The sequence below is a fragment of the Cyclopterus lumpus genome, chromosome 16, assembly GCF_009769545.1.
Source record: "Cyclopterus lumpus isolate fCycLum1 chromosome 16, fCycLum1.pri, whole genome shotgun sequence".
Taxonomy (NCBI): domain Eukaryota; kingdom Metazoa; phylum Chordata; class Actinopteri; order Perciformes; family Cyclopteridae; genus Cyclopterus; species Cyclopterus lumpus.
The window spans coordinates 6,930,784-6,991,731 of NC_046981.1; the positions used below are offsets into that span (position 1 = coordinate 6,930,784).

The following is a 60,948-nucleotide window of genomic DNA, read 5'->3' on the forward strand; positions in this document are numbered from 1 at the left end:
TATTGGCCCAATATCGGTATTGGTGCTATTTTTTTTTTTAACTCTTTTTTTTGTTTCAGTTCTCTTAATTTAAATTGAACCCAGTGATAAAAGAACTCTTAAATACCGTGGCTACTACAGTTGTATACAGTAAAATAATACATTTAATTATTTAATTTTTTTGTATAGCTCTTTAAAAAAATACTTTCATTTGTGGCATAATACTTTGTCATAACATTGACCTTCTTGCTGGTATATCCACTGTGCAGAGGATCGTGGGTCCGAATAGCCAGGAAAGCATGCTGCCTTGCAGACTGCAGATTGCAACTGGATGTAAGATAGTAGGACAAGTACTAAAACCCAAACGCTAACTGTTCTTGCTTGTAATATATATTTTTTATTGTGTTCTTTTCCATGGAGAATATGTTGTGTGCTGGTTTTGTTCAGTGTAAAAACGGTGTATTTGTTGAAGAAGTGTACTCCGTGTGAGACAAGGTCTTTTATAACAGTTGGCATCGTATTGTTCTGTAATGATTTTTCTTACGTAGATTAACATCCATAACAATAAAGCCACACAGAAGCTCTGCCTCAGAAGTTATGCCCTGATATGGGGTCTAATAACACACACAGTCTTTATTAGCATTAATAGCTATAGCATTAAGGGCAATTGGCTTCCAGGATGTCTGTTGTACACACTAAAGAAATACTGATAATAATGATGTGAGCTTCAGACAAGAGTAGTGATACAGAGGGTCTTTTGTAAGTTTCATAATTTTGAATGTGTGTGTTGTGTTTATCTCAACCATTGTCTGCTGTGTGTGTGTGCACGCGCGCGCTCTCATTATTCAGTTAACACAGCAGAGTGCCACAGTTGAGGGGTGTGTGTGTGTGTGTTTGTGCATGCTACTCATTTACACGTCTGTAGAGTGAGCCGGTGTGTTTGTGTGTGCGGATGTGTGATCTCATCAGATCTGTGTACAGAGAAGCAGATGGTGGTGATTGTCTTGGCACACAATAAAAACAACACTTTGAGAACAACAAAACTATCGCATCTCTGCTCTGCTGGGATAACTGACTGTAAAATCTAAACTATGCTCTGACAAAAACTATTAGGCTTTCTCACTGTCGGGACTAAATGTTGTGTTAATTACTAACACACACACACACACACACGCACACACACACACACACAGACGCCCAGCCTCAGTGGGAAGGGAGGCCACACTGCTGTGTGAGCACCAAACCCAAAGTGTTTGTTTACTGTGTGATTTATGAAATTTAAACTGCAGCTGAGTATGAAGTGTGGGCTTACCTATATAACATACTTATATATTTTGGTCTATTATATGGTTAAAATGTTCGTTCAGTCATTTGTATGCTGTGATATCGATATATATCATGATAGTAAATTCAATAAAGACCATGTTTATTGTCAAAATATAGAGATGAGAGTAGATGAAATACTTGTCAATTCAAGGCACTTCATCACATTGATTTCCTGCTCATTGATTTTCAGCACAGTACCCAGAATGAGCTACTACAACCACAGATATTGGAAGAATAGGCACTTCCTTGTTACAGGACACAAGTCGTTATTCTACAATCTAACAAGGTTAATATTCTATAATGATGATCAGAAGGCTGGAAATTCAGTATAAGTGGAAAAAGTGATATTTAAAAATGTAAATATGGCTCAAAGTATTACACACTCGTTCTACACATTTTCAAAACGATGTCACGGTCAACTTTTATATTCTTACTTAATTCTCCAGTTATCTGTTTATCAAAAAAGCTTCTTTATTACAAGTGAATGTTCTACACAGATTCCGCTGCCCTGTAGCATATTCAAATGGTGACATTTAGTCTCTCTCTCTCTCTCTCTCTCTCTCTCTCTCTCTCTCTCGTGTCCTTTTTATAAGTGCCTCAACCCTGTTTGTCGAGGAAGGGAAAGGGCATTCACATAGCACATTTTTTGGATTTAAATGGACTACTGGGCACAAAATCTGCTTTCCTTTTTTTGTGCACATCCTCCTCTCCTAAAACCTTTATCATACAGTGAAAGTCAGAGTCAGTTGGTCACAACTGGACAATGTTCTCAGCTGTTTTGTTTGTTGGAACATACCAACAAGTTCTTGTTGATGGCTAAAGTATTGAGGCTTTGAAATAGACAGTTTGGTTTACTCTTACCTCTTAACTCAGTTTAGATGGGCATTTACTGTAAAATATTTCTATTGCATCCGCAAAGGCTTCTGTGCCTTCACAGCACTCTTGATCTTCTTTTACTGCTCGGCTATTCACAAAGGAAGCACATGAGACACGATTACAGCAATCTGTGTACTTCAGGATGGGAATAATATGGGATGCACCTGCAAAGTAAAAACACACGGCTATCAGAATGGATAAACATTTGCATGTTGACTCACCCAAAGTCATGTTGAAAAGTACAACAATATTTTAACTACAGGCATATGCAATTTGAAATCATGACAAATAGAGGGACAGTTTCAGGTAATGAGGACAGTTTAATATTGGAAGCCATTGCATTAGTCATGCCCTTCCAATGGTTGAACAAAGGAGGACTACACTTTACTATCTTGCTTGCAAGACTTGGAATTCGACCCAGGTTCATTAAAATCTACGAGTTTATCAGAAATAGATCAGCCCTTCATTCTTTGATCCAGATCAATAAATTATGAGATTGAGATTTCAGGCTTTCCTTGGTAATAATGTAATTTTCTATATGCAAAAGCCCTGTTTTTCCATGTGACGAATGATTTATATATTATTGATTTCCTCATAACCTAATGAGCTCATTAAAGAAGTAGGACAACTGCAGATTGTTGAAATGTAGGTCTCTTAATTTTGTATTTGTTTTAATGTGAGCTACATTGTGTTAATTAACGGATGGGCTCCTGAGAGGAAACAAGATAGTCTATGTTTAGGATGGATGCAAATCTTTTGGTATATCACGATGCGATTCAAAATTGATTCTCGATTCAGTGCATAGTGGTGCTGATTTCAGGATCTGCTACGTCAGCTGTGCACTAATAATCAACTGATTGCAATAATGTAAATACACAAAGACAAACCCTAAAACCCAAGTTAACATTTACTCATGCTATACTTTCACGAATACACATTTTACAGAAAATGTTTTAGTTCAAGTTGTAAAAAAAATTCAAATACACCTGCTCTAAATACAATTTCTAGGCCTGGGCCGTTGGCCATTTCTTTCTCAGAAACTTGTAAATATATGTTAACATAACTGGTGTTTTTTCAACAAATCAATGTTTATTGTGAATACATTCAGAATCTAAATCGCTTTTTGACCCAACCATAGTATGAAGATGGTTCATATTTAAGCGTTACGTAACTGTCTCCTTTTTTTAATATAATTGTAAATGGAAAATCTTTGTGAACAAGAGATTTGAAGACGTCATCTTTAGCTGTTGGAACTTGCAATAGAAATATTTCTAAAATATTCTGACCTTTATCAACCAAACAATTCGCCACACAATTGATGGATTAATTGACAATGAAAACAAGTGTTGCAGCTCTCGTGTTGTCTCGGGTGTAACAGTGGATGTCCGTGCTCAGTCTCTGTGTGTTTTCCTTTTCTGCACACACGTCTGGATGCACCAACATATATAATTCTGGTGACATTTCCACTGGAAGTCCAAATCCAGATCTGGAACGGAGAAAGATCAGATTCAGGGCTGGTTGTATAACATCCCCTCTGAGCTGCTTAAGGTTGAGCATCTTGCTCAAGGACTCCTCAGTTCTATCTTAGTCTTTCAACTGCTGGATGGTGTCCAGCTCCTTCAGCTGTTGCCTCACAAACTACTGAGATGTTTTTGTTGTTGTTGCTCTTTTTAGATGCTGTTCTGTGTGATAACACTGTTGTTGTTTTTTGCTTCTTTCCTTCTTTCGTTCTGCCGTTCCTTCTTTCTCTGCTCCTCCCTCTCTCTGTCTGTTCGGTCCTCGCAGGTCTTCCATTACTATGCACCCGTTTTGGATTTGGTTCAGCTGGTAAATCTGTCAGACCTGCCCAGCTTTCTGATATCCACAACCCAGTTTGAACTGTATCCTCTGTGTGTGTGTGTGTGTGTGTGTGTGTGTGTGTGTGTGTGTGTGTTTCTTCAGTATCTTCATGTCTACATCAATCCACATTTAGCTGAACCCACTTTTCTACATGCAAACTGTTTGAGTGACAAAATAATAAAACAACTGTCATTATTTTTCCTCGCATATAGATTTTTAATACACTTGAGATTACCGGATTGAATACAAGTCACACAATACTGTTTTTACTGCAGCCCTCTAAGGATTATCTAGTCTCAAAAGGTGGATGGTAACACCGTCTCCATTTGTATTGTTCCTTCACCAACAACAAACAAGAAGCGTGTCTGGGAATTCGATGAAAGCTAAACTTCTGTTGGACCAGTTGAGGTCACTGCGTGGAAAGGTATTGCCCCATAAAGTGTGCCCTTAAATGTACAAATATTGGAAAAAGTCAGTTGTATAACTTAATAATCTCTAATGAAGTAAATGGCTTAATTAATTGCATTTAAAGCTTACATTTCTGCATGTTTACTTAAGTCCCCAATCAAATGTGTGTACATGTAGAGAGGACATACAGTAGAAAATGCCTATAAGATGCTTCTTGTATTTGATTTGTGGGGCTGTGTGATGGTGTATGTTTATCAACTATGTTTCTATGTCTAGGTCGGAGCGTTGTTCAGCTTGTCCTGTATAATCACCCCCATTGCTCAGCACGCAGCCAGCCAGCTCAGCTCGCAGCGCTGGAGAGAGTCTGTAGCCAGAAGACCAAAGTCTTTACCCGGTAAGACTGTTATTCTTTTTCTTTTTCATGTCCTTTTCATTTTCTTGTTAAATTGATGACTGTTTGGCAACAACAGAGAGGAGCCATATCACCTTCTGTGGGGCAATTAATTGCTAACTAGGAATATACCGATATAGATAATAAAACACTGCGCTGGGGAAGCAGACTTGGAAGTAGGACTGAATCAATTTGGAAAAGCACCAATGGAAAAACCCGAAACAAAATTCACACGACAAGATTAACTGCCATACGCTTGAGAAATTTGGATTGCTGGAGTAAATGGTAAACAATGAATATAAGAATTGGACAGCAGGGATAAGATAAACAAAGTGCTTGATCATCAAATTTTGATGTGACTCCCTGAATAGATGTGGGGGCCTCAGTCTAAGGGAACAAAACACAACGATTCTTGGCTTCAGTTGATTAATATGAAGGAAAACATGAATATTATACCTTTTCTGCCAATAAATACCCCTAAATCCTACACACTGAACCTTTTTGAAGTAGAATTGTATGGCTGAAATATTTTTTACATGTCCTATAAATGTGAAATTATTACCAGCTACCCATAGGACAAATTAGGATTTAAAAATCATAAGGAGAATGCGGCAGGAATTAAAGCAATGAATAATCGTAATAAAGCAAGTGAAACGTGAAGAAGTGAATCACCTCTTTAGTCGTGGATTAACTCTGGTTATAATCTCTCTTTGTCTGTCGGTACCATGCAGTGCCTGACGTAGAGGTGAAAGGTGAGAGTGCTCACTACCTCCTCTTGGTCCAGGGCTCAGATGACGTTGGGTTCGGAGGCTGCAGGGTCAGGATGTTGCACTCAGACAGTCAAATCAATGGAGCGGCTGCCATGGCAACAGTCTCTGGGTTGCTGAGGGAGAAGTCTCTGTCATCACCAGGTAAATTAAGTTGTCATGTTCGTAGAGGCCCTCGATGGACTGGCGGCCTGTCCAGGGTGTCCCCTGCCTTCGCCCTATGTCAGCTGGGATAGGCTCCAGCGCCCCCGCGACCCTAATGAGGATAAGCGGTATTGAAAATGGATGGATGGATGGATGTTCGTAGAGGAGTGTGTGTATTTCTGTGTGTGCCGCTGTGAATGTTTTTGTGTCACTTTAATTGCTAAAGCCTTGAATCGCAGCATCTGTCTGGTCATCATCCTTCGACCTTCGAATCCTGAATAAACATCGATGGAGCATGAAAAAACAAAACAATCAATCAACTATCATTAAAATCATGCCAAATCAGCTATTTGCAGTTCCTGTTTGCTATGTACCCATAGATGTACAGACAAGTATCACTGGATTCCTTCGATAGTGAAGAATACTTGATGAGTCTCAGGCAAGTTCTGGGGTTGTAAGGAGAGTCTCTTTTTTTTCCCCCTACATTGTCAAAGTGGTTTATGGATGTTTATTTGCAATGGAGATAATCAGAGACAATGCTGTCACCCTGAATCTAAAAATATGTTTATGATGTCTGTTATGAAGGAGGAGTAAACATTGCTGATGGTTTTAAACTACACTCTGAGAGGCATGCCTCAGTTTGAAAAACATTTAGAGATTTGGGAACATTTAGTAGTAATTAGTTGTCTGCCATATTGCAAAGAAAAGCCTTTCAAGTGTCCTGTTTCTCTTAAAGCAGCTCCTCAGCGTGGATGGAGTAGAAACCCTTCTGGCTTCATTGACAGAGTGAGGGGCGGTCATTGTTCATCTGGCTAGCCTGTATGATCTTCACGTTTTCTCCTCCCCTCCTCTCTCACAGCATTGGGAAGTTGTGCATGTTCTGTTAAGGATTTCCTCATCCTTGTAACTACAATAGGAACAATCGATCAAAGAGAAAAGAAGTGAGAAAGGGTGTTGAAGAGACGGCTGGATTGACGGAGAGAGAAAGAAAGGTGTTGAGGAGGAATGGAGTGAATGTTTCGGTGAGAGGGATGAACTGGACGGTTGAACAAAAGCTTTGGCTGCTTATGGCGGAATACGTGACAGATGTGTACATCTCAAACTGTTGTATGTTTTTTCTTCTTCTTCTTTAAACTTCTCTTCTTTCCGGATGAAAGTCCTTCATTGTTCTCGGGCTTTATATGATATTCAAGACGCCTACTGTGATGTTTCCTCCCGAGAGTTTACACTGTTGTTAACATTTCATGCAACCTTCAGGAAACATTTTTGAAATATTTTAAATGCAGAGCAAGACTTTAAAAGGTGCCCTAACTGCTTCAATGACAGCAGAGTCTTAAATGCATTCCTGAGGGTTATTGCACCAGAACAAAAAGCATGAAATACACCTTTTGTGTGCATAATGTTATGAGTCTCTTTTGCCAACAAAGCAGTTACAGATGTAATTATTCAACCATATGTTTACTACAAAGTATTGGAGCAGCAATAGGTTTATCTGTTATTGTTGACTCATTCAGTGGGCCCCGACCTTTTTACCTTGTGATTCCTTAAAAAGGGGCTGCAATAAATTACACATTTGTCATAATTCCTCCCAAGTGTGATATTCTTTGGTCTCATTTTGCCTTGATTTTGATAGTTTTTTTGCCACGTATTTCAAGTGTACAGACCGTTTTTCTGCAAACTCAGTGGCGCACCCCTTGAACTCCATTGCCTCTTCTGTTCCCACTCAAGAAGTGTCAAAACATTCTCGAAATAATTTTCCAAACAAATACACAGTTGAGATTTGCAAATGTTCCCTCGCACTATTTATCTGTAAGCAGCATCTTCTACCCTTGTCTTCCTTGTCTTACAGGAGCCGGCTTGCTGAAGAGAGAGAAGAAGGTGAACCAGGTCCAAACACTGGTACTCAAAGAATATCTCCGTAAGTTCTACATTTTAAAGAGCTCCTAAAAATAGAAAACAAATCCCAGAATATACTGTAATTCTGGGAATAAAAAGTAAGTCAAACGTTGTTTAGACAGAAAATACTGCACACTCACTGTTGAAGTCAAACTGATTTCATCACCATTTTCTTTGCATCTTAGTGCTACCAAAGCAATGTTGTAGATGCTTGCATGCTAATGTATGATAACAAGCCCTCAGAACAGTCCCTTGAGATAAGATATGTCAATCAAACTTGTATGCCCCCCAAGCAGGATGGGGAAGCAACCTCTCACACAACAGTAGAGGAATATTGGATTTGGTTTAATGGGCACATATTTTTCACATAACACAAACATGTGTTGACTTGTCTAGTAATTAGTGTCAGGAATATTGTTTGTTTCTAAAAACTTTTTTTTTTTTTTTTAAATGTGTACAATATGAAGGGGATTTATTGATTCCTGTCCCTGAAACAACTCATTGTGCAAACATGTCTTTATGGTTTGGGGGATGTATAAATCCATTCCATGGATGGAAGAACGGATCAAACCATTTACTTCATGGCTCATATCTTTTTAGAAAAACAGGTCATAAGAAATTCAAAGTACTCAGATGATTAATCTCATTTCATAAAGTTATAAGAGCTGAAATAATTTATTAATTAACCGTTCAGTCAATGTACAAATGGAAATGTTGCAACTATTTAGATAATGTATTAGTCATTTCAGTTATTTTTCAAACAAATGTCAAACCCTTGCTGGTTCTTCTAAAATGAGAAGTTTTGCTGCTTTTCTCAATTTGATATTATTATAAATTGAACATCTTTGGTTTGTGTAATGTTGTTCGCATAAGAAACAAGAAATTAGAAAATTGCAATGGCAGTCTTCAGCGGTGTGTGTGTGTGTGTGTGTGTGTGTGTGTGTGTGTGTGCGCGTGAGTGCGCGCGCGTTTTCTGGTGTGTATCGACTGTCGGGGCAAACCAGAGCTTCCTGAACTGTTTTTACTTTGAGCTCTCACCAGCCCTCAGCACAGGCTGGTGCACAGAAACACTCTGTTGAAATATCATTATTTTACAGACACACATTATGTCCCCTTGGCAGGAGAAGATAGGGAAACTCCAGCAGAGTGGAGCCAGATTAAATGAAGTGGAGTGAAATTCTTCAACTTCAGGAAAAGCAATAGGACTGTTCTTGGAAAAGGCCGTGAGCAGAATGAAGAGCCCTGAGAGACCAGGGACCATAATGAAATTCATTGCAATATATTCTGACTTGGCACTAAATTGAGAAAAAAAGGCATGTTCTTATAAGTGGCAAAAGTTAGAGGTATTGTACTAAGGTTTACTGGAAGTTTTTCTGATTATGTGAAATGTGTGTTTTCACCACCATGGGTCTGTCTGTTGTCTCATTGGCTGTAATTAGTCTGTGTCTCTGCATGGGATGGGATGTAATGAGTATTCAAGCTGATGCATGTGCGTGCAAAGGACCTAATCTATGGCTTTTCTCAATTTCAATTTCACTGGTTGAAACTCCCAACCGTTTTATAATGTAACGTGAAACTTTTATTTAATTGCCCCATCACACCCAAAGCACACTGTAGATTATGTTGACACATATTACAAAATACTTGCCTGGGTCCAGACCTTTGAATCAGGCCCACAATTCTGTCTGATATCAGGAAAAAGAGTAGAGACGGTGAATTTTACAACGCAAGTAAAATTGACAAAATGTTGCAATTTGATAGACATACATTTATTAGGGCAATACTAAATCTGACTGGGGCTGCTCCCCTAATTAATGCAAGAGATTCTCCCCGTTTCGTCACATACATCTTTGGAGTTTGGTGTAGTCAAGGAAAATAAAAACTAGTGTTTGTGTTGAAAATTTGAAAAGTTGCCACGATTAAAACCAGTGTCTGTCTGTGTGTCTAGGACACAAAGAAGAAGCGTCAGCTTCAACCTCAATACCAATCAATGACTTAAAGGTCATTCTGAGTCTGGCCAGGGAGCAGTATCTGAAGATGATTGACTCCACGCTGCCCCCTGCTACCACCTGTCTGACAGACGACGAGGAGGGCACACCCGCCAAGACTTCAGGTATAGAAAAAGAAAAGCAACAATATTTACACATCCACCCAGAGCCACAGTAGACGCAGTGGAACTCCTGCCACTCACGGACCACCTTCTCCTCCACCATCCTGTGAAATGCTCTGTTTATACCACTTGAATAACACTTTCAGTTATTATTGAATGGTCTAAAGCGCACAGTTTTACATTAAAGTTCTGTTTATTATCTAATGCAGGCAGAATGTGAAGAACTGAAACAACTTCCCTATTCTGTCTCTGCAGTGTTCTCATATTATTCCAGGATGGTAATCCTCAATGCTAGCTTCCCGTCAGAGCATTTCAACTAATGATCTTCTTTTGTTGTGTAACCTTTATGGAGTGGTATGTTAACAAGCAGAATTACATACAATGTTCTTGTGATTCTTGCCTTGATCTAAGTTACTAGATTGAGGCTCGCCTCGTATTGTGTATTTGTATTGGAACTCGTCTAATTCTCTCAAACAGTCCACATAATGGTCTTGTCTTCTTGTCATCTGAAACCGAGCTATTTACTTGGTATTTTTATGCTTGTCAATATCAGACAACTAATGCTGTACCTGCACAACAAAGGATTGTTCTATTTACATTTCGGGGCACCGTATACTCCATATTTGCTTCACAATGGAGAACCAACCTGTGACTGGAGTTTAATGGAAATCAACCTGTTAAGGTTTTGAAGAAGAGGACTATTTTTTTTAACTAATCACATTTCCAATCAGACAAATCAAAATGTTTCATGCCAGATCTATATTCAGTAATGTTGGTTCATGCTTAAGGGGAATTTACCAAATGGATCATTGGGAACGACCAGCTGAGCCTTCATGTTTCTTTGATTTAGGTTTTCCGACCATTTCCCACCTGCTATCTGACTGGCCCGAGAGGAGTGTCCTCCACAACATAGAGAACTTGCAAAGGAGAAGACAGAAGAGGAGGTACTTTTTAAAAACAAATATTATATTATATACTTTTCGTCTTTATTACTGGAGCACATATGACAGAGATACGCTCATCAACATCAATAAATGACGGCGATCACCACCCAATGCATCTTCGGACCACACGGCCCAGACACCACAGAGAGCTGAGTCGGCCGCCCCAAGAGGAGAAGGCAGAGATGGAAGCTAAACTAACCCAGCTAGGGCATCCTGGATTAAGCTGCACTTGACGAGAGGAGGCGGACTCAGTGTTCACACTAATGATGCTCAAACAAAGTCGATGTGGGTGACATTGTTCCCCTAATGTTGAATTCTTAATGTCTGCCTGGAGAATTGTTTTTGTTGCTGTTGTTGTTGTGCAACCCTGTGTTCTATAATGATGGCAATACATTGTTCTTGAATCCTTAAATTATATTTAAATAGACACATGACAGTTTTGTGCCGTTAATTTAATGTTCATGATCTACAGTGTATTTTGTGTGTGTCAGATTTGGCCTGCTAGGTCCAGGCTCCAGCGACAGTCTGCTGGGTCCTAAAGACAGTCAAAAGAGCTCCTCTGCATTACTGGACGCCAGAGAACTTCTAAAGCATTTCACATCTGATGGCCTGCCGACTGGGGAGCTGCACCTACTGGCTATCAATAGAGGGTAGGTTCAGCCATCTTTTCTGGTTCCATGACCTGACTAACGCTTATCAACATATGTACCTTCACACTGAAAGACATAAAGATGGAGACCGAGGCAGCCACAGGATTACAAGCAGACAGCCGGCTGAGCGTGGCTCACACAAAGATGGTCATGAAATGAGACGAATGAACAGTAACACATACTGCAGTCAGGTAGCTCGTGTCTGTGTTGTTTTAGCTTGGTTATGGATGGCGGTTAATGAGGCCATAATGAGAATTTGATTACGATCATTAGCCTGCTACATTGGAAATAATTGAGTTGGGGAGGGGAATAAATATATACTATTCAGTCATCTTTAGTCCTAATAATTCTCACTGGCCAAAACTGTTTTAATCAGCAACATTTGTATTTGTGATTCATTGAAGAGAAAAAACTATTTTCTTTGTGAAACCGTTTCTTTTTTTGTCCCCCACCCCTACTCTCTCTTTCTCTCCAGTAATAATGTGTTCCAGTTGTCACCAGACCTTTCTCCCCGGAGAATTAGCCAGATGCCCTTCAACAAAGCCTCAGTGTCCCATTACCACGGCATAGAGTAAGTTTCTAGAAACTATGCAGCGACTGTTCAGCTACCGTAAACGGATATTTTAGAGTTCTGGCAGCAATGAAACATTTATTATGATCAACAGACGCTCAGACAGTAACAAGCCACAGCAGTCTCCATTCCTTCTTAATTCAATATTCAGAAACATGTATGTGTTCATCTAGGTTCTGCCTGGACAATCAGCGGTCCCTGGACCGGGACCAGGCCTTTGTAAAACTCCAGTCCCGTCTGATTCGATACGAGACCCAAACTACCTGCTCCAAGGAGCCCTGTGCCCTCCCGTTCACCCTCAGCCCCGCCCCCTCCCCTGCTGTGATGTCAGAACCAGGAAGTGTGCCTGACGGGGAGACTCTGCAGAACGCTGATGTAGCGCGACTCAAGCGCAGGTCGTGGGACACAGACATTATCGGAGGCTATCCTCGCAAGAGGTATGATGATGATGATGATGATGATGATGATGAAGAATGTGGGTCCTGGTTAGCTCCAAGAAAGTGTATGTATGAATGAATGAATGAATGGATGCATACATGGATGGATGTTGGGATTACGGTACATGTATCAACAATGTTTACCACGTTTGTGTCTTAATGTTTTTGTCTGAATGGTCCAGGCTGGTGAAGTCCGAGAGCAATGACTCCCTCTGTTCTCAGAGCAGTGGCAGCAGTGGGACACACCCTGCCATTAGGTCTCTGCGACAGCAGCCAAGCAGATCCCAGTCCACAGCCTCAGGTGTGTGCATGGTATTATTGATCAGGACTATCTCATAAACAACACTCTCAATCTGTTGTAGTTAAGCATATAGGTGCTTTAAAACGGGCAAATATGCATAAGAAACTCGGCACACCATTGCTGTGTAAGTTTATTGTAAGTTGCTTTGGATAAAAGCGTCAGCTAAATGACATGTAATGTAATGTAATGTGTGTACGTTCTACTCGGACGCATGCCAAGGATTTGTTTTGCCTTGTTGTTCATTTTCCTGACATCAATAGGTTTGGTGACTTTTCCTCCTGCTGACAAACCTAAACCGCAGCAGCTGAAGAGTCATGATGAAAAAGCAGAAGACAAATCTTCCAAAGAGTCACGCTCCCAGAAACACAACCGGGTGAGTTTGTGTGTGCGTTATTTAAAAGAGATGACTTTCTCTAATTCTTATTACCTAACATGCAGTGATTATTTTCATATAGAGTAGAACATATATGTGTATGTATGTATGTATGTATGTATGTGTATATATATATATATATGTATGTATGTATGTATGTATGTGTGTATATATATATATATATATATATATATATATATATATATATATATTCATGCTATAGAAATAATCTAGATATAACTGTTGAATTGGAGACCTCATCATCATGTGTCAACCTCACTTATTTGTGCATTTCCAGCATGCTGCCATTCACAGGAAGAATGGAGAGCACTTTTGCTCATACATGAACTACCAATACGTTTTCCCTTCACGTACGGTGGTTAAAGTGTCCTGTTAGGAGGCACTTTGGCAGCAGACATTGACCATGAGGGCAAAATGCTGCATTTCTCTCAGACCAAGTAGTTTATGACTCAAAGTAAACCTGGTTGAAAAGTAAAATTAGCTCATCCCATGTTTGCCTTGGATTCCAGACCTGGCAAATTGAAAAGTTAACAATTTATTGCAAATTTGTTGGACTTCCATGTTCTGGAGGCTACACGCCTCCCCTTTGTCAGCCATTTAAAATGCTCGCTCGCTCTCTCTCCGTCTCTTTCTCTTTTTCTTTACGTTTCAGCGTCCTTTTTAAATATCAACGCTCCAGTAGGTCGACAAGCAGATGTGAGCATTGCTTCAGTATCTGGAGCTAAACAGATACAGAGGCTGGATGTTTGACCTGCTGTGGTCACTCTGGCCCATTTCAGCAGGTTAAAAGGCAAAATAAAGCTGCAAATGAAGACAGGAGCACTGTGTTGTGTTTATGGTGCCACCTGAAAGCAAAGGTAGAAAATGCTCGCTGGGTTGTTACCGGTATGTTTCACCACGGTATAAAAACTGCTGCTCTACTGCCGCCACACTCGCACACATCTAGGTAGTTACTTTGGTGAGTAAAAGGTCACAACTAAAACCTAGGTGATAATAAACAATAGTTTTCCATTAATAGTCATTTGTTTAACAATTAATAAATAACTTTTTCTACTAACAATTGAATGTGCAATTCCCCCACTCACCACCAACTTTACAAACACAAAATCCCCACCTACTGTCAGATGAGAGATGAACATTTTGTGTTTTACATACAATCACTGTGAATGTGTGGGCTGCGTTTATAATTTTAAAACTATACCATTATCATGTCAACTGCTGACACACACACAATTTTCTCTTCCATCTTTTATGTATTTTTACGGTACAGTGTGCAATGACAGGAACACATGCGTGGTCACATGGCACACGCACACAAACCGTCACACTGTTACTTCTGCCACACGTACAGCTCACAATCTGCATTGTGACCTGTACCTGTTCTGATTTCTGATTACTATTCAAACAGGCTTATCATCAAAAAAACAAGTGTAGGAAAGAACAGTTGGCCCTATTCAGAAATAATGATAGCAGTTTATTCAGGACAGAGATTAAAAGCTGCCTTTCTCCTCATGAGACTGAATGGCACAGATGATTCCTCACAATAATTGATCGTGTTTCCTCAGAACAGTCGCTGTGACAAGATTAAAGGCTGATCTATTTATTTCAGGAATGTTTTTTTCTCTGTAAAATATTTGTATGTTTGTACCTGCAAACTCCCGCTGAATGTAAAGGCGTGCGAGCCTGAGCAAGGATGGCCCCCAAAGTCGAGACATTTTGACATCTCTTCCTTTTTATAAAAGGGAGATGTGCTAAAATTAGTTTCTCTGAACCGGATTAGCGTCAGGTGGTTAGGGAATAAACACAACTAGTTTCACAGTAATGCAAATAAAGAACTGAGCGCGTTTGCCTTTTGTGTTCTCAGATGCTACAGGAGGTCGTGGCTAAAGCGCTCAAACACCACGGCATCGCTGCCGAGCACGAGTGCTTTGAGGCCTGCGGCAAACGACTGTTTGATATCTCCAAATTCTATCTCAAGGTTTGTCTGTTTACTGGCCACATGCAGTCAGCGCTGTCCTCTCTGACAGTTCCTTCATTTGATTGCTTCTATGGATCCAGGACTCGTACTGCAATTTTGACCCTGTGTTGAGTTTTTGTTTTTCGAGCCTCGTAATAATAACAGTTGGAAGACACCATTTGCCGAAACCCCACATTTCAATTGATTTTATTTTTGGGCTCCTTGTCAATTTTGATCAGGTGTTTTTTGTTTGATAGAAAATAAACAGAGGAAAAATTGCTGCCGTAAGGAAGCTATTTGATCTACTCTATATGCGGTTGGGTGTCGACGCTTTATATTTAATTTATTTTGAGTGTTTTTTATTTATCCAAGATATTTGTTTTTGTGTAGATAGCATTTTCCTTTGCCAATTCTTTGTTTTGTAAGTATTGGGCACCGCTGCCAGCACTTCAGGTTTATTGGACCAGCACCTGGAATTGATACCACACAAGAAAAACATTTCTAGATAAACAGTTCACTTCTTTTGTCTGCATATCATTTATTCCTGTGATGCGTCACTGGCCTGTTTTCAAGTGTTTGGTTTTGATTATGGACAAATAGGTAGTTTAATATAATACATTTGTTTAGATATTTGAGTAAATGTACTGTACTCATTTACAGTTTGCTTTTCTCACTACTCTGTTCTACCAATATTCTCGCCCCACTTTAACTGTGTTTTGAATGCTGTAAAGCCCACTTGAGTTTACCGTACTGCGTCAGTCAGTGAGCTCCTATTCTGTTGTTTGATCCCAGGACCTGAAGACATCTCGTGGTCTGCATGAGGAGATGAAGAAGGCAGCCAGCAGCAACGTGAAACAGGTGACGCCACCACACACCAGCGTTCTTGGCTTTGTCGTCTTTCCGAACCTGAACCTCCTCACGCTTATGTTTTCTTGTTGCAGGTCATTGACTGGGTGTTGGAGAAGTCCTCAAAGAATTAAAGACAGTCTAAAAGAATACATGAGAACAACTTCATTTTTATGTGATTTTTTTTATTTTTTATTTCATAGCTAAAAGAGGGTTCCACCTTTTTTTTCTTTTTACTTAAAATGTTTTATTATAAGACTTTACTTTTTAAGATTTCCTAATTTAGTTTTGAATTGTTACATTAATTCTGTTTTAATGAACTTAATCTTTTATTTCATTTTATAATTTATTCCACTAAGATGATCATATAGTGACATCATTTTTGCAGTTGTATTATTATCATTAATGTACATATATTATCTTTTTACTGTTTGTAACACAATAAAGTGTTTATTTCTTAATGTGTGCGTAGTGTAACTTTGTCATTATTACATTATCAGTGCTGATGACTAACAGCCCGTCTGAATGGTAGCTGTTATTCAGACTCTGAAAGCAGGTGCAGGACATCATGGAGAGCTGATTGTCACTGAGGGTTTTGACTTTTTACACATGCAGCCTGACCAACACCGCTAAGATCTCTGGATCCCCGTTCATGAGACGCCACAGCCAGTCGTTCCACTGCGGGCACCATGTTGTGTTTTCTCCAAGAGGAGCTGGCTACAGGTTTCTGGCAACCGCAGCACCATCTCTCCTCTATGCCAAGATAACATAACATGATCCGCCTGAAGTTGAACACAACAAAAAGCTTCAACTTCACAGCCGCGGATAGTTTTATTCTGAGTTGGCATTGCATTACCAGCATGAATAATATGACGATACAAAGACAGTTTTATGACTCCACGGGAAGCCGAATGCGCTGGGGATTGCTGGACTGTTCAGTAAACAGGAATAACTTAGTCATGTTTTGTTACTTGGGTACAGTTTGGTACCAATTAAGGGGAAATACGAATGTTCTTCTCTATTTAAGTAGAATAAACTTTACTCTCTATTTGTTGAACTCTATGCTTCCCTGAAAAAAAGACTGTCTGGTCATTCAGCAGTTATGTTGTGTACGGCTTTATTCTGAAATGTAGCATCAACTCACAGATTATTAGGAAACTTTACAAATGTACAATAGATACTCAACATATTATCACATTACTGTTATATGAGAGAGTAAAGGTATACTGAGTGAGGTATACAGTCTTTATTTAGTGGTGGGGTTGGAGCTACCCTAATGTAACTGAAATGTAGACATGAGTGACACTTTGTTGACCATCTACTGCTGCTTTCTGGTCAGCTGATAGTTCAGAAACAACATGAGACTATCCAAATATAGTGTGCCTGTGTGTGTTTCATAGCAGCGACACTCTGAGGTTATTAAAGGGCATATAAACTGCACAACCTGACATTTTCAGTGTGCATGTTTGTTTGTGGGAATGGACTGAGTGTGGTATCCATCAGTGTGTGGGAGAACCACTGAATGTCAGGCCGAGTGCAGATAATACATTTTATATTATCTGCATGTGCTGGTTGTATCGCAGTGGACCAACAGAAGAGATTAAACAGTTTAGATTGTAACTCACGGATCTGCGTCACACACAAAATCCTTGGTAGAAAATGACCAGAAAAGGAAGATACTATGTGGCTGTGCAGAAGAGAAGACAACAAATGGTGCCACGTATCACTAGTCCTTGGTAATCAGGGATAAGGGTAACCAAGCATGGAGATTATAATGTGTAGTTCCTGTGTTAATAATACTTTGTACACATTTACGTCGCACAACAATGCCAGATAGGACAAAACTGTGGAACAACAAATCTACAACCAGATATTGCAGTAGACATTTCTTGTTTGGTTTTAATTCCACAACTCTAAATGATTTACAGAGATGACCTGTGGGCCCATTAAATGAATACAGCACAAATGGATGAGTTGGCCATCTGTTGTCGCTGTTGCTTGTTGCAAAATGTAAAATAAATGTTATTAATGGCCATGAGAGGTTCTTGTTCCAGGGACAAATGGGCAGAAGCAGATTCATGCAACTAAAAGGGTAAGGAGAAGGCTGCAGAGTTTCTAAACCGTTTCATTAGACACATTCAAAGTGTAACGTGTTCACTCTGTCGCTTGGTTATCAGAGAAACAATTTAATCAGTGTGTGAGGAGACAACGGATAAAAGCAGAATGTCTGTCTTCATGACAACAGGACTAAAAGGCTATTCATTGTTTAAGTGTAGTTCCTGATCTGCATCGAGTACCAAAGTGCTAATTCATGCTCCATTGTGTTCCATTGTTATCCACCTTGTTTATGTGACCCTTCAGTAAAGCGATGCATTGCCAGTGAAGTTCCTTGATGACACATTTTTCACTTGCCACTGTGAGGACTGAACATAACATAACTTTTGCTAATGCAGTGTTTTGAAAGTCTTTTTCATTTCATCTCATTGTAAAAATATGAATACAACTTTAAATAGATATATTTAATTAAAAATACACACATAAACTCTCAATAGCTATCTAAACAAAAGTAATAATTACTTGGAAAACATTTCTAAGCAGTATAAATTGGTTGTCATGCCTCGTCACATTAAGCGGAACAAGTTGTAAAAACAACTCTGACATTACTTCCTTTTAGATTAGATTATACTTTATTCATCCCCGGGGGGAACTTTCTTTACGCAGCAGCAACATTTTTTTATTTATTTTTTACACATAAATACAATAAAATAAAAAATTAATATTGTAAATGTTTAAGCAAACAGTGAATACATCAAGAAGACAGCAACATTATCATTTATTTAAAGTCATGTTTCCGGTTGATGAAAGAGCTTTGTTTTGGCCTGCTGAATGCTCCCCTGTGTATACACAACCAGCTAGTTGCTCACGCTGTCTGTCTGTCCTTCAACAGGAAGCGCACGGTTGCTTCAAATTCAAAAGAATGAGCTCAACAAGGCTAAAACCTGCCATGAAACAATAGGGGAGCTGCAAAGCTGGTGATAATGTGTTGTGATGTACTTCCTTATCTCGTCGTCCTGTTTCTCCTACATGTGTTCTTTCTGTCTCTCGGTTTGTGTCCGGTCAGATAATGTCTCTCTTTTTTTACTTTTATTTCCGTCTATCTACCTACTTATCTTTTGCATACACATTTTGACGATAATAACGATCGTTAAAGAGCAAAATTCAGTGAAATACGTCTCCTCAGAGACTGAAGGAAGGTGTTCTCTGATAAGCACACAGATCCGGTTGGATCAGCCGCTGCTGACCAAATAATCTTGTCATGACACAATGTTGCCATGGTGTTTTAACTAAAAAGTGTCAACTTCAAACTGGTACTATTTTTATAACAGCTTGCTGTACTCATGGGAATCATTCACATGTGCAAGGAAAGCGAGGCGCACACGTATTTCACATTAATCTTTCCCTGTGCCTCTTTGCACAGGTTAATGGGAGAGAGGGGAACACAAAGGTGTGTGTGTGTGTGTGTGTGTGAGATGGGGGTGCATTCAGGGGTAGTGTAGGGACTTGGCAGTAGCATCCTGAAACATTCCTTTCCATCTCGCACACACACACACACACACACACACCCCTTCCTCACCCCTCATCTCTTTTATCATCAGGTTCCCAGAGAATGGTACTTTGTATTTTTGTGCGTGTGTGTGAGAGAGAAAGGAAGATGTGTAGAGTCAGTGGGAGTACATAGTTCTGTGATTTAAGGCCACGTATGTGTATAGGTTGCATGTGGGTGGTTGTTTTTTTTTAGAGTAACAGAGCTTGAGGTGCAGCACTTGTTAAGCGGGAGGGTCACGGCATGCTTAATATCCGCTACTGTAAGACAATATGTCCTTCTGTGCGCGTGTGTTTGTATGTTGCCGAGAAGGTTACTCATCTTCTTCGTGTACATTAAACAGATAATAACAGTGACAGAGTGAGGCGGTGACCCAGTTTATTTTTCCTGCACTGTCTACAAAGTGTGCCTTTGTCTCACAGATGATTTGTGAATGTTCTCATGTTCTCACATCAGAGACCAGTTGTGTTTGTTGAGTTATCAGCTCCGATATTTGACATGCGCGGTAAAACTAGCAAAAAGTGTTCTTTTAAAGACCCAACTTTAAGCTCTATCCCGTACAGCGACTTGTACCAGCATTTTGTGTTTTTTAGCTTGCTGTTGAGCGGTCCAACAATGAATACATGTATAGATGTAGGCTTCTATCTATGGTATTATATAGATTATATATTGCAATGTTAATGCTCACCCTGTACACTGCTACAAGGAGACTGTACAGATTATGCCCAATTTTGATTGGTTGCCATGGGTAATTTCTAACGTCCTTTTCATCCAAGAGAAGAAGCGTTTGCAGCAGTACAACTCTTTTTTTTCTCCTTCTTGTCGGAAAATCAATAGTCATTACATACCTCAACCATCCCCGGGATAAAACAGCATTTTGGATCGTTTCAAACAAGATACATTTTTTCTTACCAGAGATGGGGAGAGAGAGAGATCTGCTTGCTCTGGGTGGATCTTGGTGGCGACCAGAGCGATGGCAGCAGAGTGGGGACTAAACATATGAATGCACAGTTACTATTGGCTTCCAGCTTTTAAATACATATGCTTACATTATGTCTCAAGTTCTCTCTTCTGTTGGAGGGATGAGTGTCACGGTCAGAGAAAACAATCTAACCTCTTTTTACAGTCCAGATCAGATGTTTCTTCCAGGGGTATTCTGTTCATGGGGGCGGCGGGCCGAACCATAATGACAGTGAGTCACTGTTGAATCAGGACATACAATTACATTTTGTTGTTATTGATTAAATTCCACTGATCATAAAGCCAATTAATAGCATTGTAGTCATCATCCTGGGTTTCATATGGCCTCATAGTTTCTTCTCTGGGTCTGGCTGGTGCTGCAGACTCCAAAAGGTCCATCACTATGAAAACAGTCACATTTATGATTATGGCCAGCAAAAGGTATTCCCACCTCGTTGTGATTACTATTCCCTGTGTGCAAAGCAGTAACATACGAGCGTACAGTACCACCATGCATACAAACAGATGCACAGACTTACAGGCGGCTGTGGTGGGAGTCGCTGTTGAGGGAGCTCTTGATAATAAATGGGTGGTTGAGAATATCTTGAGGGGTAATCCCTTTCTTTCCCATCCCACTTCAACAGCTCAATGCGCTCCCCCCCCTCGTCGCCTTCTGTCTCGTTAGTGTCCTCCAGGCGCATCGAGAAATGCAACAGTGGTCAGGTCTTTTTTTTCTAAATTGTGAAAAGACAATGAACGAAAGTGACTTTTCAGCAGCGATCAACCTTCTTAACTGCCTTCCATGTTTCCTTCGTCCAGAGAATGGAAGGTGTAGAACTTGTAGTCTAACGAGTAATTAGTCGATTCCTGGTAATCCTCAGTATGAATGCATGCAGCCTAGGAGAATAACTGCAGTAAAACTGTTCGTTAAGTAAAGGAAGGTTAAAGATGACTATTGGAAAAGTATTACACCTTCTGCATCCACTGACTGGATTCTGTTTTCTTGAAAAACACCTTGGAGTTCCAATCAGTATTGAGGAGATAGTCAGTCAGGTGGTGGAATTAATTGTAGCTGAAGACAAAAGACATCATATATATATACACACATATATATATATATATATATATATATACACACGTATATATATATATACACACACGTATATATATATATATATATATATATATATGTATATATATATATATATATATATATATATATATATATATATATATATATATATATATATATATATATATATATATATATGACTCAAGCACCAGCAGCTTAGAAGAAAGCGTGAGCAAGAGAGTCATGTTTGTTCAGAAACCAGTGTGCACGTCTGCAGCCTTGACAAATCTGAGTGTTATTATTATTATGAGATTCATGGGGTGTATCTCCTTGAGATAAAAGGTTTGGTCAACCTTGACTGAAAACGTTGAGTGAGCCTTTATGAAATTGGTCAAAATGAGTAGGATGAAGATTCCAGTAAATTCCAGTTCCAGGATTTGTGGCTGATGCCTGATAATGAGGACCACCGTCACTGTGCATCAGCCACTCTAAATCTTGTGTCCAAAGAAGAAAAAGTAACAAGGAGCCCCCCCCCCCCCCATGAACTGAAGCAGCATACACGTGTCTGTCTGTCTGTCTGTCTGTCTCTCTCTCTCTCTCTCCACACACACACTTTATGGCTGATTGCTAATTGATCTGGCTCTCGTCCAGCCCCTTCAAAATGAAAAGCTGACAGTCTAAGTCAATAAAGCCCTCTCAAACTCCCTCAATGAGAAAGCTTGACATTAGTGTGCGTGCATGTTCGTGTGGTTGTGTGTGCGCGTTACAATTTCATCGGTCACTGTTGGTTCATTTGTGAGGTGGTTTTTTTACGTCTTGAAATTGGGACGGCTTTCTGTCCGTCTCAGTGGGAAAGGTGTCCTGGAGAGTTCTTTGTGTTTTTCTTTTACATGATGCAACAATTGCCTTCTGCAGACGTTAAGTGTCCCACAGAGGCTCTGACTGGAGTCAATAAAAATCTGAGCAGAAGGGGAACGGCGATAAACACAAAGAGGTGCGGGGAAATTCTGAATTATGCTAGTAAACAATGTCAATTGGTGAAAATGTCAAGAGTTATGTCTGTGCTTGAGGTGTAAACTCCTTACCCTCAATTACATGAATGTGTCCATCCATCCATGTGTGCGTGTGTGTGTGTGTGTGTGTGTGAGTGTGTGAGAGAGAAAGGGAGAGATAAATGATGCCAGCTCATTACCTAGGAGCCAAGTAAACAATGCCAAAGAGTTACGATTGTGTTAAGCGCTGCCTACAACTCAATTACTCTCAAGCTTTTTGGCTGAAGACACGTGAATTCTTCCTGCTGAGCTGATCAATAAAACGCTTTTCAAAATCAAGCTATTCTGTCACTAATAAGCAGTAAATTAGTAAACCACGTCTCATCCTAACTGTTTAAATGACTGCACTGAGGGTCAATTCAATTCTTAAAGTAGAAGAAGGGAATAGTTTTTAAAAACAAGTATCGTTACAACACAAATTGTCAAAGAAATTTACATTTTAATGCACTTTAAAAATAGGGAAATGGCAACATTTTCCAGGTTTCTTCTCTTGATTTGCATTCGCTGTTGAGAAATGAATAAACAACAAGTGAAGACAATAAAAAATAACTCATCATGTGGCTTTTGTTAAATAGATGATTTATGTGCACCGTTTGAGTTCAAAACTAGGTTTGTCGTTCTGAGTGACAGTACAGTAGCTGCCAAAAGGCATCAGAGTATTCTACATATCAAAGCAACCTTCGCTCAAAGAGCTTCTCTTCACTTGAGGTTATGAGTAAGTGCTGGCTTTTTGGCTGAACACAAGTCGTACAATGATTTCAGTATCAGTGCATTCTAGGGAGTGGTGGGATTACAAATGTGTAAATCATTGTTCACAGTGCGAGTGTGTGTACATTGGAAATGTGTGTTTGATATGAACAAGAGAGCAAACACAATATATCTGCCAGTTGAGCATTTCTGTGCTCATAACCAGGAGAAAGGTATAGCCATAATAGAAGTCACACTGTTGCTACATCCTGTGATCTCTACTGTATGATTACTTTCTTTTACATTTTAAAATGTCTTCCTCTTCGTCATCTCAAGGCACGAGGAAAGACCCAGCAGCCGGCGATGTCAGAGACAGTGCAGCGTATAGATTTGATCTGCTGCATAACATGCATCCTGCACTGGCTGCTCCAGAACATAAGCAGCACTGAAGACTCCTATCTATAATTGAAGACAAATAATACTTGATGGGGAAATTGTGGCACCGTTGGATTGAGTTTCAGTCTTCAAAAATCTGAATATTAGAAGTACTCATGAAAGATGGATTTTGTCAGTTAACCAGGCAAAGAGGACCCATTCCTCAGAGATCACATATTTCTGGTTCATTAATCAGGCTATTAATCATGAACAGTTCTCAATCCACTCTGAAATAAAAGAGGAAGGAGTGAGACTGCACACCCTTTGAGGAATAGTTCAACATTTTGGGAAATAGATCAGAAGATAAATATCCCTCTCATATCTGTTCATTAAATATAAGGCCATAACCAGTAGCGGGATAGCTCTTCATACAGGAAACAGCTATGGTACAGTAACAAAATCAACCTACTAGCACCTCTAACCTTCTCTGATTAAATAGCTTATCTATCTCTCTGTTTCCCACTGTTGCCAGTCATAAAACAAAGCTATCAAACTCTCAGTGAGAAAGTGAAAAAGCATATTTCCCTAAAATATCAAACTATTGCATTAAAGTATCTGGTCCAAATGTGTTTACCTTCACATTACCTCATTGTTTGGTTGTGGAACTATTAGGGATAAATTAAACATATGCATCTTTAATCCTCATCATAAACTGCTGTGCATATGTAATGTATAACATATGAAACTGAAGTTGCACGTGTCGCCATAACTTAGCAAGCTACTACGCTCTTTATGAGTGATAAAGAATACATAGAATGCTTGTGTATGTTATAATTCATGTTAAAATAGAGCTGAGGCTTTTTTTTTCTATAACTAAAATACTTTAACTACCGGATGTAGCCCCAGTATGCAAAAGGGGACGGGGACATTTTGAATTTGAGTCGGCCCGTCACATTGGTGGAGACCGTGCAGGCGATTGTGCCGGCCAGTCTCAATGATGATTGATGACGCCGCTAACAATCCGATTCAGGGGACGCTAACAAAGACAAATGCATTATGTTTTTTTTTTCCACAGTGTGTCAAGTGTTCGGCGAAGAAAAATGATGAGTGAAATTCAGAACGTCCCTTCTGAGCTAATGGTGAATAAATGATATAATTGGTACATGAAAGGCAGTTTGCTATTACATTTTGATTGAATTAAAAGTGAATTCATCTCAATCGGGTCCAGTCCTTCTAATCCCGGACATGACAGTAATAACCAATCTGTCTGTATATATCATCCCTCTCCTTGTAGTCCAGTCCAGGTTTTCTTCTGCGGTTCTTCAGTCAACCCTTCAGTCCATGCAGCCCGTAAAGGGGAGGGTTTATCCCAAAAACAGTCTGTTAGACTCAAACCTACCTGGGTTGGTTTCTCCAGTGTTTCAATATCTTGGAGTCTGAGGTCCATTTCCAGATAGAGGCTACATTCAACTCAGCTTGGGTACCTGACTGATGGAGTTTGACGTGGTGTACGGCTGCATGCGGGCTGCAGAGAGATGGAGAAACGAGGTGGATTTCTGTTTTCAAAAGAGAGCAAATGTCTCTTTTGAGAGGTCAGGCCACCAGACCCAGACGGTAGATCTTAGCAGAGAGGAAGGAGTGGAGGATGAAGACGATCGGCTTCGGACACGAGTGGAGGTCCAGTTGCTGGAGAAAAGTTTTAAAAAAAGAACAGAATTTGTTTTTTAAAGTAGAACAAAACTGAATAATACAAAATAAAATGTGAGAAAGCATTAGAGCAGAAGGGATGACAGAGAGGGGTAGAGGCAGGGGAGGGAAAGAAAATAGAAAGAGTGTGTGAAGCACATAAAAAAGTATATTCAAAATGAACTACTGGAGCTAAGCACCGCACACACACATGACACTGTGAATGAAGCTGTTCACTTACATCCTGTTCCTCAGGCCTAAAGGGAGTTTTAACCTATAAAATCACACCTGGACTACCGTTTAGGTGGTCACATTTAACACTCAGCACGTTTTAGTGTCCGTCTCATCCAGCACATCCAGTAATAAAATATGAGTAGACCTACATCATTACTGGTCCACAAACATATGCTGTATCCAAAAAGTTACTAGTTTTTTTTTTTAGCAAGGCTTTGGTAGTGGCTATGTCAGTCAGTCTGTCCAGACTGAAATATGTCCACTATTGGATGGTCCACTATGGACTATGGTTTAGAAACGGCCTTGAGATGAATCCTCATGACTTTGGGGATCCCCTGACTCTTCCACTAATGCCCCCAGCAGGTTGATATTTGTGGATCAGCTGAACTGGGTTGTCTAAAATGTGCCCAACATTTTGGTTTACGAACAAAAAACCTGCTGAAATATGAAATTCTCGCCAGCCTCAGTTGTACTTTGTGCTTAGTGCTAATTAGCTAATATTGGCACGCTTACACACTGAACTAAGATGGTTAAACATGGTTTTCATTGTACCTGCTGAACATCAATGTTAGCTTTGTCATTGTGAGCTTGTTAGCATGCTGAAACAACCACAGCAGAGGTGTGTGTGTGTGTGTGTGTGTGTGTGTGTGTGTGTGTGTGTGTGTGTGTGTGTGTGTGTGTCTCATTGTGGGTGTCTATACCCAACGCTCAGGGCCTTTGGCATCATCTTTGAGCGTACTGGGTGGGCCAGCGCATGGTCGCAGTAAACACGACAAACACGACAAACAACACTTCGGTTTAGGCAACAAAACCATTTAGTAAGGTTTAGGGAAAAAAATATTTGTTGTTAATGTTAGTGTTAAAGATAAGTACGTAAACTAAGTAAAAGGTAAACAACATAAGTACGGAAAACAAGTAACTTAAATATAACTCCATGACACTTTGGGACAAGAACGGGTCCTGTGTTTGACCCGTCCGCCCCTCCTCCCTCCCCACCTTGTGTGGGTTTTTTGGTCTTTATCACACGCACGGAGCATTTTCTCTGAGCGTCTAATAATGACGTGGATGGTTTTACGTAGTGGTTACTGGAAAGCCTTTGTCCCCGGTATTTGACGCATTGGGAATAAGAACGAACTGACAAACCTAATCAATGGTTTAAACTTCATCCTTGCTCTACATTTTCTGTATGGGGGAGAGGAACTGTCAATTGCTGTGACAAAATTAGATAAACATAGGAGTACACATCACAGTGTAGTCAACACTTTAAAAAAAAAAGAAAAGCCCAGCTGATTCTACTTTCAAATGTTCAGCTAATGAGCCACATCCACAAGTGCCTTGGGACTTTAATAAAGCTTTGTCTATGACTGGAAATCTGTTCTGCTAAGGTAGCCAACAGAGGGGTTTGGATCAAAGCTCCAAAGTCTTTGCCTATTTGCCTTCAGCAGTATCCGAGCCATGCAACACGAGTGTATCTGACAGAAGTTTTATATGGAGCTGTATGTGGACTTGTTTGAGACATTGATATAGAACGTCTCTGTTTCCCATTTGAAATCCCTCTAGCTTACAGACTAAATATTTCTGTTTTCATTTAATATTTCTATCATACAGTAAATCTCAGTGCTACGGCCTTTATGAATGATGAAACACTAATGTTGTGATTTGGGGTAAAAACTGTTTCTAGAAGTGTCATGGGAGGCTAATAAGAGAGCTACTAAAGCTCATCCTACTGACACCACAACAATATGTATATTAGTATTGTCAACAGAAGTAATACATTTATATCGAGTAGTGGGTGGTACTCGCATCAATAACTTTGAAGGTGGCCACTGAAACACCACACAGGAGGCTATTGAGTGGTGTAAACAGATTAAAACTCTTACAGTTAGTGGCAGGGAGGCTATCTTTTAAAGAAAAAAGCCGACGTATGTGTGAAGTTCTTTATTTTATGATGAAGCGTTGTAATTTACTTTCAGCTGTACCACTTTCCCTCCGTCTGTCTCGTGGACTTGTACTCATAGGTGTTTGGCTTCATTTCTCAGAAGGCCCCGTTAATCCCCCTGAGAGTCGGTATGAACACGACCACAGCAAAGTACGCTTGATATTGAAGATTGTTTTTTAGCTGCGACCAGCTCACAAAAAAGGTGCACAACTTCTAAACAGAATCACGTACCACGGCAAAACTGACAAACCGTAAGCCACGCCTTCTTTCATCACTCACGAACAATGCATTTACACAGGGGTTGATGTGTGTACGTGGTCACAGCTATTAAGAAGTCACGCTAAACGGACAATCGGGAACATTAAACGGTCTATGAAGTAATGTGCGGCAGCATTTTAGTACGAGAAACAATAGACTGCAAATGATCGAAACACCTTTATTTTACAGGGAGGGTGAGGAGTGCGCTACGTGGGTTCAAATAAATAAATAAAAAGTTACGCGTTAGTCAAGATATGTTCTTTATTTTCTATCTTAAAACCGTAACTACCCTGTGGCAAATCAGCCTTTTCTATGGAGGTTTTCTACCTATGCTTGTTTAAATATAGTGAGTAGAAAGAGAACTACTCGCGTTACTTCACATGATTTCACATCACCTGTGTTTGACTATACATACACAGAACTAAATGGAGTTTTAGTGGACTGAACAACTGAGTTCCTATCAGAGCACATCTTGTAACATGGTGCGTGTCAAAATGCAATGCTTTAATTTAAAAACAGAAACACTCACAATCTCCCCCTCCTTTCCTCCAAAGTCAAGGAAGAGCATGCGCACGCCGTCATCCGAGGACATCTTTAGCTTTTCGTAGGGGTAGGACAGGAGCACCCGCGGCCTGGTCGCTGTGTGAGCTCCTCTCTCCTCCACATTTTCCCCGTCTCCCAGTTTGGGGTCAGCCAGCACAGAGAAGCCCTGTTCGTAGTGAATCACCAGCCGACACTCCTGACTCTGGTATAGACAACCTGGAAGGTTAAATGGATAGAATATTTGAGCTTTTAATTGTTAGCCAACAAGACGCTTATGGACAAATCCTCTCGTTTTCCTTGGTACATACGTTATAGAATAAGTCATTACTACGAGAGGCAAAAGTTAGACTCTAAATCATAGACTTTTTTTGTAATTAGCAGTACATATTTAAAAATGTATATTGTCCACTTCCAAAATTATATTTCATCTCTGCTGGAAAAACTCTCCCTACATTTATGGAGGATGTACACTTTCTATTGTCTAATGGCTAAGTGTTGGCTTGTATTGGCAGGGCCATTCAGCATGATTATGTCATATTACGTTACTTGGATGTTTGTACAAAGTGTAAAAAGATGAATGACATCAATACGGTCTCTTTTTCAGCAAATTTCTAGTGACATTCAGCTTTTCTCACGTCAAACAAAAACATAAATTACTTCTTTTATTAGTTTGCTCAAAAGCATTAATTTGTAAAACAATACTTTTTATTACCGAACTGTTGTGTATTGGCAGCTATAAACTATAATTGATTGTAGTTTATTACTACTGCACTTTGGCATGACCTTTTCCTATAGGACACTGTACATTCTGGCAGGGGGACAGACAATGGAAATCAGCCTTGCGGCTGTAATTGGGTGCATTTACATTTTAATTTAAAGTGTTCATCAATGTGAACCCAATTGTCCCTCTCGAACAAATAAAAACCTGAAACTTGAATAACCTCATGTGACACATTTCCACTAAAGGTCAATATTGACAGTGAGTATACTATACTATATGATATTCTTGGCTATATTTTCCTGTTGTTACTCTTTTTATTATCTATACAGAGCTAAAATAATGACACATAATGTATGTTACAATTCTCTGTTTAACTGAGTTTTACATAGGTATTTCTGATATTTTATCCTCCTTATTTACATCAATGAGGGAAGACTACATATTGGAGACACTTCACATACAGCGTTAGATTTAGAATACCTAATAAACTGCCACCTGGGTGTAAATTTAGGCTCTCATATATTGGACAGCTCTGTCATGTTGTCAAAGCCGGACTCATGTGTCTTTTACACATTAAAATGGACCACTTTTCTCTTGACTTGCTGAAAGTACAGTGTAATGTTTCCGTTCTGTCATTTCTCATCACCGTCTTCCCCTCCTCGCAGCATGTGTCCGGCTGAAAGCATCTTTCTTAATCTACTCTCCCAATTTACCCATCACTTTCCTCGACTTTAATGACAAACTTGTCGCGTCTCAACACAGTGTGATGTAGCTGCATTTAGTCCTATTTTTAGTGGCTTCACAGCAGCAGCAGCAGAAGCAGAAGCAGCAGTGCCCCCCCCCCCCCCCACCTCCTGCAAACTTCAAATACAGAATAAGCTCCCCTCTCTTGATGACACCCGATCTATCGAGTGGCGTGTTTGTGTGACAAAGAGGCGAGGAAAGAGTTGTTATCTTTCCATTGTTTGCTGACTGCCTCAGCAGGATGTGTGTGTGTGTGTGTGTGTGTGTGTGTGTGTATTGCATGTGCAGGGAGGGGAGTGTGTGTTTGGATACATTTGACTGAGTGTCTGTGTGTGAAATGCCTCGAAGCAGGCGAGGAAAATGAGTGTTTTCTATCTTGCCGCCATCTGAATGAGACATGGAGATGCATATAGATGTCTCTGTGGGTAATGGAATAGCTATGCATGTGTGTTTACATACAGTGTATGTGCACTTTCTGTGGCCTGCGTCAGTCTCTTTAGTCCGACTGCCAGCAAACCGATCCTCTGATCACTTAACCAGTCGAACCTTGCTAACCACACACCTTTATCCCCTCCTCGTTTGTCTCTTTAGCAAAAGACGATTATGAATCCGACACACACACACACACACACACACACACACACACACACACACACACACACACACACACACACACCAGACTATGAAAGGCAAACCATTACTGTGAGTTTAATTTACCCTGCACAGTATTAGCAGATATGGTTGCACTGGCGATCAAGTCCTACAAATGCATGCTAAATTCATTTTCTGGTTCTACACATTTTAATCTTTTTTTTTCTTTTTTTTATAACTGTGCAGCAAATAGATACAATAATGTAAAGCACTGTCACTCTGAAATAACCGATACACAATTACAAACACTGCTAAGAAGGTTGGTCATTACATCGACTGACAATTAGCTGTAAAAAGAGGTGGTAATTCACATTTTAATAAAGTGCTGCAGGGATGACGTGTTTTTATAGACCAATCCTGGACGTTAGCATTGCACTGGTTCCCATTGATGGGGTTTTCTATTGGATATTTCAAGCAAACATGGTCAACAAACGTTAATGATGCTTCAAAGTTTTGTTTAGCAAGATAATGTTCACAAGTGAACACCACTTTTATGATTTTGAAGCATGAATGCAATCCTTGGAAGTAACCCCCAGCGTGGAGTCAAATACCAAATTATAGGTGCACTGATGTAATAAGACTGCAGATCTATTTATTATGTCAACTGATGGGGTCACAATCTCAAATAGTATGAGCGGAGCATAGCTCTAGTTCAGGCAGAGCACTGTCTCTAAAACGGTCAAATAAAAAGGCAAAAATGCCCAGAAAAAATATTTACAAACACATTTAATCAAATTTCACATTTCCAACAAACAGAAACTGAACATTCAAAACTGGTGGAATTCGTTGCAGAGCTGCTGCATGCATACCCTGATACCTTTCACTGTTAATCTGCAGCAATCTTCATGCAAACTACATTTTCTGTTCTCTCTCTGCCACCTCTTTCTCCTCCTTACACTATGTGCTATAGTTTTGATATTTAATATTCATGTATCCGTTTGTTGAGGGGGGGATTAAGGGCCGGACTACACTCTATCATAGTTTTTCCGACATGCTGTGTCACCAAGTGTTTATACTTTGGCTGTTTCAAACGGCTTGTGAGTGAAAAGCTGGTTTATTGAGATATAGAATATTCTACATATTCCAAGATAGGCTTCAAACATCACTCATCAGGTGAGCTGTTGGGACCATTAAGGCGCCTAAAGCGGGTCCTCAGCAACTCTTTTTGTGTGCGTCAGGAACAGAACACTATATTACAGTAAACAGAGGTGCCTTATTACAACTTCAGGAAGTTATGCAAGTGAGTGAGTGAGTGAGTGAGTGAGTGAGAGGTGAGAGAGAGTCTAATACACAGTAATATCCACAGAACCCTGAAGACATCCCATTCATGATGAGAAATGAGTCTCATGTGTAACATTAATGACGTATAAACAATCTGCGAGAACGAACCCTCATGGGATAAAGGTTGTAAATGGGGCAAAGAGTGCCGGGTCTTTGTCGTGTTCAGGAGTAAAAACTTAGACCTGAAACTCTACTCTTTCACCTGAGAGCCTTGATTTGTGAGGCAAGCAGGGTTTCCCAACACACACACACACACACGCACGCACACACACGCACACACACACACACACGCACACGCTTTTCAGGCTGAAACAAAAGCCCTTCATTGACGGAGAGTGGAGAAGACAGAAGGAGGGGCAGTGAGTGATAACGCTTAGAGACACAGAGCTGAATGAATGAGGGAAAGAGGGAGGCAGTAAGATCCTAACTAACGCTTACTGTACCACAACGATAAGTGCACACGCTAACAGGTTTTTACATTAGTTTTAAACTTGTGAATAACATCAACAGTCGGTAAAATATTTCAAACGTTCTCCTCGAAGCGCCATCATAGGTTATTAGCCACTGAGGCTTTCGTTTACAGACTCAGAGGCATTACGCTGATCATTAACGGGGCCCAATTCACAATTTTGCAGCTGTAACCTTCGACGACAATAAGAACGAGAAGCCTGTGGGTGTACAGTAGGAGGGAGGAAAGGGGGGGGATTACGAACTGTAAACAGATACATATGCAGCTAGTCATAAAATAATGTTTTGAATCTGTGGTTCAAGGTAGTTTGACACAATGACCAACTTGAGGTTTTTATCCTTTGGTTTCTGAACAGATTAATCAGGAGAGACATAATTTGCTTCAGGGAGGCAGATTTAGTTGCCTTTGGACAGAGCCAGGCCAGTCGTTTCTTGTGTCTTTATAGAAAGATAAGGTAACGGACAGCTGGTTGGAGGTTCATATTTAGCGTGCAGAGAGTGGTCTCCATCCTCTCATCTAACTCTCTGCAAGAATGTCCCAAAATTGAAAATTATGTCCTGAAAAGTGCTCTCTTAAAACGTGGACAAACTATCTGCTGGATCATGACACTCGACACAGGATTGTCATTATCGATTCCTCATCGGACGGGGACGGCAGTAGGCATAAGCAGGGTTTGAACCTTGGGACTACATGATAGGCAGTGCCTTATCCTGCTAATTGCTCAAAATATAACCTCTGAAAAGTCACCTTGGACATAATAATAACATAATGACTGCAGGCCAAGTGCTTGTGAAATGTAATTTTGGAGCCTAACAAATTACGTTCTCCTTTGAAGTTGCTTTAAAAATGGCCTGCTGCCCATCGAGTGATTGAGTTAATCTATCCAGACTTGACAGTGAATAAAACATCACAATGATTCATCAGAATGTAACAGACGAAAAGACGACAAGGTCAGCGCGACGACTCCTCAGGTGGCAACTGCTGAAGAACGAGTGATTGCACTTTGTATGCATCATCATACTCCTTCTCGGGAAGTGTAAATTACTTTTCTACTTCCGTAACAAGAACGGGAGGGCTCGGTGCTAACATCAATCTGTTTCAGAAAGGTTATGGGATCCGTTGCAGATACAAATTCAATGGTGAGCAATAAAAGATTCAAAACCGTTCTCATTTCTCTTTATTTTCTTGGCCCATGTCACTGACCTGCATCCTAAATCTGTATTACACTTCTAAGTTTTAGCAAATAAATATGTTCACCCATTGGTGATGTTAGTCTGGCAGTCCAGGTATTTATAAAAAAACATTGAGCTGATTACCATGACATTTTGTACAGAAATTCATGCAGTGGATGAATCCCAATGATTGGGATGATCCCCTGACGTGTGTGATTTTGAGTGAAATATCTCAACAACTATTTGCCATCCAATTTGTTACAGACATCCATGTCTTCACTCTGGTGAACTCCGAACATTTACTTTGGCACATTATCAGGTTCCAATCAAGGTGCAATACTAAGATTTGAGATAAGATCTGAGCAGATGTCTATTCAAGCTGATTAGACATCTGCTCAGCTTGAAGGTGGCCAGAGAATAACATGCGGCCACTGGATGAATGATAAAGGTGTAATATTCACAAAGCTTAAAGGAGAATAAGGAAAAATGTTAATCACACATAGACACGCACTCCTGGGAAAAACTGTACCATCCAAAATAAGTGGAATCCTCCGTGTGGGTGTGCAATGGGTGTGCAGGGCCCTTCACTTTATCTGGGGACTTAAGCTACAGCACGTCAATACTGAGCCACTTGTTTGAGTCTAGACAGCGTTTTGTCATAGGATTAAATACGATGTCCTTTTAACGACACACAAAATGTGATTATCACAAATTCAAATTGAGCTCCACAGGCGTGAATGAAGCCTTTGCTTTGCCAATAACGGCGTACCACCTGGATCAGTGGGTGAAGACATCGTTTAGGGAGAGTTTTTACAGTTTGGCGAGGCGGAAACAACGCTGACAACGAGGATGTAGTGTTAAAGTCTTGCATCGTTTGCTGCTGGAAACAATCCGTTTCATATATGAGTGGAGTCTGAAGTCAAACCTAATTTGGCACAGTGTTATCATAGATGGAGAGAGGAGGAGGACCCAGGGGAGAAGTGCAGTTCCCAGGACATTTTGTGCTTGGAGAGAAGGGGGGGGGGGGTATTCTGTGGCACACACACACACACACACACACTCACACACAATTTATAAATAGCAAGTGCTTTGTCCACATCTTCCATATGGCTGTCGACCTATATTGCCAACCCTCCCCTTTCTGAGTGTGAGTGGACTTATAGTGTATGTTTACATTTTACTTGATGCACTAGATTGAGACTATTTCAGGCTCACAAGACCTTGGGCAGTAGAGACTCGTAGGTCTCTCTGGGTAGGTTTTGCTGCAGCGTGCCTGAACACGTCTCAGGATGCATCAAAGAATCCAGCATAGTGACCTGTGCTGCTCGCTGCGCTCCATCCACAGCTACATGTTGTGTGTGCTCCCTTCTCTCTTTAAAGCATCTAAGTGTGTATGTTTCCATTGTCTTTGGTACTTTGAGTTACTCAATCCAAAATGTTTTGCGTATCACTACTCACTCGTCGTGACTTCTTTGATCATCTCGGCTGAGGCGTGACACCCGTTGACTATGTGCCTGGTCCACAGAGACAGATCCTTGGTGGTCTCTGCCCGGAACAGGTGAGTCTCGATGCCGAGTCGTGTGCCGGTCCGAGTGGCAAAGAACAGCTCTGTGCCCGAATGTGGCGACCCCCGGTCGGGGCCAGAGTGGACCAGACTGGATAAACACATACATATGAACCATCATGTAGTGTAAGGAAGGGAGAAGGCATTTGCCTCATTATGTAACTCGGTGGTAAATCTGTTAGATGTTATTTTTCACTTTTTTTTGTGTGTAACATTCTGTAAGTCTATGTTAAATGTGAGTCACATAATACTGCGGATTCTGGGCACAAGGTGGCAGTATTGAGTAATATCATCATGGTCATTCTTCCTGTTTATGTGCCTGGAGATTTGAAGTGTAGACCGTGATGTGACCCCGTTGAGTAGTGTAGTAAATACACACATATCTTATAAAATATCCTCCTTTCCGGAGATTTGGGGTGCTAGTCGTAGGCTAATGTTAGCGTGCGTAAAGCTACACAGTGCTGTTACACTTTGAAACTAGAGAACTGGTACAGATCTTACATCATTTGAAAGTGAAGATGGTGTATTGAGTTGCGCAATCTCTGGGTTTGGTGAAACTTGTTGGAATGCGGCGGGGAGTGAGGCGGCCTCACTAATAGTTTGATGAACAGTAATTTCATAAAATTCATATCCACACGCCATAGGCTATTGACTACTGTAGGTGTCATATTTGTTTACTCTGCATCAAGGCTTTTGTCATACTGAAGTTTACCTTTTTTTCGTGCATTTTTCTTAGTTATGCACTGAGTGGCTCAGACCTGGGGTGAAGTTACACATTGAAAATGTTTTTTTAACAACTCTACAGAACTATGCATGTTAGCATTCTGACTTAAGATTTCACTGAAAGCTTCACTGTGGATAAGAGCCACGTGCATGGCTGTAGACTCACTCGTGTTGTCCTTAGGACTTGTGATAAAGTAAATACAAAAAAGGTAAAGGTTGATAAGGTAACAGCTGCCATGCTAACGGGCTCAAAATGAAAATGCTAACATGCTGGTGTTTAGTAGATAATGTCAAAATTGTAGTTTAGCATGTAAAATGTGCTGTGCAACATTCAAATTAGCACTCAGCACAAAGTACCAAAAAATGTCTGCACGAGGGTCAGACCTACCGGGTTGCTAAAAGTGGGTACGTGTGTGCAGGGCTCTGCCAGGCCTCCGGGCCTCGCGGTAGACTCTCATACAGCAGCAGGTCTTTTACTGTCACCACCATCAGCACAGGCTTCCAGCTTTGCTTCTCACTCTCTGTCTGCAGCACAAACACATAAACATTGAGACAAGACAGGTTGTAGCCATCATCGCTCCCGATTTCTATATCCACTCATCCTGTGAAGGGTCATTTTGGGATGTGCTGTAATCAGGGGAAAAACCATGAAAACAACAAAATCTGTTTGAAACTATTATCTAGAGAATTGCACTGTTTTGTTAAGTGCACAAATTACCACAGCCTAAGGTAATAACTTAAAAATTATTATCGAGTCTGATCAGCAGCCGAGAAAAGCATTTAGTATTCATTTTTATAAAAAAAAATGTAAGATAAATTAATTGAATAAATCTGACAAGGCTGTCCATGTTGAATTTGAATCAAGCACAAACTTAATTAATTCGATGCTGCAGGGTTTGAAAGGCCTATGCCCTCTTATATTTGTGACGAATACTGAAATCGTTAGATGAAAGCAGGTTTTTCATACCAATGCTCGTTTGCCAGGGAGCTGACTTTGAGACTAATGGCGTGTCAAAGAGAGGAATAGTGTGTGTGTGTGTTTCATATGTAAAGCAATGTACAAAGTGTGTACTCAGCAGTTGGTCTAGACCAGTGTTGAACTCCTTCCATCTGTCTCCTGTAATATTTCATGCCAAAATACGCACCCACAATGTTCTAATTTAGGGTGTTGTGAAGCTGTTCTGGACCTTTACTGGAGATGTGTATGTTTACTATACTGGTGTGTGTAGTCAGTGAAGAATTAGCTATAAATAAAAAAGGTGGCTGCTGTGCAGGTGCACTTTCTACGCCTACCAATCCCTCCTAACGAGCAAACCCAATTGCTTTCCCCTTCAGAACACGCGCTGTTAATCTCTTAACTTAGAGCACACACACAGCCCCGTATTTCATTTCATAATGCTCCTTAACTATTCTCATTATGAGCGCTTATCTGCAGCCCAGCCATGGAATCCTAAACTGCTCTTTCATGTTCTGCCTCAGCCAATCATATCGTGGGATTTAAGGGTCATGGGTCAGCTTTTTAACATAATGAGAATATATTGCTAAGTAACAGTATTGTACTGCTTTTGAAGGATAGAATATAGGCAAATTCATGAGGACTAAATTATACATGTATGTGTGTGTGTGTGTGTGTGTGTGTGTGTGTGTGTGTGTGTGTGTGTGTGTGTGTAAAGAGAGAGATGGGGGTGCATTCAGGGGTAGTGTAGGGACTTGGCAGTGTGTGTGTTTGTGTGTGCGTGTGTGTGTGTGTGTGTGTTTGAACAGGTGATGGTGTCTTTGTATAAAAGAGTGAGTGAAGCTGTACCCATGTTATGAATTTCAAAGACGTCTGCATTAGTGTGTATAGTAATGAAAAAATACACGCGCAAACACAGGTACTTATGCGCTCACACACACACATTTGCAATTATACACCCTGACTGCCGTAATGCCTTTCTGAGCTCAAAGAAAATCTAAACCGAATTCTAACTTTAACCCTGTTATTATTAGATACCTACTAAATTAAGGACACATTTATATGCAACTGATCAATTATTAAATGAAAGAAAAATTATAAATGATGCACTTAAAAAAGAAGACGTAAAAACATTCAGAAATAACAACTGTAACAACCAGAAATTTATAATTAAGAAAACATGCAAATAGCACATATTATGTTTTTAACTCTGTGGACACTAAAAATAAAATCCCCAAATCAAGTTTTAACTTTTAAACAGGCCTTTCAACATGAAACTGTGTGTCCGCATTTTCCAAAAACGGCCAACCTTTTTTCAGGGGTAAAACTCAAACTGGTCCTCACAGAGACAGAACAAGAGCACATATACACCGACACACCATAGTCACAAAACGGGAATAAAAGAAACGTTACCCCACTAAATTGTAAAAAATATAGAAGAATGGCCGTCAAACAAAAACACCCACACACAGACACACACACATTCCTACCTTCGCAGCCAGCCATCCCAGGTGTCGTATCTCTTTGCTGCCAGCTACCCCCGTCCTGGCTGTGCTCTGGATGACCTCTGCCAGCGCCCGCTGTGGTGGGATGATCATTCAGGGCGCATTAGATTCAAAGCAGCTCTGAGGAGCCCAATCATGGCCACAGTATGGGATCATTGAACTATCTAATTGGAATGGTCACGTATATGACAATATATGAGAATTACCTGACAAATCTAGGAAATCAAAGACAGACCTGTGCCAGTTTGGATGTGACCGAGTGCATGGCAGAGAACCAGGACAGGGCAGATGGTTGGTCTGGGCACCGCAGCACCACGGTGTGCCTGGCGTCAGGGGAGTGCAGCTCCAGTTGTCTGGAGGTACAGATAAGAAACGTTAAAACAGATTTAACCTTTCCGTTATCGTTGGACGGGTTCTAAGACTTTTATGGTCCACATCCCTCGATGAATAAATTCTCTTTTTAATATTGAAAATCTATTGCTAGCCTTAATCAGGCGGACCCGATTGGACTCAATTTAATCTCAACTCATAGTTTTAGAAACCAAATGTAATCCATTTAGCTCTCAGCTTCAACAGATGCTCGTTTGTATCATCCATTTGAAAATGGGCTCTCGGTCAGAACAATGGAATGAAGTGCATTGAAAGTCAATTCAAAATATAAAACAGACATTGCTCATGTATCCTCTGAGGGCCTTATGACATAGCGCTGTCTCCCACTAAATTTCCATAGCTAATCTGCTTGAATCATATGGGAGTATTTCTGGCCTCCAGATAATCTGGAGGATGCTTCTCCATCCCATTGAACCGCTCTTTGATTGTATGCTCAATGAATATGAATTTTAAAAAGGCTCACGTTGCAGCCTTTACAGCGCATACAGCAGTGTACGTTGTAGCATCAATACCGATAGTGTTCATCTCTGTGAGGTGAAGGAGGAAGAGGAATGGTAAATGACTCGTGCTGAGGTTTGGCCATGCGTTTACCACCTACTCTAAAACTAACGAGCATCTCTGCTTACAAAGCACTCCACTGTCCAGGTGCTCCCTGTGGTTTAAAATAGAAACTACTCCAAAACCAGGGTGGTTTCACCTCTGCAAACAAGCTTTCTTTTGCAGCTTTCCGTATTCATACAGTAAACACTGGGGACCTGGAAAAGCCCCAGCGAATGTGATGAATCTGCTCTTCCACTAAGCCCCCGGAGGTGGGAGAGAGCGTCCAGGTGTTTCTCTTGGGTTAAAAATAGAAATGCTGCCGGTAGAAGGCACGTTGAATAAGGACAAGCCAGGGGTGAGCCGAGGGAAAGGGAGTGGGGAGACTCCAGGGCCAGATGTGCGTTTGATACAGGAGGTTCTTGAAAGATGCCGTTTGTTTTAGCAACAACTTGACTCCTGTGAGTTATAATAGACCTAGAGAAAGCAATATCTGCCATTTTCTGGCCAAGATATGGGCTGCATGAATGAAGATAAATGTCTTGCTTGATCAAAGGGTATAGTTGTTCTCACAGGCTTAGCACTATGTATTGCAAATATGTATTCAAGCTCAGTACTGTAGGTCTGTTCCAGCATACAGATGTGATTCACGCAATAATTACATTGTAATTATTCATGAATTAACTCTGTATGCACACACACACACACCAGTTGCATGGAAGAAATGTTTTAATGGCAAATATATGCAATTTGAAGCAAATACGTGTGTTATAATATTGTTGAAATACTGATATAACAAAACTAAATATAAGCTTATTGGAATCAAGTGTCACAGGCGACCAGAAAAGAAAGATTAAATCCATTTGGTGTTTGTCATGGCCCACCCTGCCTCTACCTAATTCTTGATGATGACTCAACGTGGACTAATTGTTGCCTCACACGTACATAGGCTTCATTCAGAGCTGAGTTGAAGGTTTTTTCGGATGCGTCAAGGCCCAAGAAACATCTCACGTTTTTTGTAAAGCACAGCTCATGTCACATGACAAGTCTTTGAGGGTAATTCGTCAGAAGCTAATTGCATGTCAGTTGCAGGTCTTTTGGTACTCTGAATGCTAATCTTTTTTAAATGATGTGAAACTTAAATATTTCCCTTTTAAAAGATATGCAACAGCATTTTTACATAGCTGAATTCTCTAAATTAGATTAGAGGATGTGTGTTGTGTGGCTATTTGTCGCTGTATTGTTAAGATTTCCCTTTGATTTAAAATCTATTACTCTTTTCCCGTGATTCTTGGAATTTGTAGGATTATGCTTTTTCATGTTTAGTACAACAACTCTTCTCAAAAGTACAGTTTTATGTCCAAGTGGTTATATCAAAGCATTTTACCATCTTTACAGTTCTGACCCCGAGGTTAGTCGTGTGTGCATTTGCAGGAAAGGACATCCATCCCGATATTTTTGTGGTTTGGAGGAACTGGCAGCAGTGTTCTTGGACAATTAGCTGACACTTGAGGGGATCTTCTGCACCCAATGCTCTTGTTGAATGCTGCTTTTCAATTGGCCCTCCTGCTCCGACTCAGAATTGAGGTCTCCATGTTTCATTGAGACATTTCTTGAATCGTCTACAATCGTTTACATTTACAGATTTTGTACGTCCCTTCTTTCGCTAAAGTTGATGTGATAAGGTGTGGCTATATGCTGTGCATGGGCTGTTGAATTTACTCTCAGCTGCTGGTTGTTCAGGTAAAATATGCAATGAGATATGGAATTCAAACAGGTACTCTGCTTTCAACCTATAATACTCGAGACAGCTTAAGAGATCAGTAGTACTAGAATAATAAAGTAAAATGTCTTCAGAAAGTATGCTGGTACACGCCTGACCAAGGTGAGAATTGCAGAGAGCGTGTAAATCTGTCGTACTGTGAGGAACCGTGCTGGTTCTGCCAGGAGTCATTTCCTCCCTTTACACAGCCAGTTCCTGTGGATGTTCCAGTCTCCTACATTCACTCTGCAGGGTTTTCACGCATGTTGTCTCAGTAATGACACAGATTAATCGTGAAAGAAAAAAATAGTCATTCCATCCATTTTAAGAGCTAATTTGGTGTCCTCTCTTGTCTCTCTCCATTATGCTTTATCTTATCTTTGCTCATCTCCGCCTTTCTTGTTCTTTCTCAATTTCTTTCCTTTTTCTACTAACCCCTCCTCACTTCTTCTTATCCCATCTCTCCACACCTTCTCATAATATTGAATTCACAGTATGAATGATAAGAGTGTAATCACTAAAAATAAATTGTATTAATCTGTCACCAGTGTCACAGAAAGTTATACATTATGTCCTTATACAGTGTGTATGCTACAGTAAGGTGAGGAAAATATCATTAAAAAGGAATGTATACCACGTCTTTTATTACAACCTCCATACCCCCTCATTATGTCTTATATCATTTCTTTTCATCAATGTACGTTTTCATATCCTTCTCTCCTGTCTGTCCTCTCCGGCTTATACACAGTTTAAACAGTATCTGCTGAAATGAAGAGGGAAACCCTCAGAGGGATGCAACATTACACCGAGTCTCGTATATAAAGACAAGCCAGACTTCTGTGTCACTTAATATAAAGCCTCTTGAACCATTTCGGCTCTGAACACAAAATAAGAAAAACAGAAAAGGTTTAGTCTCGCCATGCAATCTTTATCTGATGCACATTAAACCCCACTATATTGAGAAGCATCCAACTTTTCAGTATTAATGCGAGTTTCATGGATATAGAAGAAAAAACCCCACCAGATTTCATCTTGGGTGCCCTTCCATTTCAACATTTACTCAACACTTAATGTTTACTAGTTAGTCAAAGGGGAATTTACCCAGGCTGTGAGGATAAGGAAGGACCTTCATGAAAAAATACAAGCCGGTCAAAGTCAATTTGGCCAGCTTCATCAACACACTGTTATCTGTGGAAGGTATAACCTCACCTCGTCACAAAGAGAGTTAATGACCCCACTTCCTTGTATAACTGGCTGACCAATAAAGTCAATCTTCAACTGTACTGTGCTCCTAAAATATGTAATACTTAAACCAAGATTTCTACAAGTGCAGCTGAAATTGTCACCTAACAGTCCCTTAAGGTGGGTCATCCTTTACTACCTGAAACGTCACAGCCAGTTACAAATGTAGCTTTAAAGAAATAGTTTTTGACATTTTGAGCAAAACCCTTTTGTTTCGCAGAATTAATAAAGAACAATACCAGTCTCATGTCTGTATGGAGAGCTGGAGGCAATTAACGTAGCCTCGCATAAAGGTTGGGAGAGAGGAGAAACCTACACAGTGCAGTGTGAGCATGGCCTCCGATCCTGGTCAGCATTTAAAACGTTTTCAAACTGGAAGAGTCACAATGGTGCTCATGTTGCCGCGGGCAAAAGTACAGAGAAAAACGCTCATGGATGCAATTTCTGTCAATAACTTACTCTACAAAGACGGAACACATTCCCAAGCAAGAGAAAGCGACAACTACATTTCCTTCTGTCAAGAATAATAATTTTTGACACAAATAAACATCTTATCATACAGAAGAACCAGCCAACAGAGAACCATCTGCTCTATCTGTGGATGGTGCTCTCATTTTTCATTTAATTTACAAGTATTTTTTGTATTGATTGTTTGTGTGCGTTAGCATTTACATTTTGCAGTCGCCTGACAACATCTACACAGACAGAGGGACTTTGAAGTCAATGCTAGAACTTGACTTTGATGTTGCCTCAAATCTCTGAAGCGTTGCTGTTTAGTGAGGTTTAACTGTCCTACACTTTTAACATCATACATATGCAAGAGGACACACATGAATGGAGTGATGGAACAATTGAGAGACACACAGAGCTGTGGAGAGAGAGAAAAAGGAAATAAATGAAGAGAGACAATAACTGGAAGAGGATGGAGAAAGAAGAAGAGAACCAAGAGAGATCAGGAAAGTGACGAAAGGAGAGAATAGCTAGACAAAAGGGACCGAAAAAGACAAACAAGTAGGAAAAAGTGACGGCACAACAAACACAAAGACAAGCAGGAAGGAAAACAACATGGTAAAAAGAGAGAAGGGAGAGACAACAGGGACAGAAAGCACACATTCACAGACACCAAATATGTTTGAACAGGGAATCTTTCTGCCCCCATGCAGTTTGATTGGGCCATTGTCATATGACTAACCAATTAACCTCCTAACAGACTAACAGACCCCCCCCACTGAGAATTATCAAAGTGACACTTCAAATGTCTGTCTTTAAGAAAGACTGACTGAAAAAGCCTGAGTCAACAGCATTGGCTAATCCCTCCTCTGCTTCTCTGTCACACTGTTGAGTAAAGGAGCACAGAAGGATTGATTAACCTTTGGCTCATTAAGGTAATCATCTTTTGGCTGGCTTAACTATGTGAGTTACTCAATGAACTATTAGTCATTAGTCAGTGAATCCAATGCCTAAGAGAGGAGTAGACAGATCACATTTAAGAGAAACTGAAAAAGATAGTGGCCTCTCCAGAGAACTGCCTTCAGCTCAATGACGATGCAGACATTTTCTATGATGTGCTGTGTGTGTGTGTGTGTGTGTGTGTGTGTGTGTGTGTGTGTGTGTGTGTGTGTGTGTGTGTGTGTGTGTGCGTGTGTGTGGTTCACCTACCTGTTCTCAGGGTCTGGTGTGGTCATGGCTCGGGTTACACAGCACATCTTGAGTGGTATGCACCTCCTGTCGCCCTGCAGGGACAGCGAGGGCTGCGTAGGAGAGCTCGGAGGGTCAAAAGTGGAAAAGGAGGAGGAAGAGGAGATAATGGTAGGGCTGCCGAGGCGAGGAGACTCAGGAGGTGGGGTTTCCCAGCCGATCTCTGACACAGGGGAGCCCTTTTTTGACATATGGTGTGGCCTCACGCATGTACTTCACTAGGCAGAAAAGGAAGACAGAGATTTCCAGTATACAGTGAGACATGGTACAGAAGGCTGAACTAGGAGAAGTAGCACATCTAGAGATTTAAATGCTCTGGTCAAGATAGGGGGTTAATTTTAAGACATTATTTGGAAAAAGGTATAAAGGCATCCCATAGTTTCCTAAGGCTACCCCAAATTATGTTCAGAAAGGTATATAAATCACTCATATAATTCAGCTTCACTTAACAATTAAGTTTCTTGGCAATGGCCAATTCAAATCTGAGAAGAATCTACTGTATGTTTTTCTGTAATATATCAGATGCACCAAACAAAGTGTTGTTTAAAAGGCTCAAACTATTGAAGATAGTTTGTTCCAGAAACAGGATGTGGGGATACCACAGTTTAGATACACAGCAGAAATAGAAACGGTTTAATCATGTTACCTCGGGCATTTGGCGAGTATGAACGACTGCCATGGGGCATCAGATAGAAAGATAACTCTCGGCAATATCTCTGCACAGAAATGATGCTTGAACTCAAGAAGTGTTTGAAAACTGTTTGTTTGACTATGACTCTGTTCAATAGCTTTCTTTGCATGAAGGGTGGATTCAGACCTAAATAGCTAAATTAATTGGTGCACAACTTGTTATTCTATCATGGAAACAAAGCAGTGCTTGCTTGTTGCACAGTCGGCAGGAAGCTCAGTTGATCAAGCGATTACCTTCCAGTGAGCTCACAGTTGCCCTCTCTGCTGGCAACTTGAAATAACAGCGAATGTCAAAATGCTGATAGGCAGCAAGAGTCATGCTCCTAAAAACACTGAACCTCCTGTACAGTTACAACGGACAACTGGCTCCATCTTAAAAGGACGACTCTCACCCTTTGCACGGGGAATTTCAGCTTCTTCCTTCTAGACGGAGGTATTTAATACAACGGTGTAGAAAATAAAAAATGAAAAACGTAGTGTATTGTCATATTACATATACTGTAGTTACATACATATATTAAAGTGGTATAAAAATAGCTTTGTTCCAGCAGCCATCATTCAGGTGAACAAATTATACTAATAACAGTGCACTGATTTGTGGCTTTGTGTACTCTTATCATTATGTCCGTCTTGTCAAATAAAGTAACCTGAATACCTCCTGATAGGACAGTCACAATTAATGCTGCAAAAATACCCCACAAACTACCCATTTCCAAAAAGTTAAAACACAAAAGCTTTACTTGTAGATGTCAAACTCGATCACTGGAAGCTTGACAACCATTTTGACTGTTTTTAGGTTTTGTGAAGGGGAGAAGAAAAGAGGAGGCAGGACACATGTTTCAGCAAAGGACAGAAACGGAGAGGCAGAAATAAAATGGGTGCTCAGTACGCTTTCTATGTCCAGGGTGTTCTGAATCCTTGGTATGGCCTGGATGTTTAATTGGCATATATTTTACTGTACGCGCCGCGTATAATTGGCATTCGGCGGGTGGCATTTGTAATCCAGCAAGTGAATCATTCTTGGAAGAAACACTATGGACCCCTTTGAGACTGTGTAACAAGCCTAACTGCCAACCTGTAGAGAAGAGATGACAGGCTGACGCAGACAGAGGAGGAGACGGTGCCACGATGTGAGAGTGTCCTCAATGGACCTGTGGTGACGACGTGATCCAATTACACAGAAGAATAAACCCCCCACACACACTAATCAGATTATAGGACTGACAAATCCATTTGTTAAAATGCATTATAACAAGATAGAATACAAGTGAATTCAATGGACTGAAAAGATCGAATCGGCTGCAGTTGGATGATGACAACCTTGTGTGGTTATGTCCGTTCGGAGCCATGCATTGATGAGACTGAAGGGACACAAAGGTGCATGTAGGATTTGGATTCAGAAAAGGGAAACTCAACACGTTCTTCAAATTTAAGATGGACTTGGTAGATATACTAACACCCTCGGAGGGTCTGCCTCATCTCCTGTGTGTGTTTGTGTGTGTCTGGGCTTTGGAAATTACATATATACACACACACACACACACACACACACACACATTCACTATTAAGCATTGTATTAGACTGCTGTTATCAAAGGCAATATTTGATTTTATGATTGTGGTAGCCATGCAATGAAACAATTAAAAAAACACAGTTACCGCTGGGGGAATATCGTTAATGTATGATACAACAAGTACTATATCCGTCGAGTGTTGGGGTGCTATCAAAGGGAGAAATCTGAAGCAGAGTTATTAATCAAAACCCACGACTCCAGAGGACTCCCATTAACCTCCTGCATCGACCATAAATCTGTCTTTAAACTTTACACGGCTTTCACTTAATACTTACTAATGAGTGGAACAAAGACAAACAGAGTAGCACTGAAACAATTCATGTCTAAGGATAGAAATATCTATAATTGATTAGTTGTTGAAGCAATTTATCAAACAAAAAAGCCCTGAACTCTCTGGTTTTAGCATTTAAAATGCTTTACATCATTGTAAATCATACATTTCTTTGGATTTTGGACTATTTGTTGTTTAATTGTGCAATTATATGATTAATCAAGTAATTAATAATGACAATTTTGGAGTCTTGATTAGGGAAAAATATTGTTTTACTGTGATACTACAAGCTCAACCTTTGGTTATTTACAGTCCACTTTCTGAGCTGACTTAATTAAAACAAATTTAATGCATGTTAAGTGGGTAATTTGTCTTTAGTTAACATTCACAATGGCAGTCTGGAGGGAGGAAATGTAAACTCATGGACGAGCGTCACTGTGCCCAGAAATAGAGCTGTAACTGTTTGCAGCGGAGGGGAAAATAAATGGGGTGGAGTCCATGTGATCGTTACACTGGAAGTGTTTAAATGTGTGTGTGCATTCCCCCGGGTTGTGTTTCTATTTCATTACAGCACCAACTGCACAATAACCTCAATAGCATGATAAGAACTTGGAGAGGATATGGCTCGTACTGATTGGACCGTCATTTGAGCGCAACAGAATTCAAATAAAAAGAACCAAAATCCAAATGGGCCCCCCCATTTTGTTTGATTTTAGTTTCCATTTTTCCGGCTTGTGCCTGAGACAAAGTGAGAGAGCGTGCACACACACACACACACACACACACACACACACACACACACACACACACACACTTGTTTTCATTATGACTCCTACTCTCCACTTCATTTGGAAACAGTGGCTTGTATAACTGTAGTCAACCCCATTTACTTACACATTTTCCAATGAGGCAATTCATTTCTTCAGTTGTGTTCAGTTATGTCCACAACCCACATTCACAGTGAATACACACACACGCACGCACGCACACACACACACACACACACACACACACACACACACACACACACACACACACACTCCGCTCTTTACCACAAGGTGTAATTACTATATCAGCCTCATTGGGTCGTTTTTACTTAACAGTATTTAATGAGGCCCCAAATCATTGGAATTTATTCCATATACTTTAATGGGGATTTTTATTTTGGTGAGAAAATGTACCAGGGGACAAAGAACCGTCCTCTCATTAGGCCTGTGGGAGAGTAAGTCGGTTCTACGTTGGTAGAAGCTGGAGAGAGAACAGAGCAGGGCAAAGAGGTAGAAGATCAGGAAAAAAGCTCCTCTGATTGAAGGCTTTTACTCCTTGCCGGCACCAGATAGCTGGATACCACAGCAGCACAAAAGGCCTTTACAAATACACCCTCAACGCTTTTGGTAAGATTTGGACCAATAACTCAAAAGGAGTTCAAATGTCGCCTTAACTGAACAATGAACAGTAACTCAGGTGGAGGCCCTTTTTAGAGAAGGAATTTGACATGGAACATGTAAAAGTGCATAGGCAGAATTACTTACTAACTCTGAACTGTATGTCAAACAGTCACTATTGACCAATTCGAAGACGCTTTGGTTGAATGCAGGTAAAAGAGTCTGTGTGGAAAGCAAAGTTGGAGAAATGCAAGATACAAATTCAATCTCAAAACCCGCTTTTTTGGTTTGTTTAAACTCGAAACTGGAGAACTGGCTACTTGTGAAACAATCCCGTTGTACACGTCGCCTCTCAAGTCCAGACTCAAGTATGCATCTCAAGTTGCAAATCGGAATGTAAACGATGAGCAGCACACACAAAAGGGAGGATTGCCCCAGACATCTACTGGCTACACCAGAACCCCAGAAGCATCGGCCATTGGCCCCAGAGGCCGATGTCATCAGACTGATAGCTGATGGGTTCAGACATTATGAGATGGCACACTATGTTGGAACCTGTAGAAAGCTATTTAAAAGACCATAAGTCTACTGTATAAAGTAGTGATGATCATAATATATTATTCTGGCTGTAAATAGGGCCTTGGTTATGGGAATGAAGTCCAGTGAATTCTTTTCACAGAAAGTGAACAGAATGATTTGTGGTGCTCAAGGCCCCATTTACAAAAAGTGAAGCAGATGCAAATACAGTAGAGTAGATGTTCACAAGGTTACATCTCCATTACACTAAACAATGACTTTTAATATTTAAGGCCAAAAATCTCCCTAATATGTTTAACTGCAGTCAGAAAAAACACTCATATCCCACATAGTATCACACAGTGCTGAGGCTTAGCTTTGTGGGGGGGGGGGGTCGTAAATCATTACCGTGTGTTACATTACACTCATTTAGCAGATGGTGGACTATCCATCAAACCCTTCTATAGCAATAGCAATTGTCCAATCCCAGTTTAGCAACCATAACTAGGCACCGCAGGTCTGTCAAGCGTCAAGCTCCACATGCTGCAGTGGTGTGCATGCGGGTTTAGTGAGAGTAATAAACTGGGCATTTAAAGAGTTTTTTTTTTAAAACAAGGGCAAAAGGTGTAAAGAATTCAGTTGGTTGCAATTTGGAACAATGCTGCCAGGGGCCACCAAATGTTAGCTTAATAATCTATTTTACCGAAAGCTGATAAAGTCTACCTACCAGTAAAATAATGGATTGCCAGCTGGAGATCAAACTGTTTTGTCTGAAATCAGGGACGAATTGAAAAAAATATATTCAAGTGGTAAATCAGTGCCGTGATCAGCAACAGCAACGAAGGAGTGCAGGGCGTAGTTTATGTTTAATTATTCCACTTCATCTCCATAAGACCAAGAGGTCTTATGGACGTTAAAAGGTTTTCAGGCCTCGAAAATGTTGAGCGCATCAACCATATTTAAACTTTACACAAATCCATCAAGTACCCTCCTGATGCATCAAGGATGTCACCATACAAACAAAAAAAAGAGAAAAGAGTGAAAGGCGCTGTATATTATCTTTATCATCATCAATCTTTAAACCAGCGAGCCTTGTGTGTGTGTGTGTGTGTTACATGTTACATGATTTCCATAATTGACCGTAATTACTCAAAACCACAACCACTTAAAGTGTGAACAGATGGCAGTTTCTATAGTAGGCTGTTGACTCATCTATAGTGACACGGATTCAACAGAAGTCAACTTCATACAATGGGTCATTTTTTTTTGGTCACAATCTTAAATCTTAAGTCTTTCAAAATCTCAATTTAAGCATCTAAGTGGAGTACTTAGCCACCCTTGAGTTTAGTTCTATGACGACCATCACTAGAAAACCAGGACAAAAGCAAACGCAATGTCAGCTACAAAAACCCAATGCTTACACCTGGAGGGGAAAGGAGTGTTTGTCTTCTCCAAACAAAGCCAACAGGAAAAACAGATGAGCTTCGACTCTCTGACTCAGCTTTGGTTTTGGCTGTAAAAATAAACATTCCCAGAGGAATGATTAAATGTATTATCTTCACCACAATAAGAATGCAACGCTGTCGTTATCATCAACATCACCATCATAATCTGCTCCAAGTCAGACACCACAAACAGTAGCAGAGGAGATCATCATTTCTCTAATGACATCAACAGGCAGCTAGACACATTGGCTGGCTCTCTCCCTCTCTCATACACACAGACAAACCCTTCCAGATGCTAGGTGATGACAGGTACGGCTTGTTTAGGGGATGAACAGGGTATACATGACACCGACTTATTTCCTGTCTGCTGAATTGTGGCAGATGTTCTGTATTGTATTTCGACTTTCAGGCTCTTTGGAGTTACCTTGAGACTGTCTGTCTGCACTGAAATACACCTGGTTTCTTTTTCCTACAGAGTAACTCCTGCTAATTTCAACCTTGAGGGTTTTCTCACACCATTCCCAAGTATATGTATTCCTTGTGATCTAAAACTATCTCCATTACTTCAACGTGGTGTTCTGTATTTGGCTAACCTTATTCCCAGACATTGTCTACTCATACAGTAGCTTAGCAACCGTACCTTTGGATTTTTTTCCACATGAACTGTGTGTGTGTGGTTTGTAGTATGAGCAATACTCAGAATTTAAAAGGGTTTGGAGAGTTGTGTCTTTTTCATTAGCCTCTCTTAACAGCAAAGTGGAAGGAATTGATTAAACAGTGTGTGTGGGTGCTGTAATGTAATCTACAAACATTAGCATGTCCTTCAGTATTAACCTTACAGGTTTTATTTCCTAATTTTTAATACAAGTCAGCTGGAAACAAAAAGTCAGCCGGCAATTTCATTGAATTCATTCACTCGAACTAGCTCGCTACAGATGATACAGTCTCCTGTCAAAGGTTGCATTCCAGCCGGAAAGTTGCCAGCTAGAGATGGGGGGGGGGGCCTGCTTTTGTCCACCTCTGTGTAATGACTAATAAGGTTGATGGTGAATCCGTTGACACCGTTTAGTGCCTATTGGCAGCAACAAAGCAGGGTAGAGCTGGTAGGAAAGTGTCAATTTCACTATGTGCTACTGTGGGAAAACAAATAGAGTTTTCACACCTTAAAAATAATAATATATTGAGTATCGCCAACACTACTGGCTACTTGGACAACATGTACTACTGTGAGGTCAGTGAAAATCTTTTTAGCCTCTTTGCAGCAAGTCAACCTTGGGAAGTATTTGTTCAGTCGTCATGTGACTCGATGAATGATCACACTGGTACAATCATTATAGTACATAAATATGACTAAATAAATAATCTGACCTTTCTTTGTGTGTGGAATCCAAATATGGATATACCTTTTACACGTGAGACCATCCAGTTTTATAAACCCAAGTGAATGGAGCTACACAACTGGCTAAAAGGAACTTCTCTTTATTATTTTAATCAAATTGCTCTTCGTACTGAGGGGGAAATAAACTTCACACCCACATGGTTGGACAGAATTTTCAATCATCTTTATGTAAAAAAAATAATACAAAAATGAAAAAACATTGGGAGGAAAAGGAAACAGAACGAGGACAGCTGTGATCATTAAGAGCAGTTATCCCCGTGTGGCCGCCTCTTGCAGCCATGACCAATTCCCGTAAAGCTCTCCCATTCCTGCACCAGGGACTTATGAAGTTGTTTATCACCAGAAGCTAAAGGGGTCCCGTGTTCAGATGCTGACATCCACAGCATCTCACAGGTTATCTGCTGACTAAGAACAGTGTCTTTTTGAGAGAGTCCACATCTTGCATACTTTCTCTCCTGCACACACCTGGCCATGAGGGCTGTTTGACTTTAGACAGCTTGACATATTGCAGTAGGTCAAATTAATAATGGCTTAATTCCACGTATTTACTTAGGTTTCAGGGTCTTTCCGTGGCATACAGGGACATGAGTAACACCTGTGCTTTTCCTACAATGACAAGTCAATGAACGCCGTTCAATGAACGAAGCTTGTCAGATTGTCTGTTTGGAAAAGTTGTACAAATTGCCAGATGCAACCCAATCCAATTGTAACGTCAGAAAAGTCAATTCAGCAAGGACTTTGTTAGGACCTGTGTAAAAAGAAAAAGGCCTATTTGCCACACAACCACCTACCATTGGTGTCACACAGGCCTTTTTCACAGCAGACATGTTGACTTGTTAGAACAGCAAAAGCACAGGTGTACATAATGAAAACAAGGATGGCTGAATCCCATGTAGCCGCTTTGATGGCAGAATCCTGGTATCGTGCGTGCTGGCTGACTAATAGCATTACCAATGGCTTTGTTCTATTCAAGTGACCAGAGGTGACCCGTTTAGGCAGTGCTCCAGGTGGACCTCATTAGCTCACATAACTATCTCTAGTGTGGCACTCAAATTGCAGAGCACTGTACAAGCTATACACTGCTTTGAATTAGCAATATTCTGTACAAGTACTAATGTCTACCATCAGAATGTAATTGAATTCATTACTTGTGAATAACCAATTCTTCTCTGCACCTCCATAATGGCAGCGGCTGTGGTTGCTAGGGGCTTTGTGGCGGAACTGCAGAAGCCTGACCGATCCCCAGAGGGAAAGTCACTTTAGACTTGTCAGACTGCATGCTGAGCTGCAGAACAGAATCAGCAAGGAGCCGGCGTCTTGCTCAGGGGACACTTTAACTCAGCGGATGCTCTCTGACATGGGGCCCTGAACTGTGATCCTCTCAGCTTTTGACCACGGGGTCCTTCTGCTGCACTTCTGCCTGCATCAGGCTGCAGTGAGTGGTCACTGCCTATTTTATCTGAATTTGTTCTCCATCTTCCTAATGAGTTTCCAAGATGGCTTGTCCGTACCACAGTAAAAATACACAGATCACAAACACGCACATACAAGGTCTCTTACATACCGAATCGCTTGTACACACATGCACCACTACGCACACTCCTCTCCCATGAGAGCTGAAAATGATGTTTCCTCCTGATCTCCTTCCTCTCGGAACACAGTCTTCAGCTTTCATATTTTAGAACGGCTTACACTCAGGAATAAATAACTAATTTCTAAGTAGTTTTTTTTCCATTTGAAATTAAAGTTAACATGCCGGGTCACGTGTTCAGAACCTTTTACGCCCCCAGAGATCCATGAGACCCCTCAAAAAGGCACTTTATCCCTTTGTTATGTTCCTCTATGTGCCACTTCTCTGACAAATGCAGTTGTGGAGAACTTCGGTCTCTCCGTTACCCTTAAGTTAACCCTCGCTGTCATCTTTATAAATCAGCCTCTTAGCCTCCCTCGTTAGCTCTCCTTCTGTTCCGTCTATTTCTATCTCTCTCCCTCTCAGCACTTTCCCCATTAAACTCACATTTCAGCTACGACCCCCTCCCATCTCTCTCTCTCTCCCATTTCTTCTTTGCCCGCTCCATTCCTTCTTTCTTATCTTGGTAAGTTTTCAGCTGGGACTTGATTTTTCCTCTGCAGGAAAAGCCCCTGTATCCCCCTGGGAAGTATCATCACCATGCTCACATGTGTGTATATAAGTGTGAGAGTGTGTGTGTGTGTGTGTGTGTCAGAGGGAGAGCGAGAGACACTTTGTTCTTACCATCTTGGGTCCAAGATTGCCAACAGGAATAAAATACATTTTCCGGTGTGTGAATTCTGTGCTTGCAAACTTGTGCGTGTGCACACATGTGTGTGAAGGGGTAAAATGATGTTCATCTGGGGAATCTGCCTGCCATCAGCCTAATTTCCATGTGTCTTTACACGTGTATGTGTGTGTGTGTGTGTGTGTTTGTGTTTCTCCCATGCCACTTCTTGTTGCATAATAACCGTTTACTTTTCGCAGTCAGTCACCTGTTTCTACAACAGAATAAACCTAGATCGCCCTGCAAAGAGGCTACACAATTAGGCAGAGTGCTGCAAATTAAGTACATTTGCAGAGAGTGTTACTTTCTTTGTTTGGGAGACTGTTTGGAGAAAACACATTTTGACTTTGTATATGGAAATCACATTTGAAATGAGATATGGATAATATAACAATACGTTTCTTTCTTCGCTCTTGCTATTAACCAGCAACTCCATTCTTTAAATGGAAAGTAAATCACATCTAACAGCAGAGGTTTCTAATCCCAGGTTTCAACACTCAGAGCCCTGCTGGTTTCCCTCTAATCGGGGAGTGTTTGCACCGGGACGTCAACTGAATGCAAACAACTGGCAGGTATAGAAAGCTTGCAATACTCTGTGTGCTGAGGATCTGCTGGATGACATGCACAAAACAGCACATGAGGGATGAGAAACTCAGCCTTTTGTACGACTAGTTTTAGATACGGGGTTCCCATGTTAAAGTCGACAGTTCCCTTCGGGATATTTGAGTCTGGTTATATTAGATTTCCATAAAAATTAGCCAGAAAACAGAAAGACTTTGGCTGAACTGAGATCTTTCATCTTCAATAAGAGATACCGATATAAACACTCCCATGTGGGCTTCCTAAACCTTATCTTGTCTGAGGATAATGAGTTTGGTCATGCATGCGGTGTTCCCGAACCCATACTTCACCTTTGGGTCCCCTATGGTCTGTCATCCTCTCTCTCTCTCTCTCTCTCTCTCTCTCTCTCTCACACACACACACACACACACACACACACGTCTGCCTACCTTCCAGTGTCACCTCTTTCCCGGCCCGTTTCAGCGCTTGCACAGCCTCGTCGTGGGTCGCGTCCCGCAGGTTCACGCTGTTCACGGACAGGATGGCGTCCCCGACATACAGAGCCTGGGTCTGGTCCGCTGCGAGTCCCTTGAATATCTTACTGATGAGGATGGGCATTTTATTCTCCTTCCCACCTTTGATGCTGATCCCGAGTCCTCCGACCTCCTGCTTGGTCACCTTAACGCACCGCTTTCTGTTGGCGATCGCCTCCGGCACTCGCTCCGGGAGGTCCGTGAACGCAGTGCGCACAGTTTGGGGGCCGTTGTTGGAGTTGGCGTTATTGTTATCAAGGTAGGATCCGTTGGTAACCCCGTTGAAGTCGACACAGTCGTTCACGTTGTCGTTAACGCAGCCCTCCTCGCAGCTTAACGTGAGCGCTTCCTCGTTTAAGTTGATCAAAACTTTGTGCCATCGCTCCCGCACCGAAACCTCAAGAAATCCACTTTTTGGTACTCCGGAGGCACCTGAAACTCCCGTCGTTATGACCACCGCCATCTTTGGAGCATTTCTTTAAATAAAAAAAATAAAAAAGACGTGTGATTTAGTTCCCAGCACGCTCTCGCACATTAACTTCCACCCTGTCTCCCTCGCAGTCAGGCTGGACTTTTGCCCCTCTGAAGTTTTCAGCGGGACTCGACCAACCAGCCCGACCCTTTCGGCGCAAGCTGCTCCGCCCGCCCGAGATCCTATCTGCTGGGTGGAGTTTGCTCCCCCCGCCGTCAGCCGATCCCATCTTCAGATCCTGCATGCACAAATATGCCTCCATGAGCTCCCCTGAACGTTTGAGACGTGACAGTTTACGCCGTTAAACACGGCTAAACAACACATTTACAAATCCATTAATTAACTCGTATCAGGTTGACGATAATAATAAATAATACAATTAAAAACTATGATGTTAAAATATATGGATGTTCACCGACCATAAAAGGAAATTAACGTATATGTTGGGGGGGGGCATCGTTTGGTTGTGTGAGTCATTAGGCCACGTGGATCTGAAACAATTACTTTGTATGGCAGCACGTTTAAATAAATATAATAATCTCAAATATGACTAGAACTGAGTTTGCTGTCTTCACATTCCCAGTGGGACGTCACTGCTGAACGCCGTAACGCTGCAGACTGTTACGCGCGTGCAGGAATGCGCCTGTGCCTGTTTGGATGTTTCAAAGAGAAAGAGCTCGTTTTGTCAGGATCTGTGACAGCTATGGAAAGACCCAATGCGAGGATTTGCTCTCCATCTCTATTATTATTATTATTATTATTATTATTATTATTATTATTGTTGTTGTTATTATTAGTATTGCTATGCATTGCAGGCCTGAGAGAGTTCGGATCAGTAAACTCAAACCGTGAGGGTGCAACTAGTGGTATCATCACTGCGATACCTGGAACAGCTGTGTGACTGTTATGCGGGATCGAGCCCCGTGAAAGACTGACAGGGAGACTAAAGCCACGATGCAGCTTTGCAGCCACATTATGAAACCAGGAGAAAAAAAGAACGAAGCAGCTGCCATGAGGGACTTCGATTAGGACGTAATGTGCATAGAAAGTTACAGCTTTTGGGATGTAACAAAACTTAGAATCATAAATATGCATTTTCTTTTCACAGCCGTTCCTCTTAAGCATGTCATCATGCGTTCAGTATCAACCGGCCTCACACTGAGCTATTAGCAATGTTGCTACGACACCTACTGGTGACTCTAAATTGATGTCGGTGAGGGTTAACAGTCCTGGCCTCAGTGTGAAACCTTAAGGAAAGTCTCCATTGGTAAATAAACAGATACTCAAGGGTCATTTGTATGAGGTGCGATCACAAATAATGCATTAAAATATCTTCATGCTGTTAGATTTCAATATACAAGCATTGCTCACATTTCTGTATTGATGATGATTTGTGTTGCGGTGAAAAGCAACACCAATCCATCTTGTATCAAACAACAGCTGGAACTTATATTTAAAGACATATGTGTAAACTATTAGAAATAAGGATATTATAATCATGATTGTATGTTATGTATGTGTGTCATAATTAATCACATTGTGTAATCACAGGAACACAAAGGCATGCTGTGAAGGAGCACACACTTCCTCACTTGCCCGCCTTCTAAACTACAATGAGGATTTATTTTGAGAAAGAGACTGAAACAGAAATACTAAGAATTCTTTGGCTTAATGAGGTGTAGGAGCTACAATTGATTTGTTCTTTTTATATGGAAATGAGCTATCAGATGAAATGTACATTCTTTGTTGTGATAATGACCTTCAAACCCAACAAACAAACACACTCTTATTAAAGGTGATGTATTTAAAGGTTGTTAATGAACCTTTTTTTAACCCTCATTCAGCACTAGACTGCATACGTTTTTCTTCTTCTTTTCTTCAATGCAACAGGGAGCAGCTACACAGAGGGTTACACACAAGCACACAATCCAACATGGGGTTTGTGTTGTTGATCTACTGACTGTCTTTCTGCAGTTTAAAGAGTGCAGTCTTTTGCTCAAGACCACTGCGAACACATTAGGGAATGTCAGTTTTCCGAGATAAGGCTTGAGAAATATTCCTCGCTCATATTCTGCACCACCATATTATGTGTTCTTTCAGTATTTCAAGGTGCCTCGCAGAGTTTTAGTAAGTAGTAGTACATTCAATGTTTCCTGAACCAAAATGCATTATGTGTATCCTTGAGGTCTAAAAAATAGATTGAATGTATTCCACCCTCATAAGGATCATTTTGCAAAGCTGATTATTCACTGCCTCAGAGGGCTTTACAATCTGTACACATCCTGTCCCAGGACCTCACATCGGATCAGGAAAAACTCTCAAATAATAGAAAAAAACCCTTTCACAGGGAAAAAAGGGAAGAAACCTTCAGGAGAATAACAGAGGAGGATCCCTCTCCCCAGATGGACAGAAGCAATAGATGTCATGTGTACAGAATGAACAGCATTACAGAGTTACAACACATTCAATGAATATGACAGAAATATATGAATAATTCGTAGTAGGCATGGACCATGATCCAGACCTCCACAATCCATGAAACAGAAAGAGGTAGAGAGGAGGGGGGGCGCATCAGCAGGGCCATGGCAGGACACAACCAGGTCCAATGGACCCTATGAAACGTGAAGTCACAAGGACTCCGGGGAGGAAGCAGAGTTAATAAGGTGCAATGGAGAGATGTAAATTCATCCATAAGGAGAGAGAGAAGATGAGATAGGTGCTCAGTGTATCCTAAAACACCCCCCAGCAGCCTATAAGCCTATAGCTGCATATCAAGGGGCTGGACCAGGGCAAACCTGATTCAGCCCTAACTATAAGCGCTATTAAAGAGGAAAGTCTTAAGCCTACTCTTGAGGTGACTGAGCAGGGAACAATAGGAGATTATTTTGCATACTGCAAAAAATTGCCTCACACAACCTTTAGTTTTAATCGTTTGCGTTGAGCATAGAAGGTTGGTTGAGTGGATCCATAAATAGAACAGATGTGTGGGGCCCTCATTAACATTGGACACAATAACGAGCGGGACATTGACCCCCTTTAATATTCTCATTTATTTATTATTTTTATTGATTGTTAATTGTTTCCTTTATTCACCTGGCATGTGTGTATCTGCCATTGAGGCTTAAATTGTGTGAGAGGTTAATGCTGGGTTACGATGAGGAAAGCTCATGCAGGCACTTGGGTCAGCTCGGGTCCTTCGGGAAGAAAGCGAGGGAAAACGTTAGGCTCGTTTAATTCAGAAGTTGACTAAAACAGCCTGCAGCATGCAGTTGCCTTGCTGATCCGAATGTATTCCTGTACTTTCAGTAAAACAGTTCTTAAACCCATGCACGCCTGGATGTACTGTGTGTCCAAGTGTGCAACAGATGGGTGGAGTATGAGCTAGAGAAGGAGGAGCACTATTGCATCATTTATAGAGAAATGAAACTATAGCAAACACAGTTCAGCTCATTAGCAAACAAAGACCAACAGCAGAGCAGCTCATCCAAGAAGGTGAAGTTCAACTTCCTTGTTATTGTACATATACTTGATAATATTCTGATATTGTAGAGTACACATACCTTCGTATAACATGTTACAAACTTTGCACCAGTTGTTCATAAAGTGGCTCACACTAGATTAGAAAAAACATGGATTCAAAAAACTCTTCTCTCTCTCTTTACTCGTCTCCTTTAGATATGGCCACGGCCAGCAGCTTCCTGTCTGAAGATCAGTTCCTGTGCGCCATATGTCTGGATGTTTTCACTGAGCCTGTTTCGATTCCATGTGGACACAACTTCTGCAAAGCTTGTATCCACAAGCACTGGGAAAACAAAGAGCAGTGTCAATGTCCGCTGTGCAACGAGAAGTTCAACCAAGGGCTCAAACTTCGTGTCAACACGGGATTCCGGGAGGTTGTGGAGAAATTTAAGGAACATTATGCCACAGCTGACAATAATTCCCTGGCCAAACAAGGCCAGGTGCCATGTGACTGCTGCCTCGGCAACAAGTTCAAAGCCTCTAAAACCTGTTTGGTGTGCTTGGCATCTTATTGTGAAACACACCTAGAGCCTCATTTGAGAGTTGCGGCCTTAAGAAGACACAAACTGACAAATCCTGTGCGTAACCTGGAGGACCAAATATGCAAGAAACACAACAGGATGTTGGAGCTCTTCTGCATGAATGACCAGACATGTGTTTGTGTCCTGTGTACAGAACATCACTCTCACCATACAATACCTTTAGAGGAAGCCCTAAGAGACAAGAGGGCTCAGATGGGGAAGAAAAAAGTAGTAGTACAGAAGAGTAAACATAGGCTGGGAAAGAAGGGCCAGAAGCCAAAAGAGCCAGTGCAGACCAAGAGGAAAGGCGAAGATGAAGCAATGTCAAACTGTGTGGCGTTGAATCAAATGCAAGATCATCCCATGTGGTGGCTTCCAGACAGTGTTCCTGGAAACGGAACACTTTCTAAATGGAGATTCTACCTTGAGCTTGTGGCTGAAGAGAGCGATTTAGGAGGAGTCACAGAGCCGATGCGTGGAACAAAGGCATTCGTACCTAACCCGAACAATGGAAACTGGGTCGTAAGGGTAGGGGCTGTTCCCAACAACAAGTCTCAACACATCATCCCTACCCATTGCTTCTTGGTAAAGAAAATTAAGAGAGTCGTGGTGTATGTAAACTATGACAATGGATCGGTGTCCTTCTATGATGCCGACGCCGATATAATTGCCTTCCATTTTACCGGCTTCCATTTCAATGAGATGGTTTACCTATTCTACTGCCCAGAGGACAGCTGGTTTAACAGGCTGCAAGAGAAGGCTCAAAATATAAAAGCGTGGTCTCAACTCCCAGATACCATATTTGTCTTTCGTTGTATTGGCCTTTTCTTTGTAGTCGTTGTTTTCTTTGCATTTTGTAACTAAAAATACTTTTTCTAAATCATGAAATTAAATATAAACTCTTCTCCTTCTCCCTCCACTCACCATCTGTCACATTCATCAACTAAATAATACATGTTCATGTACAGTAAGTCTGTAAATACTGTGCAATACTAATACGTTTAAGTACTTTTTAATTTTTTTTAACATTTATTTTATACACTTTATCCACTTTATTCTACTCCGTCTGTATATATAATATTCTTCTTGTTTTTTACTCTTTTATCTTATTTCTGTTATTATACTACTCGTTTTACTTATTACTGTGAGCAATGCTGCTGTAATCCTGTAATTTCCCCACTGAGGGACTAATAAAGGATTATCTTATCTTATCTTATCTTATCTTAAATCAGAGTTCACATGTTAGAAGTTGTAATTATGACTTTGTATGCTTGTTTTTTGATTTTGTGTTGAATTTTCAATAAATTAATTGACATAAAGTTTACGTCTGAAAGATGGTAAAGTCTTTTCTGATATGAATCAACCACTGAGTGTGATTTCACATGTATGACCCCTGAAGTGATGATGGTGACAGAGGCTGTATTCAAATACACCACTAGAGGGAGCAATCTACTTTCCCTTTATACGAACAGCCGCCCACATTCCTCATTCCATTAAGATAGAGATGACAAAAGAAATGTTAAGTCTTTATTCACTTGGTCTATCGTGTATGTGTCTTAATGCTTGTCAATGAGTTACACATTTAAACTGAACAGGGGAACTGCACGATAGAGGTAAGTCTATCACTGTGGTGAACACGGCTGCATTCATGATTCATGACAGCGTGAAGTCCATGCGCAGGTTATCGGTTAACTTTTAATATGTATTATTATCCTCAGTGTCTTTTCAGAAACTACCACTTGTAGTTGCTGCAGTGGGGATTCTATTTAGGATGACCATATTTATTAATCTGCCGACTCGACAAAACCTTGGTGTATTAAATTAGACTATTGGGCACATGGGGGAAATTAAGGGATTACACTGAAATAATTGCTCATGTGAATGGAGATGACTTGCATTACACCCCCCCCCCCCCCCCCCCCCCCCTTACAGAAATGGTTTATCATTAACACTTTTAAACGTCCAATTTCTGAATGCCTTCTCACAGAGCAGAGCAGCAGCATACTTTGTTGGAAAGAGCAGCGCAAACACAGCCGGTCGGTCATTAATTGAGCAGCACTGAATCAAGTCTTCGGTAGAGAAGGCGGAATGATACGTCTTGTTTCT

At 40.8% G+C, this 60,948-nt stretch overlaps 3 protein-coding genes across 5 annotated transcripts in view; 2 read left to right on the plus strand and 1 right to left on the minus strand.

Annotated features, from left to right (window-relative positions):
• mtbp (MDM2 binding protein) overlaps window positions 1-16,297 on the plus strand; it is a 24,477-nt gene extending 8,180 nt beyond the window's left edge. Inside the window, exons 9-23 of one of the 3 annotated variants that reach the window (XM_034554395.1) lie at window positions 3,967-4,061; window positions 4,378-4,444; window positions 4,705-4,822; window positions 5,551-5,730; window positions 7,580-7,648; window positions 9,575-9,739; window positions 10,587-10,680; window positions 11,172-11,330; window positions 11,806-11,901; window positions 12,075-12,338; window positions 12,521-12,639; window positions 12,900-13,012; window positions 14,898-15,011; window positions 15,783-15,848; window positions 15,932-16,297. In XM_034554395.1, coding sequence (XP_034410286.1) covers window positions 3,967-4,061; window positions 4,378-4,444; window positions 4,705-4,822; window positions 5,551-5,730; window positions 7,580-7,648; window positions 9,575-9,739; window positions 10,587-10,680; window positions 11,172-11,330; window positions 11,806-11,901; window positions 12,075-12,338; window positions 12,521-12,639; window positions 12,900-13,012; window positions 14,898-15,011; window positions 15,783-15,848; window positions 15,932-15,970 — 1,758 coding nt within the window. In that variant the 3' untranslated portion in view covers window positions 15,971-16,297. The remainder of the gene's footprint in view (window positions 1-3,966; window positions 4,062-4,377; window positions 4,445-4,704; window positions 4,823-5,550; window positions 5,731-7,579; window positions 7,649-9,574; window positions 9,740-10,586; window positions 10,681-11,171; window positions 11,331-11,805; window positions 11,902-12,074; window positions 12,339-12,520; window positions 12,640-12,899; window positions 13,013-14,897; window positions 15,012-15,782; window positions 15,849-15,931) is intronic. The other 2 variants (XM_034554396.1, XM_034554397.1) reach the window with 2 other exon arrangements.
• A 6,648-nt stretch (window positions 16,298-22,945) lies between these two features.
• sntb1 (syntrophin, basic 1) lies at window positions 22,946-54,938 on the minus strand. Its single transcript, XM_034554187.1, is given in 9 exon segments — window positions 22,946-25,272; window positions 28,233-28,462; window positions 34,743-34,939; window positions 35,960-36,096; window positions 38,017-38,106; window positions 38,267-38,384; window positions 43,622-43,845; window positions 43,847-43,878; window positions 54,247-54,938. Coding segments are annotated over 9 exon segments (1,668 nt in total). The 5' UTR covers window positions 54,794-54,938; the 3' UTR covers window positions 22,946-25,179.
• Window positions 54,939-58,233: 3,295 nt separating this feature from the next.
• On the plus strand, window positions 58,234-60,161 carry LOC117745690 (E3 ubiquitin/ISG15 ligase TRIM25-like). The gene is made up of 2 exons (XM_034554188.1): window positions 58,234-58,294; window positions 58,478-60,161. Exon 2 carries the CDS (start codon window positions 58,480-58,482, stop codon window positions 59,704-59,706), a length of 1,227 nt encoding a protein of 408 aa, XP_034410079.1. The 5' UTR covers window positions 58,234-58,294; window positions 58,478-58,479; the 3' UTR covers window positions 59,707-60,161.
• The last annotated feature ends 787 nt before the right edge of the window (window positions 60,162-60,948 follow it).

What these genes read in the sequence shown, in the direction of transcription:
- LOC117745690 (XM_034554188.1), top strand. Translation starts at nt 58,480, where the DNA reads ATGGCCACGGCCAGCAGCTTCCTGTCTGAAGATCAGTTCCTGTGCGCC.